Source organism: Rhinolophus sinicus, chromosome 13 (genome assembly GCF_057876585.1).
Source record: "Rhinolophus sinicus isolate RSI-liver-muscle chromosome 13, RSI-T2T, whole genome shotgun sequence".
Classification (NCBI taxonomy): domain Eukaryota; kingdom Metazoa; phylum Chordata; class Mammalia; order Chiroptera; family Rhinolophidae; genus Rhinolophus; species Rhinolophus sinicus.
The window spans coordinates 38,398,370-38,470,458 of NC_142513.1; the positions used below are offsets into that span (position 1 = coordinate 38,398,370).

Sequence of the window (72,089 nt, forward strand, 5' to 3'; positions counted from 1 at the left end):
TAAATTTTCTCTGGGAGAGGTACCTGAAAAAGGCCTTGTCTTACAGGTTCATAGATTTAACTCAAGACCTTGTGTACAGATGGTACTCAGTAACGGTCTGAGGAATCATTGAATTTATTTGGGTATTCATTACTTAAGACTCATCTAGAGAAAGAGCTATAATTAAAGGGCCATGTGTAAGACAGCCATCACAGATCTTGCTTGGCATTGTAGACTTGGAGCTAGAGGCAAGGAAGGCAAATGTTACCTTTATTTTTGAACGATGAGCATTAATGGTTATTGAAAAATTATTTTTCCATCTTGATGCCTAAGCCATGGGACTGATCCTGCCCCAGTGTCTTGGTAGAATGAAGATATTTTTGTGCCTAGTAATAGTACTTAGCTCATAGTAGATGCCCTATAAACACTTGTCAAATGAGTGAGTGAATAAATGAATGTTGGGGTGTATTAGTTAAGAATCTTTGTTGCAAATAGCACATCCCAACTTAAACTGAATTAAACAACAATGGGAAATATTACTTGACAAAATTTAAAAGTCTGGTGATAGATACCTTCAGGCATGGCTAAATCCAGACCTGCAAATTATTATTGGGGAATCTGTCTCTTTTCTTCTCCAGATTTGCTTTCCTATATGTTGCTTCCTTCTTAGGCAGGCTGTGAGGTAGAGATAATAGCAAAGATTGTCCCAGTATTTCTGCACTCACATCCTGCCAGCTCAGCAATCCTTGCAGAGAAAGATAACCTTTTTACCCATAATTCTAACAGAACTCTCAGACTTGGCCTGGGCTAGGTAATGTGCCCATTTCTGAACCAATCACTGTGACCAAAGTGATAGGCTAATTTCGTTGGCCAGGCCTGAACATGGTTACTCCCTGGAGCCAGGGTGTTGGACAGATAGAGACTGAGGTTTAGGGAAGAGTGATCCCCAAAGGGAAGTAGAGGTGATGGTCCCAGATGGAGAGAGTATGGGTGCTGAGCAGGGTAGACAATAGATGTCTCTTTCTGGGGTGGATGCTGAAGGGTCTTTCCATGGCATGTGAAGGATGCATTAAACTCATGTTTTAGAAGATAATAATGCTTGGAAGCAACAGAATTCAACTTGATTTTATACCCATAAAGAATTGCTTGATAATAGGCTTGAGAAATAATGTTTAAATACAACCCCTGTGGATCAGCTCATCTATAAGTGGTGCTTACTTTTTTCCACACAGTGTACGACACATTCAATATTCAGTTAACTCATTTGACCTGTACAACCATGCTATGGGTGGCTGGAATTCATTATACCCACTTCACAGATGAGGAAATTGAATCTTTGGTTCAGGAATCCTCTCAAGGTCTCATAGTTAGTAATTGAAGGGACAGGTGTTCCTATCCACTTACTGTTGATTCCCTTGCTTGAGCATTTTCTCTGCCCATCTGCATTGTTGGAGGCTTCCTTCTCTCAGATCTAGTTTTCTTCATGTTGCTTCCTTCTCAGGGAGGCTATCCATGGGTGGTGGCAAAGATGGCTGCCAGCAGGTTTAGATCCCACCAGCTGAGCAATCCTCACAGAGAAAGTCATTCTTAGGTGCCCCAAGATGCAGCTTGAGAAGGTGAGAAGTGGCTGCATGCCAGCCCCAGGACACTGTGGTGAACATGGTGTGCCATAAAAAGTAATCCTTGAGCTGACTATGTAAAAAGGAGCTCTGTCTTGAGACCATGAGCTTCCATCCAAAAAAGGAGGCAACCTACAGTGTCTTATTGGGCCCTTAACAGCTTCAAGAGGAAATGATTCCTCAGAGTGAGACCTCAGTGTCATAAGAACATTACCACCCTTCTTTTTATCCTTTCTCTATGAATGACTGGAGAGGGGCCATATCTGGTCATTTGAATGGAGAAGATGCAGCTTTGAGGAATGGGGCAGAGATACTGACAGCCAGGAGGGGTATTTGACAGACGACATTCCCTTGGATCCTGATAGGTGAGAAGTGTGTAGTGTCCTCACTCCATCCAGGTCGAACTCCATCATCCTGCCAGTCTCTCACTGAGGTTAAGGGCCTCCATAGAGATCATTCTCACCCTCGTTCTCTTGCCTTCATTTGGTGCTACAAGGCTGCAGTGTTTTGAGGACATAGGGTTGGATCCTGAATTTTCCCATAAATCTTAGTTTAGAAAAACTATTTATATTCTCTATATCTTTGAGGTTTTCAGCATGTAATAAAATAGTTTTTAATAAAGTACTTTGAGCACATGAATTTAAGTTTTAAAGTAAACATAGAAAGAGAAAATGGAGGCATTTAACAGAAGAAGCAGATGTGATAACTACAAAGAGAGGGCGGTTTTAATCCATGCTAGTTTCTCTATATGGTCATCATGTTTAGCTCAAAGCTTTCTAGTAGGCTGAGTAAAAACAGAAATATTTTTACAACATTTTTCTTATCATGAAGGTAGAAATATACCAATTTTGAAAGATATACTTTTTAATGCATTAAATTCCAAAAGATTTATCATATGGCACATTTTATAGAGCAAAACGTGGGCAGCAGTAGTCTCAACAATGTTAATATATATGCAGATTTCCCTTCTTCACCCCTTGTTACCACCCTCAGTAAAGAGTGAAGGCAAAACATGAAGTTTAACTATAAACATTTCAGTTCCCTGGGGTAAACAATCCTATGTATGCTGAAATATAAAGCAAACATGAAAATATGATAATCCTCCATTTTCTCAAGAAGGAGACCCTCAAAAATGTTTTTTGGTCATTTGAATATATAAACTTTTAAGGCTATAGATAGTCTACTTACACCATTTGATTTCATAATTTAATTGCACACATTTAAAATCACACATACAAAACAATATATTTAGAAATATTTCACTTTTTCTATTTATATTTCAAGAAAACAATAGTATTCTCACGATAGTCACTTATCACCACATCTGTGTCTTCATCATTAGAGTCACTTTTGAGTCATCGTGTAAGGTTTTCAGAGAATAATGACTTCACTTACAACTAATGGATGCTGTTCAGAGATGTCACCTTTTGAATTTATGTACAATATCTCCACTGGAAATTGTATCCTAAGCCCCAAATACCCATTTGTGTGGCATTATAGCAGTCCCCTCATCCACACTCGGTTTATCTGAGAAGAGCATATTTGTGATACCTGCTCATAAAGACCTATTGTATAGATTTAAAACCTGATCTTTAAACAAAGTTGAATGTTCGCAACTAGGAGTTTATTCCTTTGGGAGCCATGATTAAATTCCATTGACTCTTTTATTCCTTATTTAAATGGGTGACTTTTCTAAGCATCCAAACCCAGACTTGACTGAGGTCGTTTCCTACCAATGTGTCCTCCCCAAACAGTATTTTGTGGCTCAAAATAAAGTAATTGTGAGAATAGCTTATACACAAGAATCTTTTACAGGATGACATTAAGCCATTTATAGTAGTTTTGTTGCATAGTGGCTAGTGCTTAATCTGCCCACAACAAAGTCCACGGAGAAGCCCACCCAGGAAATTCCAGGTGACTTAGAAGGGGGACACTCTTCTGGGAAACATAGAGCCAACCATGCTTTGCTAGGTCCATGATTTTGAGCAGGCCACTTGAATTCTTATAGAAACAAAAGATTTAGGCTAGATCAGAGAGGGGTTTTGAGGAGCACAAGGTGGATTATTATGGGAATGGCTCCATGTTTCTGATGGGGGGCCTCACTGGTGCCCTCACCTCTTTCCCAAATCAACAGAGTAATTCTTCTTTGATCTACTTAATATAAATGGATTCCAGGTAAAGTTTCCTTTTAAATAAAGATTCCTTTTTTCCTTTTTAATTAAAAATGCTATGTAGGCTGGTATTGAGGTCTGACTGCTCTGAAGTTCTCTGACTTCAAAGCCTTCACAGGTCATAGTTAAATCTTCCTATTGATGGTTAATGAGGATATATTATGCCTGGTGATTGGGGGTGGGGCTGGGAAATAGACACTACCTGCGAGTTGGTGAACATATGTCATTTGGTGAGACAGATGTTAGAGAGCCCACCATAAAGTCCCACTTAGCTCGAGTCCCATCATCCTACAAAACCTGCTCTTCATAATCTTATGAGAAAGAAACAAATGAGAAGGAAGCAGTGGTTCTCAAATTTTGCAGCATATTCGAATCGCCTGGGAAGTTTTTAAATTCCCAACGTCCAGGCTACACCCCATATTAATTAAATCAAACTTTGGAGGAAGGACCCAAGCAACGATAATTTGTAAATCTCCCAATATGAGTTTAATGGGCTATCAAGTTTAGGAATAATGACATTGGTACAGCCATTATGGAAAACAGTATGGAGGTTCCTCAAAAGATTAAACATAGAATTACCATATGATCTAACAACCCCATTTGTGGGTTTATATCCAAAAGAATTGAAAGCAGGATCTTGAAGTGATATTATTCATAGCAGCATTATTCATAAAATCCAAAAGGTGGAAACAACTCGTGTCCATTGATGGATGAATGGATAAACAAAATGTAGTACATGCAGACAAAGTGAGCTTCCTTAAAAAAGAAGAAAATCTAACATATTACACATCATGCTTGATCTTTGAGAACATTATTCTAAGTGAAATAAGCCAGTCACAAAAGGACAAATACTGTTGATTCCACTTATATGAGGTACCTAGAGCATTTAAATTCATGAAGACAGAAAGTAGAATGGTGATTGCTAGGGGCTGGGGGGGAGGTGGGGATGGAGAGTTGTTGTTTAATGGACTTAGAGTTTCAGTTTTGTAAGATGAAAAGAGTTCTGGAGATTGGTTGCACGGTAATGTAAATATGCTTAACATTACTGAACTGCACACTTAAAAAAGGTTAAGGTGGTAAATTTATGTTATGTGTACAGTAGTCTGCCCTTATTTGCAATTTGCAGTTTTACTTTCCACGGTTTCAGTTACCCATAGTCAACCACAGTCCAAAAATATTAAATGGAAATTCCAGAAATAAACAATTCACAAGTTTTAAATTGTGCGTCATTCTGAGTAGCGTGATAAAATCTTGCTCTATCCAGCTTTAGCCTCTGGGATGTGAATCATTCCTTAGTCCTCTGTCTCCATGCTGTATATGCTCCCAACCCGTTAGTCAGTTAGTAGCCGTCTTAGTTTCCAGATTGACTATTGAGGTATCATACATAGTGCTTGTGTTCAAGTAACCCTTACTTTACTTTATAATGTCCCCAAAGTGTTAGTGATGCTGGAAATTCAGATATGTTAAACAGGAGCTGTAAAGTGCTTCCTCTAAGTGAAAGAGTGTGCGTGTATAGAAAAAAAACAACAACATAGTATATATAGGGTTCAGTATTATCCTTGGTTTCAGGAATCTACTGGAGGTCTTGGAATATATCCCCCATTGATAAGGGGTGAATACTGCACTTTATCACAAGTGAATATAAAGTAACATAAAAAGAATAAGTGGTATAATGTAACACCTTGCTACTCAAAGTGTGATCTGTGGGCTGGCAGTATTGGCATCTTCTCAGGAGCTTGTTACAAATACAGCATCTCAGGCCCTACCCCAGACCTGCTGTATAAAAACCTGCATTTTTTAACAAGACCCCTGCCCCCCAGTGATCTGTGTGCACATTAAACTTCAAGAGGCACTAGTTATGCTAGACTGACTATAAGCCCGGGGTTAGAAGACACAGCAGACATGGTCATTAGGTTGTTTGCTTACCCAGCATCCACTTCCTTTCTTCCTCCTCCTTATAGAGCCCTACATTCTCTGAGCAACCACATGCCAGGAGGCTGACTTCATCCACATCCCACACAGTCCCACTCTCCTGGCCAGTGACTTGTTATGGGTGAGTGTGTTGCCTAGGTCTGGCCAAAGAAACTAAGGGAAGTTCTGCTGAAGAGGTTCTGGGGATACCTGAGAAGAAATGACCTCTCTTGCCTTTGGAAGTTTCCATGCAGGCATCTTGGGACTATGTGGGCAGCTAGCCTGGTCCTAGATAACACAGAGTCACTGACTGACAAAATCCTGGGTCCACTTCACTAGTGAATTTCTGCTTACGTGAGATTAGAAATGTAATTATTTGACTGTTTGAGTCAGGGTTTCTACTACTTGTAGCCCAGAGTTTCTCAGTCTTGACACTATGAACATCGGGGCAGGATAATTCTTTGGGGGGTGGGGTAGGCTTTTCTGCGCATTGTGGCATGTTTAGCAACAACCCTGGCCTCGACCCATCAGATGCCATTGCATTTTCCTCTCCCTCAGTTGTGACATCCAAAAGTGTCTCCAGACACATTGTCAAATGTGGGAGGGGTCAATTTTCCCCCAGTTGGGAACCACTGTTGCAGACAAAGGCATCCTAATGAATGTGAGGACCTTTTATTCAGTTGGTCCTTAGGAAGGTAAAAATTGCTGCCCATGCTCCAGAGTGTTTCCAAGATCAAAGTGAGATCCGGTGTGTGAGAAAAGCAAACACACACAAGGTGTTGCTAATCATTACCTGTCTGTAATGATGCTGGTGCACTGATAACGATGTTGTAGTTTCCATTTATTCTTGTACTAGGCAGAGATGTTTAACCTAACAGATGGCCAACGTGGATAGTGAATGGAATTTTCCCTCAGCAGAGTTGGGGAGCCTTGCCAGCATGCTCAGCCTTTTCCTCTTGCTTACAAATCCCCATCTCTTACCAACCCGCTGTGAGCTAGGCCACCAATCCTGATTCATCATCCATGAGGTGATGGGTGCTGCAGAGTTCACCTGTTAACATACTTTCACAGACTAGGAGACATCTTCATATTTAGCCACTGAAGAGAGAGATGAATGCCCTTCGTATAATAATATATTCGCAGCTCACACATCCATGTATTTGAGACCTACAGAGTCAAGGGACCCTGGACAACCTCTCTTGCCTTATGTTTTCCTTCTTAGAATCAGCCAACACTTTGAGACCATTTTTTTTAGGATCCCCTGACTCCTAAAATCACTTCCTTTTAGTTTGCTTTCATCTGAAGTCTCACAAAACATCTGGGGGCAGGAAGGCTGACAGAGGCAGCCGGACTTTACAAAAAGGTCTGGACGAGAATTGGGAATGTGAGGACAGGCAAAGGGACCAGTGCTGTTGAAAGGGAGGCACTTGAAAGCAATGGATGCATCGGTCACTTATGTCATTGAGTGCTTATCACTGAGGCACAGTACTGGTGCTGAGCTGTGGCTGGGGAGGGGAGCAAAGGCCATTAGAGGCAGATGCAGCCCTTAAATCCTCACAATCTATTGGGGGAATATGCGGTATGCTAGGTTGCTCTCCTAACCTCGTTCTGTATCTTAGTATAGGGTGACTACTTCCAGTGACATGGCAAGTACCTGGATTTTGTGCCCCATCCCCACCCCTACAGTCTATATGCTTTACAGGTCATGTACTCACTTTTGAACCAGAGGTAGGGCATTCATATCAGGCCATAGATAACGTTATAGGGCCTGGCCTGTGATGATTTGAACTAGAGAAGGCATTTGTTGGTGGCTTCTAGGAAAATAAATGTTTTCCTTTGGGGGTTGGGGCATGGCTTGTAAAAGCCATGCCACACTCTGCTGCAGCCCTGTTATTTCCACAAGGATTTTGGATTGAGCAGGTATACAAGTATAAAGGAAGACTGAGTGGAGAGAGTTGCAGGGAAATGAAGCTGGAGCTTTGATCAAACCACACGTGATCCACCTCTGGATTTTGGGGTGACATATGCTTATAAAACTTCCTGTATAAGTCAGTTTGAACTAGATTTTCTATTGCTTGCATCATAAATGAAGGGGATGTGACCATGAGGAAACCATAAATGTGGATTGGCTGAGAAGTGATGTTTCACGCGAGAACAAGGATATCTTTACTTAAACTAGAAAGATGGTGATCCTGGTTTAGCAAAATGGCTGGGTGCAGTGGGTCTGTTGCACCCTGCAAAAGCAGGCCTTCCGGTATGGAGATATGGCATTTGGAGATCTGATGGGAAATATTCAGGGTGTCAGCTACCTCTGGCAGTCTTCATTAACGTCCTAGAAAACTCATATTTAGGGGAAATGTGGGCCATTTGAGGGTGGAGAGGGATGAGAATACATCCCTAAGAGAGGGCCTTTCTGCCTATGGCCTGCAATCTAAAGTGACTGGACATTGATGAGCAAGTCCTGTTGGGTAGGAAAAGCTGATTTAAGTGGGGGAGACTCCATGTCAGGGAGTAAGACAGGGGGTATATGGGAAATCTCTGTACTTTCTGCTCAATTTGGCTGTGACTCTAAACCTACAAGTCTAAAATATAAAGTCTATTTTGAAAAAAAGAAAGGACAGCTGATTTATCTTGCTAAAGTTAGAACACAGGCAACAAATCAGGTTACTTAGCAAGAGAAAAGACTGGGGCTCCGAAAAAACATTGCCCTAGTTCCCAGGTCTCTCCTGAGCATCTTGTCTTAAGGATATCAAGCTTGAAAAAGGGGACAATTGACTTATTGTGAAGATGCAGCTAAGGGGCAAGGAGAAAATTTGGGGTTCATCCCCAATTCAGAGATGAAGGAAGTTGCCACTAATCTGAGGATCAGGGCAGTGGGCAAGGACGAAGACCAGTTGCCAGCTCAGGGATTCTGACCTGAGATAATCTCCAGCTCAAACTACCAGCACATGGACTTGAATAGAAGAAACCCATTAAATTCTTAGTGGAACTGAATTGCTAAAGAAAGTGGCCAACTATGGCCTGAGATTGCCCATCCTTCAGGGCAATCCCTAAACTTGAAATGGGGTGCTAAAACAGTGACTCTCCTTGGAAGGCATCAACCACATGCCCACTCAGATGTTAACAAGGCAGTGGCCAGAGCAGATATATCCAAACCCAGAACTGAGGACTGCCATCTTGCCTGACCAAGGGACTTGCTTTACCACCAGGGCAAAAAATCCTTAATTGCTACAATATTGTATGTACTGTTGACCAAAGACAACAGAAGGTGTTTCCTATTCTCCCGTTCTCCAAATGGAAAATTCCCCTTCTGGAAGTGCTTCTTGCAGATAATCTGTTTTTTCCCCCTGGCATTGATGGCTATGTTGATGGTGATGAACCTCAGAATTTAATTCATAGGTTACTATTCCATGAGTAGCTACTTCCAGACATGATGGAGAGAATGATGGATCTTCCAGAAAATGTGAACTTGAACCTGAATCCTGTAACTGGATGAATCATAGGGCTTCATCACCCTTTGGGAGCGGGGGTGAGTCTATTTTAGCCAAGTGTGCATATTTCTGATGATTATGTCAGGGAAGGAGAGTGCATGGATGTTGATTCACCAAAAGGGTGGACCATGGTGGAATGTTATGGTTACTGCTCTAATGCCCATCTCATCTTCTCTGGATAATAATCCTGATTTTGTTCAAGTAAAACTATGCTTGAACTCACAGTTTGCATGGCTAACTCCACTCCCAAGTCTAGGATTAGGGCATAAGGCTGACACTGGTGACCCCGTGCAGACCACTGAGACTGCATGAGGCGCTGCTTGGAATTCCTCAGAGGCACATTCGCTCTTTCATTTTTTTTGGGGGGATGCAATTGTTGGGGAATATAAGTGCTGAAATAGCCATTTCACTACCATGAAGGGAACCAACCAAGACTAAAGCCAATCCAAGGAAGGAAAGTTGAAAGAATCAGAGAAATGGAGCTGTGACTTGATTGCACATACCCACCCTTACTTACCCTTGGGCTTTTGAGTTATATTGTGTCTTCTTTAATATTTGATACAGTTTATGAGTTTTCTGTTACTTGCAACCAAACAGCCAACTATTATAGAGTATAGAAAGCACTAAAATAAAAGTATGAAAAAAGTGTTGGGTGGTTAAGAACGAAGGTGGGGTAATTATCTAAGAGAAGTATTACTTCTTTAAGCATTTAGGGTGGGAAGAGTTGGAAAGAACAATTGCATTTCTTAGCATAAAGCACATCCTTTTTGTGTGGTTTTATTGAACTCATCTGTAGCCATGATTACACGTCTCTTAGTCCATCCAGGTGGGAATGCATGTGTAAAGGCCTTCAGTGCTGGCATTACACTTGGCATCTAAAAGGCCCCAATAAATGTTGGAAGGTGAAAGGAAACCTGCCATCTGTCGCTCATAGTCTGTCAGGAGGCCGAGAGAGTTCCCCTATGTCCATTCACACCGTGAGCCGCCAACCGCCTCCTAACTGTTTTCCTCCCCACTGCTATTGCAGAAGATGGATCACATGTCACCCAGGCTAAGAGCCTTCCTCTCTGAACCCATCGGAGAAAAGGATGTTGTCTGGGTAGACGGGGTCAGCCATGAACTTGCAATGAATTTGGTCACCAAAGGTTTCAACAAGGTAATTCCTTTGTTTTTATTTCTCCAACTTGTCTTCCCACCTCTCTTCTCCTAGTCCTGCCAGATGGCCGCCATTGCCACATGTCCCTGCAAGTGGCCATCAGAGAGCAAAGCTGCCATACTTGGCAGGAAGCCACATCCTTCAGTGCTACTGACTCTACATGCTTGGGCAGCCTCAAGGGCCAGTGACAATGGGCAAATTGAATTGCTTCAGCTCAGAGCAGCTGGGTCAGGCATGATTCACTTGGTGTTCAAACACCCAGGGGTTAACAGAAGTGAGCCAGCTTCACAAGTCTGGGGCTGAGCTGTCAAGATGGATGATTTGGGTGCACTGCCCACGCCCATGAAGAGACCTTCAGGGTCTCACTTGCTCCATCACCAGGGCACCAGACTGGAGATAGCAAGTGGAATAACAGCAGCCTGGGGTCTACACTAGAGTAGGAGGATTTGAGATGTTCTAAGATGTCGCTGGCAGCCCAAGAATGGCCTCAAAGGTATCTAATGGAATCTAAACATTTTTTTTCTATGTAATTGTTTTTTTATGTGCTATTATAAGGCTGCTTAGAACTTTAGGAGAGAATGGGAGATGGTCCCAAAGAGCACCCAAAGAAAGTGAGCACATGCAGAGGTGGGTGGGAATTCACACAGAGCTTCGCACACTCCATTGAGAGAAGCACCAGCAACAGAACTATTGCGGCTCACTCTTCAGTTTTCAACATCAGGCTACACCACCAGGCAGGAAGATGTTGCAGAAACACCCAAAGAGGCTGGGAACTGGTGTGTGCACCAGCACAGTGCACGGCTGTTTCCAGGGGGCATCTAAACTACTGGACCTGTGGTTTTCTGGTTGACACACTGCTTTGCACCAGATGTTAAATATTCTGAATATCACCCCAAGCTACCAACCAATTTAATATCCAATAGGTGGTATTGTCAGGAAGTTGGAGCTCCATGATTGAGGTACATTTGTTTCTTTCCTCTTGGATGAAGGAGATTGAACCACTCCCGAACACATAATAAAGTAGGCAAGTCTGACTAGGGGAAACATTTTAAATTCAAAATTCTTGTCTAAAAGAAATGATTATCCCTTTTGCTTTTCAATTGTGGTGTAACATACTTACATTGATATGACAGGTACAGTTCAGTGAATTTTGACAGATATTTATACACCAATGGATCCACTACCTGGATCCAGTGATCACACCTCCAGATTCCAGATGGTTCTTTCGTTTCTTTTCCAGATCAAAGCCTTCCTTCATTTCCAGAAATACCCAGTATTCTGGCTTCTACTGCCACTGTTTTAATGTATCCATAATTGTGAGATTTTGTTATTATTTAGCCATACTAATTTAAAAAATATTTTATTTACTTACAGTAAATTTTACCTTTTTTAGTACACAGTTCTACAAGTTTTGACAGATGCATGCACTATGTAGCCATTACCACAATCAAGACATAAAACAGTTCTGTCACCCCATAATGTCTCCCCATGACCCTCATATTCTCCACTCTCAGTCCCTGGCAACCACTGATTTGTTTTCTGTCTCTATAGTTTTGCGTTTTCCAGCTTAACTGTGTTTTTAATGATGATAGCAGGTGGGGTGACAGGCATGTTTAAGACAAAAGAATGAATGACAGAAATTTTCAGGCATTTGAGAACTTGCTACACAGTCAGGGCTGTACTCATGACAGCTTTCTTGGCCTTGTCTCATGGGTGCTGGCTCTTTCTGCACCCTTTCTGAAGACCCGCTGGGACACAGACCATGTAGTTGCCCTCAGCCCTACTTGTCTGGGCTCATCACTTGGCTACCAGCACTCTCCCAAAATACCCGGACACTGAACCCCCAGACTCCCTGCTATGAATTCACCCAAATCTCTTCAGGAGCCCAAAAGTCAACATTGGACTGCATTCTCTCTGTGATTTCATGCCTCCCCTCCCATGGGACAGTCAACTTTGGTCTGAGGATCTAGCTCTCTACTATCCAACATGGTAGCCACTGGCTACTGGTACTAGTAAGCATCTGTCTGAATTGAGATGTGCTAAAATTATAAAATACACACTGCAATTTTAAAGATTTAATACAAAAAAATTCAAAGTATCTCACCAATAATTTTTTAATTGATTGCATGTTGAAATGATAATATTTTAGAAATATAAAACTATCATTAGAATATAAAACTATCATTAGAACTAATTTCACCTGTTTCTCCCTTTTGCTGTGGCTACTAAAAAAAAATAAAAATTACATACGCATCTGGCTCACATTAGATTTCTACTGGACAGTGTTGGTCTAGATTTAATGATGGAGGGGCTGCAATGGAAAAAGGAATTACCAAGAAGGGAAAATACATCATTCACAAGATGCTCAAGGCTTTCCACAGCCTAGCTCTAGCTCCGTCTTATATGCTTCTGTCCTCACCCCCCACACCCATACCCATACTCGAGCCAGACTGTCCCTGAGCCACAAACACATATGGGACCTCCCTTGTGCCGACCTGAGGCCCCTCTCGAAATGGACTCTTTCCCTTCAAGGTCCACCTCTCAGCCTACCTCCTCTGGGAACTAAGCCTTCCTTCTGCCCACCCATCCCAGCTTAACAAGCTCCTGTTTCTGAAGACTGAGTATTCAGTGCGACCCCTTGCTGTGACATCCATACTGTTGACTATTTTTTCCACACGTGGCCTGAGAACCACACTCATGATAGAGGCACAGTTTGCCTTTGGTGTGCTTCCACCCTTCTCTGAGGCAGAGAATGGTTCTGTGTTCTTTGTACTCCTCCTCTCCCTATGAAAACCCTGCCCAGGGATAAGTGATTTTCCAGGCACTCAGTAAATTCAGAGTTATCAAGCAGTGCCCCCTGGGGAAGATGCATTAGTCTGGGGATAATCCTGGAGTTATTCCAACAGGTGGAAGTAAGTTTAATATCCTAGAGAATCTGATATTTCTGAGCTTTGGACCAAGGAGGGCGAGAGCAGCTTTCTGTTCTCCAGGATTAGGGGCTGGCTTTCTGGAGCCAGCAGAGAAACTGAGCAGGCTTCCAGCATGGCCATGATAGGAGAGGATGAAGCAGGATAATTTTCCCTCCCTGCCACTGGGAGATAGCAGAGTGAGACCAGGAAGAAAGTGGAGAAAGGAGCATCAGGTTGCAACTTGGCTCTGGAGGCTGCAAGATGAGGCCCTGCTTCCTGTAGCATTCCTGGAAAGTTTGTCTCTGGCCCTGAGTGCCATGCATTCCCTGGCTTCCTGAATTCAAAGCCTGGTGGTGACATGGAGGCTCTGATCACCAGACCATCGGATACCAGCAGCAATGCCTGTAAAATGGCAGAAGACTCCATAGATGCCAGGCCAGACTGTGGATGGATGAGATGTGCAAGAATGGGGCTGAGGAAAATAGGAGTCTTAACCTTCCAATTCTTAGTGACTATCTGGAGAATGGAATGGGGTACATGTGAGGATCAGCTCAATTAAAATGTTCCAGGAGTCTGGATCCCATCAAAGGTACTCAGAAGTGCCAGGTATTAGTATCATCCTCCTCATCATCATCCTCCTCATCATCAATGTTCTCTCTCCTTGGACAAAACGCTAGTGTTTCTTAATCCTGTTATATTCACCTCTGCACCTTCCACACCTACTACAGGAGTTGGCTCAATTCAATAAATGTTAATTGTTGTTTTTTTAAGATAGCCACTATCTTTTTTTTCTCTATTTTTTTAAACATTTTTTTTTTTTTTTACTTTCCAATTACAGTTGATATACAATATTATATTAGGTTCAGGTGTATAACTTAGTGATTAGACATTTGTATAATTTACAAGGTGATCATCCCGGTAAATCTAGTACCCATCTGACATCAAACATAGTTATTACCATATTATTGACTATATTCCTTATGCTATACTTTACATCTCCATGACTATTTTGTAACTACCAATTTGTGCTTCTTAATCCTTTCCCCTTTTTCACCCATAACCCCAAAACTCCTGTCTGGCAACCACCAAAATGTTCTCTATATCTCTGATTTTGTTTCTGTTTTGTTTGCTTATTTTGTTCTTTAGATTCCACACATATGTGAAATCATATGGCATTTGACTTTCACTGTCTGACTTACTCCACTCAGCATAACACCCTCTAGGTTCATCCATGTTGTTGTAGGTGGAAAGATTTCATTCTTTTTTATGGCTGAGTGATATTCCGTTGTTTGAGTATCTGTGTACCACCTGTATTTTTTTATCCATTCATCCACTGATGGGCACCCAAGTTGCCTCCATTTCTTGGCTATTGTAAATAATGCTGCAATGAACATATGGCTGTACACATCCACTTGAAACAGTGTTTTGAGTTTCTTTGGATAAATACCCAGAAGTGGGATTACTAGGTCCTTCTTTGTCTCTTGTTATAGACTTTGTTTTAAAGCCTATTTTAAATGGTATAAGTATTGCTATTCCAGGTTTCTGTTTGTTTGCTTTTTGTTTCCATTTTCAGGAAATACCTTTTTCTATCCCTTTGCTTTCAGTCTGTGTGTTTTTTATTTGAAGTGAATTTCTTGTAGGCAGCATATATAAGGGTCTTGTTTTCTTATCTATTCAGCCATCCTATGTCTTCTGATTTGGAGAATTTAATCCATTTACATTTAAAGTGATTGTCGATAGATATGTAGTTATACCATTTTACTATTCATATTTTAATTTTTTTTCCTTCTTCTTAAAGAAGTCCCTTTAAGATTCCTTGTAATACTGGTTTGGTGGTGATGAATTCCATTAGCTTTTTCTTGTGTGGGATGCTCTTTATCTGTCCTTCAGTTCTAAATGACAGCTTTGCTGGGTAGAGTAATCTTAGTCGTAGGTCCTGCTTTTCATCACTTTGAATATTTCCTGCCAATCACCCTGGCTTGCAAAGTTTCTATTGAGAAATCAGCCGACAGTCTTATGGGAGCTCCCTTGTAGGTAACTAATTGCTTTTCTCTTGCTGATTTTAAGAATCTCTTTGTCTTTAACCTTTGGCATTTTAATTATGATATGTCTTGGTGTTGGCCTCTTTGATTTCATCTTGTTTGGGACTCTCTGCACTGCCTGGGCTTGCATGTCTATTTCCTTCACTAGGTTAGGGAAATTTTCCATCATTATTATTTCAAATAGGTTTTCAATTCCTTGCTCTCTCTTCTCCTCCTGGTACTCCTCTGATGTAAATGTTGGTATGCTTGATGTTGTCCCAGAGGCCTCTTAAACTATTCTCATTATTTTTTTGATTATTTTTCTTTCTGCTATTCTGATTGGGTGTTTTCTGCTACCTTATCTTCCAAATTACTGACTTGATCCTGTGCTTCATCTAATCTACTGTTGATTCCCTCTAATGTATTCTTTATTAAGTGATTGTATTCTTCATTTCTGACTGGTTCTTTTTTATGTTTTCTATCTCCATTTTGATGTTTTCTATCTCTGTTGAAGTTCTCATTGATATCATTGAACATCTTTATAACTGATGTTTTAAACTCTGTATACCTAGTAGATTGCTTGTCTCCATTTTGTTTCATTCTTTTTCTGGAGTTTTGTTCTGTTCTTTTATTTGGGACATGTTTCGTTGTCTCCACATTTTGGCTATTTTCCTGTGTTTGTTTGTATGTATTAGGTAGGGCTGCTATGTCTCCCTGTCTTAGTAGAGTGGCCTATGTAGTAGCTGTCCTGTGGGACCCAGTGGCACAGTCTCTCTGGTCACCTGAGCTGGGTGCTGCAGGTGTGTCCCTTTTGTGTGTTGTGTGTGCCCTCCTGTTGTAGTTGAGCCTTGGTTGCTGTTTTTACATTACTGGGAGGGATTGACCCTTGAGCTGATTGGTTGTGAGAACTGGCCATGACTACAGTGGAGGAGCTGTGGTGCAGAGGCTGACCTTACAGAGCAGGATTCACTTTAGCAGGGCTCTGGTACCTGCCTAGTGTGCCCTTTGGGTATATTGTCCATAGAGGCAGCCAGGTGGTGCTCCAGCTTGGTCCAAAGTTGGACACTGGGTGTGCTCACCCTAGGGCCTCCTGGAAGGGACCCCACTACAGGCCAAGTTCAGCTGCAGCCTGTGCTCTGCCTGGGGCCACCTGGAATGAGTCACACAGCAATCCACAGATGGCCACCACCCATGCTGGACTTGGAGGTGCCTGGGAGAGGCTAAGTTATGAACCAAGGCCAGCTGCTGCTACTGCCAGGCTTGGGGCTACTTAGCAAGAGGTATGCAGCACACCATAGCCAGATGCTACTTGTTTGGGGTTTGTGAAATTTTGAGAGATTTTAGAAAAGTCCACAGCATGAGCCAATACAGGTCATTTGTATGGAAAAACCACTGGAAGTGGCTTAAATGGGCCCACAAGTTAGGAGGGTGGGGGGCAGAGTCTTAGGGAATCACCAGGGCAGAGTGAACAGTATTAGCCAGGTTGATGGAGACTCAGCCATGCTGGCTGCCTGTGTCTGCATGCTGGGAGGGGGGATGGCTCAACAAAGGAACAATGGCCTCTGTCAGCACTTCTCTCTGGGAGGAAGCTGCCCCTTCAGGCTTGCCCTGAAGCTAGACAATTCAGTACTTCCCCATATGTCCTGGGTGCCTTTTGAACTGCTGTTCCAGCACTGGAGCTCAGAGTAAGTGAGTTCATCAGCAAGTATGTTTATGTGTGGTCCCTTTAAGAGGAGCACCTCGAAGTGCAGCTGCTCTTTATCTCACTCACCTACAATCTCCACTGGTTTTCACAGCCAGAAGTTGTGGGGACTTTTCTTCTTGACACTGGAACCCTGAGCTGGGGAGCCTGGTGTGGTTCTGGGGTCCCTCGCTCCTCAGGGGTATCTCTTCAACTGAGATACACCTCCTGATTTTTAACTGCCACGTATGGCTGTGGGACCAGCCTGTTCAATGTCTCCACCCCTCCTGTCCATCTCCACATGGCTTCTTCTGATATCTTTAAGTATAGAACTTCTGTTCAGCTAGACTTCAGGAGATTCTCAGTGATGGTTGTTCTGTAGTTTAGTTGTAATTTTGATGTGGCTGTGAGATGATGCAAGCACAGCGTTTGCCTATTCCCCAACCTTGACTGGAAATAAATGTTAATTTTTTTAAAACACTCAATTAAAAGGCATCTCAGTAAAACCCTGAAAATTTGAGGATACTTATAAAGTAAAATGAGATCATTCTAAGTAACTATACTGCTTTTTTAAGATGATTAAGACAGCAGTTTAAAATGACCATGAAATCCTGGCCTTTTCTCTTTTCAACAACTGGATAATGACTCAAAATAAAAAATCCCAAACTCCAATGCTTGGTACATTTTATGACTAGGATTCAGCTTTCATTTAATTTCTTTTTTAAAAAATATGTTCCTTTGGTCAAGATAAAGATTGCTTTGTTTTATGAAACTGAAAGTAAACAGACACCTGTGGGTTTTCCTGGTGGTGGCCCAGAACTCAAGGTGTGGACACTGGTTGTCATTTATTCCAGGCTGGAGAGCCCCCAAACTACCCCCAAGAGATGGGCATTTAATGTGACCTTAAATCTCTAGGCTTTACTGTTTGGTGGCTTCCCCAATTTGTGTTCACATGATCTTGGATGTCCCTCTCTCCATGTGGTCCTTGCTCCTCTTCAATAAGCCTGTGATTAAAATGGTAAAAAAAAAAAAAGAAATGAAACATTGTGGGGATGAGTAGTTAGAATACTAAAAATGCTGTAGACTAGGAGTCATGGAATCTTTATTTTACATGAGTTTTTCATTCACAGAGACTCTTCAAAAAGTAAAGATGGGCAAGGCTTTGCATTTTATAACTTCTGCTCTTCCCACCAGGCTATGTATTGCAGGACAAAAAAAGAAAGAAAGAAAGAAAGAGTTTGCACTATTCTAATGCTCTCACATTGAATGCAGTTAATTCAATTTGCAGGATAGGTCAAGGCATACTATGTACCTTCAGAAGATGCAGAAACTGAGGCCTGGGTTCCGCAGGTTCTCAGTTCAGGTTAAGTGAGTTGCCTGAGATCATAGTTGGTTTGCAAAAGCAAATCAATGAATGCTAAGATGCCCTTCATCTGCCAGTTATATGTAGTGGGTCTAAATCAAGGAAGATTTTGTCCCCAAGGGGACATTTGGCAATATCTGGAGATTTTTCATAAGGATCACCATTTGGGGGCAGGGAAGTGTACTACTGGCATCTAGTGGGTAGAAGCCAAGGATGCTGCTAAACTTCCTACTATGCACAAGATGACCACTCCGCCAACACATAATTAGCCAACAGTGCCAAGGGTTAAAAAATATTTGCTAGAACAATTGAGAAAGTGGTAGGGTGGGGAGCGTGTGTGTGTGTGTGTGTGTGTGTGTGTGTGTGTGTGTTAAAGAAAGAAATAATAGATCCAAGGCCTAAAGGAAGCATGAGTTATGCTAGGCTCTTGTTACTCAAAATGTTATCCCTGGATGAGCATCAGCCAGGAGTGTGTTAGAAATGCAGGCTCTCAGGCCTCACCCCAGATTTACTAAGTCAGAACCTGCCTTTTTACAAGATGCCAGGTAACTCATGTGCTCATTAAAGTTGAGAAAGACAGCCTCTGGTTTATCTTAGACTGGACAGCCCCTTATCCCACCCTGAGGGATGGATATTTAAATTGGCCTTACATCTATCTCACCAAGGGGCTATCCCCAAATCCTCATTGCCCTTTCAGGGTTTCTGGAATTGCCAGTCTACCACAACTACCTGACCTGTGCCCCCTCCTTTGATTTTCAAGTGAGTCCTCATGTTGGGGGAGGAAATGCATATCTGAGCCAATTTATTATAACTTTTCCCATTTTCCTCTCTGCCTCATCCCCTCCCCACAGGCCTACATCCTGTTGGGACAATTCCTCCTGATGCACAAGAATGAAGCTGAGTTTCAGAAGTGGCTCATTTGTTGTTGTGGCGCCACGGAGTGTGAGGCCCAGGAGAGTTCTAACTGCCTGAAGGAGTGGTGCTCCTGCTTCCTATAAACACATCTTCTTGCTCTGCCTCCTGGGTAAATGACACGTTCTGTACCAAGACCCAGGCTTGAAGTCGTTATTTTTTATTTTAACTTGAATGATACATGCTTATTATAAAAAGTAGTTCAAAAATATAAAAAAGGATAAACACAAGAAAAAATGATCCCAAAGTTCACCACCCAGAAACAGTGATCATTCCCCTTACATGAATATCATGCCAAACATCTCATTATAAATTTTATAAAAGAATGGACAATTTTATTTAAAAATGGGAATTAAATTTTAAGTCAGTGTATTATTTATCTATTGCTACATAGCAAAGGAACCCCAAATGTAGCAGCTTCAACAATAATTTTATCTTACTTAGTTTCTGAGGTTCAAGAATTAGCTGACAAAAGTTGATTTCTCTCTCATGCCTACATATGCAGTATATGTCATCAGTGAGTACTGTTCATTGTACTCACTCTGAGGCTTAAGTTGATGGAAATTCCCTCTTAATGTGCTTTTCCATGAGTACCACACAGTAGGAAGGAATTGTGGTGAATTACACACTGTCTTTCAAAGCCTCTGCTCAGAGTGATACCCTGCACTTATGTTTTCAAATTTCATTGGCCAGAGCAAGTCACATAGTCATACCTAACTCCAAAGGGGCTAGGATTTTTCTGAAGTCAGAAAAAGTGGAAATATTTGGTGACAGCACTAATCAATTAAGTTTACCAACTAAGTTCATTATTTTTTTCCTTAAATGCCTCACAACTGTTATATTTCCTAAATTCATAATATGACTGGGATATTTCTATTGGGGTCTGCATAACTCTTTCTAGCTTTGCCTCTTTAGCTCTCCCCAAAAAGAGGCCAAAGAGAAGAATTCCAGGTAGCCAACTTGTTGGTCCAAATATTTGAATAGCTCCATTTCCTAAGAGCTCAGGTTCTGACCATCCAGAGCCTTTCCCCTGCTCCCTCCTGCACAGATTAATTCAGTGCATTCATTCTCCACTGAAATAGTTATGATGTTTAGAAGTCACTCATTTTCTAAGACAGGAGCTGGCTGGCTCTACAAAAAGGAGAGCGGGAAATAGCTTTGTCCCTTACTCTATTTCTACACACCTGTTTCCAAAAATCTTCACCCATAGACACTAGGAATGTTTCACTTCAGCTGTTTATTCCTTAGTATCAAATTTTGTCCTCCTCATAGGTAAAATTATTGACTTTAATTTTTCATTTCTCCTTGTATTCCCCACCTTTGTCATGGGATTTTGCAGTCCCTGCCACTAGAGGCAGAGTAACTCTCAGCCCCTTGATGTAGACTTGGCCAGTGGTACAAACCTGAAATGACAACGTGCCAGCCTGAGCCTCACAGCACATTTCCCCTTGCTCTCGTGTGCCTCTGCCAACACCAAGAGAAGAACTACCCCTTGAATAACTGCTGTCCCTGAAGCCTGGGCCCCAGAATGGGCCCAGGTGGAGTTGACCTTACCCCGACCTGCAGTGAGGACCCCAGGTTAGCCAGACCTGCAGATTGATACAAAGCTGCTCTACTGAGCCCAGCCAGGATCAGCCAACCCTCAGCCTACTCAGATATGTGAGTGAGAATAAAGGATTGCTGTTCAAAGCCACTAATGTTTGGGACAGTTCTCTATGCAGCAATATCTAACTGATACATTTCTTCTAGTCTAAAATGTCCTTACCCTGCCACCAGGTATCACATCAAAGTCCAACAAAACCTGGCCTGATGGAGTAGCAGGCCAGGGTGGGAGAGAGACATTGTCTCTGGAGCCAGCCAGCATGGGTGTGAATTCCAGCTCGGCCAATGTCGAGTATCCTAGGTGAGCTACTTAACCTCTCTGAGCCTCAGTTTCCTCATCTGTAAAGTGAGGGCAGGGAGGTAATTACTTTGCCCTGCAGGGTGAATCAACTGAAATTATATATATTATGTATGTGGTACACAGCAAGAACACTATCCTTGTTCTCAAGCTCTCCTCAAACCTGGCCTCCTGCATGTTTGGACATCATGTGGCACTCAGGAGAGAATTCACAGCTATAAGTTGGAAGGGAGCCCAGCTATCAGCTTATCCAATCTAGTCCAATTCTGTTCCCACATATAAGTATTGGACACTGTACAACTGGTAGGGACTGCAGATTCTTTAATGGGTGGGTAGCAAAGGACAACTGATGAAAATAAGATTATTTCAGATTTTGACTGGGATCTTGTAGGGTCACATTAGCCCACAGAGCCTCAAAAGCATTCTCAAGGACACTCGGGAAGAGCAGGCTTGCATGTGTATCCTTAGTCCCATCAAAGGCCCACTTTCTACTCGGCAGGACAGTTGTTTCAATGATTTTGGAAAGGGTTGATGCCTGATAATATTAACAAATTGTCATGGATTTGACCAGCATCTTAAACAGCAGCTGAACCATCTGCAAGGAAAAGGGCCCACACATTGACTGACTGTTGGCTCGATATCTGTAGTCTGGAAATATCTATGAATCAATAAATGTCTTCGATTAGTATTTATGGAGTGTCTAAAGTTCTAAGCATGTTTAGGTGCTCTGGAAAAAGCAAAAGAAATAAGGATGAGTTTCTCTAGTGTTGAGGAGCTTACAACTTAATAAGAGGCATTTGGGAAAAGGAAGGGCAAAATAGCCAAAGTGTTAGGAGGTATATCTTAGTTTGAGCCACCCGGAAGCAGAACCTGAGACGTGGTCTGATGCAAAGTGTGTATACAGGAGTGCTCCCAGGAAATGCCCATAAGGGAGGGAGGAGTGTGACAGGGAGGGAAAGAAGCCAATTAAAGCTGTGCCATCACTACTGGAGCTCAGCCCTACCTCCTACACTGTGGGAGTCAGTGTAGACAGGCATTTAGTTACTCCATCCTAGGATATCTAAACACCACTCTTACCAGTCATTTATTGAGTGCTGCTCCCACAGGAGGTTACTCCCTCAGCCATTGAGCCTGCCACGTGGGGAAATCAAGCCTCACTGAGAAAGCAGTCAGGCAAAGAAATGCAGGCACTGGCAGCTGGAAGTCAGGCTAGCCACATGCACTGAAGTGGTAAGGGCAAGGGCACATGGATGAGCAGGGAACCCACAGCTTCTGCCACAAAGTGGGTTTTGGAATAGGACAGGCTTGGCTTTGAAAACAGAATCCACCCCTTACCACCACTTCTAAGACCTTTAGAAAGTCATCCTCTTGGCCCAGCTGCCCATCTGTAAAATGATGATGATAATAGTATCTACTCAAGCGTTAGGAAGATTAAAATTCCTGGCACCTGCTAAGAGCTTCATGCATGGATAGCTCTAAAACCCTTGGTATTAAAATGTGCAGCACTGATTGTGTATTGCTATTTAAAGAAAGGAGAGGTGGGCATGGGTGAGAGTGGTCAGGGAACACTCCTAGGAAGAGGTGATATTTCAGCTTGGTGTTAAATGGGGAGGTCAAGGTTGAATAAGCCAAGGATGGAGAAGAGGAAGGGGAAGAAGAAGGGGGCCAGGGGAGAGGGAGAGAAGGACCTGTGAGGTGAAAGACAAACCCAGTTGGTCCAGAGAGAGTGAGTTGTGAGAACCTGTAGGAACAGGTAAAGGGTGGGACTGGAGTCTGTAGGGTAAAGTCTTCCTCCCATTTCCCCCAGACGGAAGCTGAGTATGAGCTGGTAGCTGGCCCCATTTGAGAAGCCAGCCACTGCAGGGTCTCTGTCCTGAGGAATGTTAGCAGTCTCTAGCAGTCAGTGGGGACCGGGACCCTGTGGGGGCAGAGCCCCAGAAAGTAGTTTCCAGGCTCTCGGCCTCACATAGACAGGCGCTGGCTCAGGTAGTAAATGGCCATCAACTGTGATTGCATGGCCATCAGCTGTGGCTAGTTGGCCGTCAGCTGTAACCAGTGAGCCATTGGCCACTAATATAACTGCTGTGGCTACGCTAGCAGAGAAGAGGAGGAAGAATGGGGGCTAGCAAGAAGATGGCGGCTGGCTGGCAAGCGTGGATGGCGGTTTGCGGACAGTGTGGATCCAGCCTCCAGTGAGAGTATAGTGCTGCCAGAGAGAATATAGTGGTATGACTCCCCTACCTATGGCTCCGTGGGTGTTCCTTTTTGGCCTCACCATGTCCTGCGTTCCTGTGTGGGGAGCGGGACCAGAGACCCCACAGGGTCCCCTGCATAACAGACCCCATCTGTGCTGATAACCTAGAATAGGGCAGCCTTGCCCCCCACACCTGAGAAAGACCCTGTAGTAATTGATTCTAAAAACACCCACAATCCTTCACTCCTCCTTGCATCCAAAGCCTTCACATGACTTTGCAGCTCTCCTACCAAGAGGTGGAGTCTACCTCCCTTCCTATTGAATCCGGACTAACCTGGTGACTTGCTTTGGCCAAAAGTATATGGCAGATGTGACACCATGAGCCTAGGCTTCTGATTGCTCTCCTTTAGCCTGTGACCACCACAGAACAAGCTGGGCTAGCTCACGGGAGGATGAGAGACACGTGGCCCCATTATCCCTATTGCCTTAGCCAACAGCCAGCCAACCTCCAGACATGTGAGTGAGGCCTTCCTGGACCAGCCAACCTGTCAGTTGACGTCAGATCTGTGAGTGAGTCCAGCTAAGATCTCCATAACTGGCCCAAACCAGAAAAACCACCCAACTGACCCAGAAACTCACATAAATAAATCTTATTATTTTAAGCTACTATATTTGGGGAGTAATTTGTTGTGTGGCTATAGCTAACTCTTAGAAGTCCCATGTGAGGCCTCAGAGTGTGGAGTATCTATCTCCAAGTGTGAAATGGGAACCTCCTACTTATTTTTTGGAAAGCATCTGAGTGGTATTTTCCTATATGGTGACAATGAGAGGGATCACTATGGCTCATACACAAAAGCCAAGCAACTGCGGTGGGTGTCAAGTGGGGAGAACAATGGAAGCAAAGCTTGACTCAGAGTGGAAGAATGTAGGACAAAACTAGGACAAACGCAGAGGGAAAGACAAGAGCTATCAATTGTGTGACCAGTTGTAGGTACCCTGGATGATATTCCTGGAAGCCTCTGAAAGAAAGCTGACTTATGCAGATAAACCTTTTAGCAAGTGTTTCTGGAAATATATAATCTTTAAATGTTTGCTGAAATATAAGCAGTTGATTCAGCACATACTACTGCAAGCACTTCAGCATTCCCCAAATCCTCCCAGGGGTGAAGGGGGGTATTTTCTCTGTCTTACAGGTGGGAAAACCGAGGACCAAAGAAGTTAAGTAACATGGCCACAATGATTGGGCAAGCCGTTTCAATCCAGGTCTGCCTAACATTAAAGCTGTACCTAATGCCTACAGAGCCATCCTCATTGGACATGGTGGAGGCTATATTTGGTGATTTAGAGGTGCTCTCAGGGTCTCAAAGGCTGCACCCGCAAGGGACAGACAGGCATCAGAAGGGATGAGCGAGAGCCATTCGAATGGTCATAGAGAGATGACCGTGATGTGTTAAGAAGGAAAGCAGGTTATTTAAAAAGAACTATTCAAATATTTACTGAGTGCCTACTATGTGCCAGGTGCAGTGCTAGATGTAGCAGAGAAGAGAGCAGACAAAACTATCTTCCCTCAAAACCTGGCATTTTAATGGGAAAAGGCACAAAAACAAAAGTTAATGAAATAGTATATATTAATTTGGATGATAAAAAATTGCCTTTTAGAAGGGTCAAAGTGGTTGAATGTAGACAATTTTATATGGTTCAACCTTATATGTTAGTTTAAGGATGAGTGTTGTGAAAAAAATTAAACGAGGGAAGGAGGTCAAGAGAGGTGGGGAGATGGGAAATTTTAAATAAGGTAGCCAGAGAGGCCTCCCTACAGGGGCAAAGTAAAATCCTGAAAGAGACGAGGCTGAGAGATGGGAGAAGGCTGGGAAAGACCATTGCAAGCCGAGACAACAGCCAGTGCTAAGGTCCTGAGGTAGGGTGTGCCTGATGAGTTCAGCAGTGGAGTGAGCAAGAAAGAGAGCTGCAGGAAATGAGGCCCAAGACAAAAGGGTGGGGGTCAAGTTGGGTAGGGCCTTGTGGGTCATCAACAGTACTTTGGCTTTTACTCAGATGGAGATGGAAATCAATTGGAAAACCATGTGATTAGATATGCATTTAAGAAGGATCACTCTACTGTGTTTAGAAGAGTGTCGAGAGGAAGGGTGAGAACAGGGAGACTAGTTAGTAGTCTATGCAGTAATCCAGGTGAGAGACAAGAGTCGGACCAGGATCTATTTTGAAGGTAGAGCCACTAGGAGTGAGCGTGGATGGAATATCCTGAGCCCACAGCATTCTCGTATTTAGAAGACACAGGGATAAGGGGGAGCTATGGTAACTGGGATGAAGAAGCTGGAGGAGAGGGGGGCAACTGTGTCAAATGCTGCTGATAGGGCAGCTGAGGTGAGGACTGGGAATTGGGGGAAAGAGGGAAACTCTGGTGATGCAGGAGAGAGGGAAGAATTGCTGGCCTGTTTCCTTGAGTAGGTGATGGGTGAGATCCAGACCACCGGAGGTAGGACTGGCCTTAGCTAGGAGCACACACACCTCACCCATAGGGCAGGAAGAGCAGGGTACCCTGACTAGGGAAGTGGGCTGTCATGGTCGTGGGAGATTCTGGAATTTCTCTTTGGAAGGCCTCTGTTTTCTCAGTGCAATAAGAAACAAGCTGTGAGTGAGAATGGAAAGTAGAGTTAGTTGTCTGGGACAGTGGAAGAGTAGCTGGACTTTATAGAGAGAAAGATTCATTTGTATAAACAATATAGATGATACATTAAATAGGCAGATAGATGATAGATAGATAGATAGATAGATAGATAGATAGATAGATAGATAGATAGATAGATAGATAGAGATGATAGATAGATATCATACAGATATCTATCCTAGAATAGATCCTAGCTATCATAGAAAAAATTATATGCATAGAAAAAAGTCTGGCAAGAGAGACATTGAACTGTCAATAGTGGTTATACTTGGAGGGTGGGATCCCTTTCACTTTCCACTTTATATGGTAGTCCATCATTTGAAGTTTTTAGTAGTATTACTTTTGTAACTCAAGAAAAAAAAATGATGTTTACATTTGGGAACACAAAGAATTAGAGCTCTAGAAACAGGTGGACTGAAGCCCTGAGGACAGCCATTCTGGGAGGCCAACACCCCGTCCTTGCCTGGATTCTCCCACATGGCAGGTCTCACATCATGCAGAGGGAAAGATCCTTTGAGAATTCTCTGGCTTGGAGACTTTAGGCCTGCTTTTTCATTACTTCCACTCTCCTGTTCTCCCCTTACTTTCTGAAGGCCCAATTCACCTTGGAGAAATGGAAGAGTGTAGTTGTCTTTATAGACCCATTCTTGCCCATTTCTACCAGATTCTTCATAGCTGTTCATTAAGTTCCTCCCCCCATCATCAAATATCTGGTTTATTTTCAGGAGAAACCTTATTGAGCAAACTATGTTATATTATTGCTTGACTTGATCCAGTTATTGGATCTTCTTGGACCAAACTGAAGGGCCACTGTGGCCGGAACACTGGGCAGAGATTTAGAAGACCTAGATAATGCCTCTAAGGGGTCTGGGACCATGGACAGATCACTTGACTTGTCTGTGAAATGAGGAAAATACCTGATTCTCATTCTCCCACCTTTGTTTTGAAGATAACTGAAAAACAGACAGAAAGGCACTTTAAATAAAAACAAAATTTTTAAAAAGGAGGTGGGGTGCGGTACCCTATAGCAATGTATTGTGTAGTTATTGCATTATTTTATCTTAGACAGCAGCTATAGATGGCTAATGGCCCAGCAGTTTCTCAGATCACGTTGTCAGTACTGGCTAGGATGCGACAACAACAAAAAACCCAAGAACTCAGTGGCTTAAAAGAACAAAGTTTCATATCTCTCTCACATCACCGGCCCATCTCAAGTTTGCTAGGGATGGGCTGTGTTGGCCTCACTCTAGGCCCCAGTCTGACAGCTTCCATCTTGAATGTTTGAAGGGTACTTCAGCATAAAGAGAGCCCTAGGAGTGTCTCACACTGGCAATTACATGCTATGGCTCACAAGTAACATGTCACTTTCACTAACAAATTATTGGCCAGAACTAGTCATACAGTCCCACCCAACTCCAAGGGGACCAAGCAGTGCTGTCTACTGGAAAGGGGGAGAAAAGAAAATTGGGGCAAATATCACAAATCACATGGGAGTCCCTCTCAGGACAGGGTTGAGGCTCACAGACAATCCCTGAGAAGACTCCATCCCATACCCTACTTGCCCCTTTATCTTTTTGCAAATTTGCCACCATCACTGAAACATAGGAGAATACATAGGAGAAAATTAATAACTCCCCCGAAAAAACCTACCATCTAATATTTTATTGTATTCCTTTCCAGCTTTATTGAAATATATTTCACACATCATAAAAGACACCCTTTTAAAGTGTACAATTCAGTGGTTTTTAGTCTATACACAGAGCAGTGCAACTATCACCGCTATTTAATTTTCGAATATTTTCATCACCCTAAAAAGAAACCCCGTTAGCAGTCACTCCCCACACCCCCAGCCCAGCCCATGGCAACCACTAATTTACTTTCTGTCTCTATGGATTTACCTATTCTGGACATTTCATATAAATGGAATCATAAAATATGTAGTCTTTTGTGACTGCTTCCTTTCACTGAGCATAATGTGCTCAAGGCTCATTCATATTATAGCAAGCACATGTATACATTTAAAACAAAACAAATCGAGATTCTATCAAACATTAGTTACCCTGTTTCCTTTATTTATATGTTTTAAACATTTCCCCCTCATTATTAAATCATTGAAAAATAGTTTTCATGGCAATAATGTGTCGAATTGTGCTCCTAGTTTTGGACTTTTAGGTGATTGCCAATTTATTTTTAACCATTGTAAACAAAGTTTCTATGAGCAGCTCTATACATGTTTTAGGGAATGAATGAATGAATGAGGCCTTAGATATAAATCTTCACAACATTTCCCATTCTTCCTTTAAGGAAGCTGCCTAGAAATGGATTTAACTGGGGGGTCGGGGGGGAACAGGGACATTTTTAAGTCTTTTGATTCTTACTGCAACTGCTTTTTTAGAAAGGTTGACCCAAACTGCTAAATGTGGCTTTGAATTAGTCCAATTATATCTCACTCAATAAAACCAAGTTCTTTATAATGGCCCCAAGGGCCATAAAGCCCCGCGTCTCTCTCCCTCACTGGCTCTCTCCCTCTAGCCATGCTGGCCTCCTTGCTGGTCTTTAAACTCACCACACCCGCTTGTTGGCAGGGACATCAGTGTCCTTTGCACTTTCTCAGCGAGGCCCTCCCATTAAAAATGTCACCCCAATAAACATTAATTTTTTAAAAAAGTCACCCCCCGTATTCCCTAGCTCCTCTCCAAGCTTCATTTTTATTTTTCTCCATAGCACTTATCACCTTCTAATATGCTGAATAATTTGCTTATTTTGTTTACTATTTCAACCTACTAAAATTAACCATTAAAGCCTGTTCCAGTGCCTGGTCTATATAGGCACTCAATAAGTGTTGACTTGAGTTGACAGCTAGCTCTGAGAGCTCTCCTTATAAACTTGGGGGCCCACTCTGACCTTCCCTCTGGACAACAGCAGCAGGCTCTGGTCTTCCAAAAAGTCCTTGTCATCTGTTCTTTCTTGACTCAGCTTTGGAACACACTGGACAGGCAGCACTGTTTGTTCTGCCTTGTAGTGAAACCTGGAAGAGGTTGCCCCTGACAGATCATACCGCTTGTGACTGGGCAGTACAGTACAAAGGTTTGTTTCTGGAAGGAGTGCAAACCTTCCCAGGGCCCACACAGAGCGGTGACCCACCCGCTTCCTGTCCTTGAGCTGCCCATGGGGCCCTTTGACCTCACCAGTTCCTTCAGGGAGCAGGACCACATGCCCAAACATGGGCAGAGCCCACCCGTCTCCTGCAGGGCAGGCAGTTTCCTGCACAGGCTGTGTGCAGCACAGGACGGGGCAGGAGAGGAAGAACCCACGGGAAGCCGGGAAGCTAGGAAATCCCTTCTCTGGCCTCTGCTGGCAACGCAGCAGGGAGTCCCTCAGGAGCCTCCCATTGTGGGACATTTCCGGCCAAGCTCTTGGGGTTTCCAGTGCAGACAGAGAATCAACATTCCCAAACCCATACAGCAATGATTGCAAAGGGTCCATAAGCCAATGGATAAATAATGTCTGATAATTAATGGTTTTAGGGTTGGGTCCTCAGCAAAGGAAGCAAATTCAGAACGAGTCCCAACCCCAGAGCCTTTACTAAGTCACTTCCACCAGCAAGGAGACCCACCTTGAGGGCCAAGGACTTTCCTTCCTGATTCACCCCATAAGTTCATTGCCCACTCGGGCCCCCGGGGACCCAACCACTGTGGAGGCCTACCAATCCTGGCTCAGAACATTTCTGGAATTCCTCCTTCAGAATAGCCACGTAATGCCCAACATATTCTTTTAAATATTATCAATATTGAAATCTCTGTCTTCTTAAAGTCCATGTGAATTTTGGAAAGAATGAAGCCACTATTAATATATTTAGAGCAAAGCGTTGTGAATATGATGGAACATGGTCTTTAAAATTTTTTGTTGTTGTTGAAGTGTAATGTACACACAGAAAGGTGCACAAATCATAAGTGGCTTGGGAGATTTCAGAAATGGAATACTGTCAGGTAACCATCACCCAGAGCAAGAACAGAACATTACCGGCACCCAGGAGACCCCCATGCGCCTTCAGACAAGCTCACCTCCCCAGGGGTATCTGTTATTCTGATGTCTAGCAGCAGAGATTGTTTAGCCTGTCCTTGAACTTGATTTGATGGAGCCTGCAATATGTACACCTCTGTGCCTGGCTCTTTCCACATTATGTTTTTGAGATTTGTGTGTGATATTGTAGTCAGCAATTCATGCTTTCTTGTGACTGCATACTATTCCATTGCATGAATTGACTAATTGGTTTATTGACTAATGAGTCAATAAATAATAGTGCTGCTGGGAACATTCTTGTATGTAGCTTTTGTTGAATGTATTATCATTTCTCTTGGGAATTGCTGGCTAATAAGGGTGTAGGTACATGTAACTTTCCAAGATGCTGCCAAACAAATTCCAAGTGGCTACAGTAATTCAGGTGTTTCTCAAGGGGCTAGGTTCTGGGACGGGGTATGGAATACCTCGCATGCTGGCATTTTAGAATCGCTACAAATAATTCCTCAAACTCCCCTTCTTTCCATCAACCCCAAGATAACTGAGTGCCCATCAAGGGAAGCCTGGCCCTTGGCTAAGAAAGTCAGACTGATGCAGAGGGTGCTGCCTCCCTCAGGAGGGTTATGAGCCACTGTCCTAACATCCCAGGCAGATCAGGGGAGGTGACAAGTGACAACCCCTTTTAGGGGCATTGCCAATGGCCTAGCACAGAAGTGATCACATCTTCTGGACCCCAAAGGTGCAATTTCTCCTCCCTTCTCCTCCCCCCTCACATCTCATTCATCATTAGTCCTGTCAACTTCAATTCCAAAATTCATCCACAACCTTTCCACTTCCTCAGTTTTACACAACACCATAGCTCTTGTCTGGAGGATGACAACAGCTTCCCTACCAATCCACGGTACCAGCCCCCATGCCCCATTCTTTGCCTGGAAGGATTCTTTAAAAATGAAATTAGATTATCACAGCATAGAATTAAAACTTCTGTGCCCTTTGATTACACTTAGAAAATACCCAGACTCTCTGGGACTGCCCAATCCCATGTGACCTGCTTCTGTTTTCCTTTTGGACTTCATTTGTATTTCTCTTCCTGTGTCCTTTCTGTTCCTTGAATTACACCAGTTAGTTCCTGCCTCAGGCTCTTTGTACAATCTGTTCCCTCCACCTGCAATGCCTTTCCCACCAATGTTTGTATTGAGTTCTTCAAAAGGGCCTTTCCTGACCATTCAACCTAAAGTCATCTCCTCCCCATCACATCACCCTGTTTATTTCCTTCGTAGTGCCTATAACCTTCTAGAGAGATCTCCATTTACTTCCGAAATGCCTGTCTCCCCAGCACCAGCATGTAAGGTGGTATATCCCCAGCACCTTTAAAGGTGACCAATGTACTGCAGGAACTCCACCTGTATTCACTGAGTGAATTCTAATACGCTTCCAGCAGCAGCAGTGCCCAGTCCTCTGGGTCTCCTCCCTTTCACACAACCTGGATCACATAACCTGTGGTGGTATCCCCGCTATTACTTGCAGGCTGCCTTGCTCAGGGGGATGCCCAGGAAGACAAGTGGGGGCAGAGAGCTTTCCCACCTTGGCTGCAGCCGCACCAGTGAGGTGAGCTCTCCCTGCTCGCCTATTTGTGTGGCAAGTCTACAGAAGTTGTGGGGAGCTGCTTCACTCCTGCAGAACGTGCCCGCATCTGTCATAGAACTGAAACTGCTTTGTTTTACAACAGGAAAGCTGAGGCACACAAACGTTTAATGAGACGTCTTTGAGTAACTTTGTGCCAGGCACAGTGCTAGGTACTATAGTTAGGAAGATAAAGTTCACAATCCCTATCCTCAAGGAGCTCACAATTTAGTCAGGGAAGAAAAATAACCAGACAAGCACAATGCTACTGGGTTGAGAGGTTGCAAATGTGTCTGCAGGGTCCAGGCAGATGCTGTGAGATGCCCCGCCCAGTCTCTTCACCTCCGGGCTCACCTGTGGCCACAGCAGACAGCCCTCAGGCACGCTGTTACTCTCAACTTCTCTAAGGGCTTGCTGTGCTTGCACACTTGGCAAGCTGTACGGCCCCAGGAGTAGCCCACAACAAAAGAGGGATGACAGCTTTGGGGAAGGTGGATAAATATCCTAGGTGGATAAATACCCCAGCTTCCCAACCACTAGTGGGACCATTCTGTGGCACGTTCTACAGTGTCTCCCAGAGGTGCCCACGGGACTAAGCCCCATTTATCCACACCAGTGGTAACCTATCCATTGATATGCCCAGTATTAACTTCCTTTCCTCCTCCCCTCACTTCTCTAACCCCTCCCTCTGCTGCTTGGATTGACCTTCCAAATAAACTACTTACACCCAAGTTCTCATCTCAGCATCTGGTGTGGAAGGAACTGAGACAGCTGGGTTTCATACACTAGGGAGAAGCAGGGAGTCTGGTGAACTGGAGTGCCCGTGCGCCTGTAAGGATCAGCTGACACTCATCACAGGCTGGTGGTGGCCATGTTGTCATCTTCAGTTTTTCAAGAATTGCCAGAAATCCAGATTTTCGTGTGATATATCCCAACTTTTTATGTTGTAACAAGTGCAAAAGTTTGAAAAATATTATGTAGAGTAAAGCATGTCAGTAAATAAATCTGCCTTAGAGCCAGGAATTTTCTACCTGGTGGGCTAAACAAAACTGTCCAGGAATCCCCAGGCAGGAGGGTAGACAGGGGAGGAAGCTTTCTGAAAGGTGTGATCCTGAGCGGGGTCTTGAGCAAGAGACAGGTAGGGGAAGAAGGGAGGGAAAGAGGAGGAAGAGAATGTCAGGCAGAGGAAGTAACAGGCTGAGCCATGCGTGGTGAATAAAAAGGGAGCCTGGAGCTTTGGGAGGTAGTGTGTCTGGATGCAGGGTACATGTAGGGATGGGGAGAGAGATCTGGATTGTCCATAAAAATGAGAGTGACCAATGGTGGTCCCCTCTACGCCAGGCATGGTATTAAGCACTTACATGCGTTTTTCATTGCATCTTCAAAACAGAAGGTGAAATTATTGTTTGCTTTATACTGTGGGTGCCAAAAACATGTATACACATGACTTGTAGTCATCTTTTGTTATCTGTATATATTGAGTATTACAATTTCAATACAGTTTTTTCCTTTCTTAAAATGTGTATACATTTTTTTTGGCACTCTCTGTATATGGGGGGAAAATGAGGTGTAGAGAGGTTATTTGCCCAAAACCAGACAGCTAGTAAGTAGGAGAGCCTTGCTACAGCTAGGCGGGGTGGGGCCAGATCAGTCCACACCTGGTGTGTTATTCTCGGATCTTTACATTACCCCTCCCCCACCATGATGGGAGACACTGGAGGGTTTAAGAGGTGGGGGAGGTCACGTCACTATGACCACAGCATGGGGAGGCAGGGGGAGGGAAGACAGAATCGACAGTGATTGCAGGAATCCAGGTGAGAATGGTGGGGTCCCAGCGGAGACTGTTAGGGTAGGAAATCAAGGAGAGAGATTTAGGAGATATTCTGTAAGCCCCTGCTTCCCTCCCCAGGACTTGAGGACTGATTGGAAGTTGGGGGCAAGAGAAAGGTTTACAGGGGACACTGGTTAAGTTCTATTTTAGATAAGTTGAACTGGAGGTGTCCGTGCAGCACCTGAGGGTCAACATCTTGCAAGCAGATGGCCCTGTGGATCTGGAAGTCAAGAAGAGAATTGAGGCTGGTGATGTCACTTTGGGAGTCACCAGAACACAGGATGAAGACATGGGTGGGGGAGAGGTGGTCGATCAAGTATGGTGAAAAGAGAAAAAGAGCAGGGAAGGCACCAAGGGGAACAAAGGCTTCAGGGTGTAGATGGACCCATGGTGGACACCAAGAAGGAGAGTCAGAGGAGTGGGAGGGAACCGGAAGAGAGAGGTTCCATGGACCATCAAGAGAGGAAAGTGTTTCCAAAAGGCAGTGTTAATTCTTCAGAGGCTGAGCAAGAAAATGACCCAAAAGTGCCTGTGAGCTTTGGCAACAAGGATGCAGCTGGTAACCTTAGTGAGGGCCCTTCTGTGGGGACAGAGGCAGACTGGGGTACACTAGCAGTGAAAAGGAGCGGGGTGGACAGTGAGCACAGAAACGACTAAGATGAGCAGGTACCAGAAGTTGGTATTTCCATGTGGCACCCCACCTCACTTGGGCCCTTTGGCAGGCTTTGAAGCTGGAGGCCTTTCAGCTTTCAGTTCAATGTCATGTTTAATGGATGTTTTCAAATGTGTGTGTTTGTGTATCAACAATCTCCTTCATTTGACTAGCTTTTGTGAGAAGGCCTTCTTTCCATTCTTTTACCATCTTCTTGAAGAGTGCTTACAATTGCTTACAAAGCATTCATTCATATACATCATCTCTCTTCATCCAATTTTAGGCTTGTTTGAGTTCTTATGATGGTTTTAAACCCACCTGACGGGGTGGAGGGTAAGCAGGAGCCATATATATCTGCTTTTCACCTCATGTGAAATAATCTAGAATGGCATGTGTCCATTGATAATCAATACCCAATTGTTAGGGTCAGTGGAGCCATCTAGTCCTCTGTTGTAGGCTGTGTTACGCCAAGATCAATGGAACACCTTCACGTTCGGCCTCGGAGAGTCACCACATGCTGCATTGCTCATTTCTGATCCAATGTCCACTGTCAGTGGCGTGAGAAGAGGTCAAGTTGTTAGAAAATCCATGTGGTGACTCATGGCCTCACTCTCTGATGTAGTCACATAAGGCAGAAGGAAAAGAAGCGGAGCAGACAATATGAAGGACCCTCTCATTGAGCGGGCATGGAGGAAAATGTATTTATCTAACTGCCATCCTTTGGAGAGATTCCTCAGTATTGGCTTTGACTTTAGTGGCTGATACATGAAACAAATCACCTAGGAATACATTCATAGAGATTCATTCATTCATTCATTCATTCATCCAACAAAGATTTATTGAGAGCTATTGGCAGATTTTTTTAATGACCACAAATTATTTTACATTCCTCCCACCAAGAATTGGAGTATAGATTCCCTTGTAACTGCTTCAACCAAGAGAGCATAGTGGAAGCTCTGCTGTGTGACTTCTGAGGCTACACAGCTCTAGCCTAGTTCACTGAAAGACTAAGCTGCCGTATAAAGAATCTGACAATCCTGAGGTTGCCAAGCTGGGCTTTCAGCTGAATCCAGTCTCCAGACCATTACAGCCCAGGCACGAGACATGGGCTTGAGGAAGACCTGTTGGAAGTGGACTACAGCCCTAGTCCAGTGCTTTGAGTCACCTCCAACCACTCTGGTCTTTCTTACTGAGGTCCTAGACATTGTGAGACAGAAACAAGCTATTCCTGCTGGGTCCTGTCCGAACCTGTGGGCATAATAAAATGGTTGTTTTATGTCTCTAGGTTTGGGAAGACCACACATAGTAGATAGCTGGGACAAGAGCCTGCTGTGTATTAGGGACTAATCCAGGCACTGCAGATAAGCAATAAGCAAGATAGGCAAAATATAGTCCTGTGTAGGGCTAATTAATGCTCCAATTGGGGAAGAGAGATAATGTAAATAAATAAACACCCAGGCAGTGACTCAATGATTTAGAAATACAAAACCAGGGAATGTGATACTGACTGTCAGACTACCTTGGGGAGTCGTAGGGTCAGGGAAGATCTCTCTGAGCAGGTGATATTTGGGCTGAAACCTGAATGATAACAGGAAGATCAGGGGAACAAGTATAAAGGTGCTAAGGATACTGGAGGAGCAGACAGCAGCCAGTGAGATGGAAAGTGATGAGTATGGGCATGAGTGGAGGAGACAAGGTCAAAGAGGCAGACTGGGTCACCCTTTGTGGGGCCTTGTGGGACATGGCGAGGAGGCTGGATTGTATCCTAAGAGCAATGGCAAGTGACATGTTCTGTATATTATAAAAATGGCTCTGGCTGCTGTGCACGAAATGAATTGCAGAGGAGCAAGAGACGAAGTAGGGACACCAGAGAGGAGCCTTGTACAGTAATCCAGGTCAGAGATGGTGGTGGCTGGCACAAGGAGTTCATAGTGGAGATGCCTAAAGCAGATGCAGTGAGGCTTTGTTTTTGAGGTAGGGCTGACAGCTCTCATGAATGGATTGAGTGTAGAAAACAAGAGACAGGGAAAAGTCAAAGAGGATCCCTAGGTTTTCCTATGTCAAATAAATTTGGATTGTATTCTAGGCATGGCAAGTGTTATTTTGTCGACTCTGGATTCTGTTATATCTTCCTCTGAAGAGTATCAATGCTTGTTTGTTACTTGTTTTATAAGGCAATAAACTTGGCTAGACTCAAACCACCAACTGTCTTTTGGGCAGCAGGTCAAATCACAGTTCAGTTCTCTTAGACTTGGCTGGGCTGTTGGAAGTCTTAATCACATAGGCACGGTTCAGGGGTCAGTCAGAGAGTTGCACAGTTAATACACTGAACTTGGGACTTTCCTTCTCTGGTCCTCACTATTCTATGGTTCTCCTCACACTTTCCAACAGCTGTGGTTGCCCAGACTCTGTCTTCTGGTTCTTCAAGCCAGAAAGACTGCAGATTTTCTCTTGGAGTTTTAGATACCCTGCATAATGCAGTCCGGGAACTGCCCTCATGCTAAAAGCCATAAAAATAAAAAATGGGGAATTCTTCCTATGCCATTCCTTTATGGCTAAGTGCAGAGCCTTCTCATGTTTTTGCCTGCTTTTGTTCTCTCTTCAGTGTATTCAGGCAGCTTTTTTAAATTAAACTTTTAATTTTGAGCTAATTATAAAGTTACGTTCATTTGTAAGAAATAATACAGAGAGAACACTTAGACCCCTTTCTCAGTTTCCTTCAATGATAACAGCTTGCAGAACTATAGTACAATATCACAGTCAGGATGCTGACACTCATATGGTCAAGATACAGAACATTTCCATCATCATAAGGATCCCTCATTATTGCCATTGAATAGCCACACCCGCTTGTCCCTTGCCTTCACCCCTTCCTTAACTCCTGGTCACCATTGATCTGTTATTCATTTCTAAGATTTGGTCATTTCAAAAATGTTATATAAATAGAATCATATAGTATGTAACCCTTTGGGGATTTTTGTTTATTGGTTTTGGCTTTTGTTTTGTTTTGCTTAATGTAATTTCCTGGAGAGTCATTCAAGTTGCATGTCTTAGTTCATTCCTTTATTCCATGGCATGGATGTGCCATAGTTTTGTTTTTTAACCATTCACCTGTTGAAGGACATCTAGGTGGATTCCAGCTTTCCATTAGTACAAATAAAGCTGCTACGAATATTTGTATACAGGTTTTTGTGTATGGATGTAAGTCTTCATTTTTCTGGGATAAATGCCTAGGATTGCAATTGCTGGGTTGTATAGTAGTTATGTGTTTAGCTTTTTAAAAAAATCTGCCAAACTCTTTTCCAGAGTCGTTGTACCATTATACATCCCACTAGCCATGAGGGAATGAATCCTCATGGCTGAATCCTCACCAGCATTTGGTATTGTCACTGTTTTTTTATTTTAGCCATTCTGATAGGTATATAATGATACCTAATTTTCATTTTCATTTGCTTTTCCCTAACAGTAAAAGATATTGAGCATCTTTTCATATGCTTATTTGGCATCTGTATATCCCCTTTGGTTAAATTTCTGTTCATTTCTGAACTTTGCCTTTTGGAAAGCAAAACAACACATGTAGTTCTAAAATTTGTTCCCTGCAAGGCTCCACATTTTCAGACACCCATCTTCTAGCAGTTGAGGCTCCCACAGTCAGAGTATTGTTGCCCTAGGGTTCGAGAGATGATCATGGGTCTAAATCACCTATCAGATCAGTGAGGAGGTTGGTGAGAGAGTTGGGAGCAGGCCAACTTTGTGGTGTCCTTAAACAGAGAGCTGTGGATGGGATTCCTTTCTCTCCCCTGCTCATTCCCCCTTTTCAAATCTAGATTTTATTGGAACCTGGGTTGTGACTAGAATGAGGTAAGGCAGGGTCAGACAAGTACAGGATAAAATCCTGTCTTCATTTAAAATTTTGATTTTTAGTTCATTATGTATTTTTTGCATTACTTTTGATTTTTAAAACATCAAATTAAAATGTTATTTATCCTAGTTACTGAGTCTCTTGGTGCCCCCTTAAATGTTGCACCCAAGGCAAGCACCTCGTTGCTTCACCCTAGTCCCCGCCCTGGCCTGGCCTTCCTGTCACGGTCCTTCCATCTGAAGAGACTGACATCTAAGAATGTGCCCAGCCCTGAGTGAGACTGGCACAGAGAGAAGAGGAGGAGGGTCCCACTGCTCTGTGCCCTTAGGCCCCATGGGGCAGGCAGGTCTCCACTGTGTGAGGAAGGTGGACATGGGCAGGTAGTGGATGCAGGTGGTGGAAGGTCCCATTAGTCCCCAGGAGGCCTCCCTTCTCCTGCCAAGGCTCCTACTAAAGTTGGCCCTGTGACCTTGTTTTTCTCATTTCCCTGGAGTCATGTTGAGTTGATTCCTATGAACCTTTCAAATTGAAGCCACATCTTACAACAATTTGATAGATAAAAACAATTGTCACTTATTTGAAGTTATAAATTTTCCTCTCAGATCTACTTGGTTTCACAACCCCCAGGTTTCATTCATTTTTGTTTTGCAGCTGATGGTGTCTCTGTCTTCAATTTCTTTTTCACCCCTTCTCCCAACCCAACTCACCCCCTCATGGGATTCTCCTCCCCCATTACTGTGCTCATCCCTCCATCCCTCCAGGTGTTGCTCCAGAGCTGGGTCAAAAGGAAAAAGGAATGTGGTCCCACAGGATCCAAGCTCTGGAAGTTCCCTTGGAGGTCATGACGTGGGGGGATGTGGCAGATTCTTTTAAAATGGAAATGAAAATGTTTCCTAAGCTAAGTCAGGCACCTTGCACCCATTTCACTACATGTAGTGGCAGGTCATATTTTTCCTTTGCTGTGTAGTATTCCCTTGTATAAATTTACCATATTATGTTTATCCATTCTCCTATAATTAGGTTGTTCCCAATTGGGGGCTATTATGAATGAAGCAGCTATGAATATTCTTGGGTAAGTCTTTGGTGGTCATGGGTGCCCATCTCTGTTGGGTGTAGACCTGGGAGTGGAACTGCTGGGTCATAGAGTAGGTCTATGTTGACCTTAGTAGATCCTGCCAGAGTTTTTCAAAGTGGTTTGTGAATTTGGTGGAGGGTTTCAAATGGGAGCCTAGTATGACCTGATGCATATATATATGTATATGAAAGATCAGGTCTACTTCCTTGTGGAGAAGAGCTGTAAGGGGTCAGAGTGGAGGTGAGACCAGTTAGGAGGTAATGAGGTGGTTCAAGTAAGCAATGACAGAGGCACAGGTGTGGTTGGTAGCAATAGGAATAAATAAAATGTCATTCCTCTTCAATGAGAAGGAATGGTGAGATGACTTACCCAAAGCACAGAGCACAGAATTGGAACCCAGCGTTTAACTTAGCCCAGTGCTCTTCCCCACAAACCTCTCTTGGATTCAAGGCCCTGTCTCCTCTGCATAACTCTTTGAACTGTGGGTTCTATAGCCCAGAGGGCTAACAAGGTTGGTATGGGAAACCTCAGAGGAAAAAAATAGACCTTCTGGGGACAAGCAAACAACTGTTTTTATCTCTCAGCCTGGAAGTTACTGGAAATCCAGTTGTTTTAGCGTATTTAAGACCCCTGCTTAGCTTCCCAAATAGCCCATCTCTGTGACTGCTGCCTGAGCTTTCTCTGGGGCTGGGACCCCAATAGCAAGCACCCAGAGCTTTCTCCAGCTTTGTTCACAATCTACCCCAGGGACACGTGCTATAGACTGGGAAGGAACAACACCCCCATGCTCGCCCACCTGGTACTTTTGGGCAGCGAATGTGTGCTGTTAGCTGCATCCATGCTCTCCAGCGTGGAGTGTGGGGCATGGCAGGCCTCCTCCACCCCTAAAAAACATAGCTTGGAAACCTAACAACATATGGGAGTAGTATAGACACCAGTCAAAATCGGCTTGTCCTCTGGATAGCAAGCTAATTGGAAATGAACCATCTTATTACTCACTTATTATGGGTGATGGCTGTCTACATGGCTTTGGGTCTTCTGGAGGGTGTCAAAGCAGCGTATCACCTGGACTATTTGAGATAGGGACAGAAATCCAATTCCAATTGGTTTGAACAGCAACACAACAAATTCATTGGTTTAGAAGTCTAGGGATACTGGCTTCAGGAATAGCAGGCTCCAGGTGCTCAGAAATATCATAGGGCACCTACTCTCCTCAGTTTTTACTTTTCTCTCTGTTGGCTGCACTTTCAAGCTAGTTCTCTCCATGTGACAGAAAAATATGGCCACCAATGGAAGGAGCATATGTCCTACCTGTTTATTAATTTCAATGAAAAGAGAGAGCCTCTTTCCCAATGCAGTTCCCAGGATGGCCTCTCCTTAGTCTAACCTAGGTCAGGTGTTCAACGTGACATAATCACTGTGGTCAAGGGCATATATGAGTTGATTGTCCACACTGGAGTCAGAAGGTGCACTGAGAGGGGAGGAAGGGGTCCCCCAAAGGAAACTGGATATAATTCCCAGACAAAGGAAAAGTAGATGATGGACAGCCCAAAACAGATTTTAAAATTGTATCTGGTGGCCTCAAACTCTTATACTTTTTCTCCCAAGAAAGTTGCTGATAAACTCATTCCAGGTAGCCGGAGAAGACTGGATGGATGAATAGATTTCTGGATGGACGAATGAATGAATAAACATTTATTGGTCACAAGATTTTAAGCTACTTGAGAGCAAGAACCCAGCACAAAGCAGTAGATCAAGGTGGCAAGCACCTGGTACACGCATGGCAGACATCACCAAGAGATGTCTGTTCTCTTTCCTGCTGAGCCCAGACTGGCCTCAGAATCCATCTCACACAACATTCCAGATGAAACTAATCATCATCCTTTTCTAATCCTTCACTTTTTCCCCAAGAGCCTGCCCCATTCTCTAGCATTGCTCAACAAAACTGTGTTGATATAGATTAGGCCTCTACCATGGGCTTCCCCAGTGCCGGGCACATTGAAACACATCAGCGTTTTAAATGAAGGCAGTCTGCTGTTGCATCCCCTTCCTTGTCAATCTTCACTCTGCCCAAGCTCTGACGAGTGTTGACAGCAATCTGTTTCCAGAGAGTGTCCATAAACACTTAAGATGGAAGCTCCCTATTTGTGGCCATTCCAAGACAGGAGTCTCATAGCAATGGTGTGCTGGTACCTAACTACCAGTTCTTTAAAAAAATAATAATAAAGGTCCCAGTTCGTAGCATTTGCCGATTTCCATGGTGTAAATACTCCCACTGTAGCCAATTTCAAGCTTCCTACCTGATGTCTAGAAAAATAGAATCGGGAAGAGATGTGCAGAATCAGCTCTTAAGAGCTGATGTACCTTGTGCTTCCCATGTGATTCTAGAACCACATCAGATTTTCCTTGAGGTTAACTTTTGTCAGCAGTCACTCAAGAACACTTGCTTACAATCCAATACAGAAACTTAAATTCTCTTCCAGAATTTAGTCGCTTCCAAAACCAAAGTTAATGCTACTTTAGGCTCTAGAGTGAAACGTGCAGGGAGTGGCGCTAGCTGATTCTGTTTACAAAACCTCCTCTGACATCTTGTATACCTTCAGCACATCATTGGGTTCTGCTCTTACTCAATGATGTTCACATTTAATCCACTCACTGACAAAAATAATAACTTTTAAAGTTTTCCCAAAAATTTCACTATAAAAATGTTAAACATATATAAAAATGGCATATGACCATTGTGACTCAACTTCAATTATTACCAGATTCATGACCAGTCTTGTTGTATCTACACCTGACCCATTCTTCCCTTCCTGTATCACTTTGAAACAAATCCCAAATATTATATCATTTCACGTAGAAAGAGTTCAGTAAAAAGCAATACTATTTTAATCTGAAAAAAACATTTAAACTGAGGTGTAAATAATTGAGGAGGTCTAAATTGTCAGCCCTCTCTAGTGGAATTTTTAACTAGGCCATAAGCTGAAGAATGGTGTAGCAATGGCAGCTTCAGACAGACATTGTTTCACCTGTGGGAAGTGGGGAGGTGAGGCTTTTCTGTTGATGGGACTAAATCATAACCTGCAAACAACTATTGTCCCTGCTGTTCCCAAGGTCATTTTTATTATTACCCTCAATCAGAGGCTCTCACAAAGGATGCTTGATTTCAATTCAAAGAATGTTCCAATTTTGTTCCAGTCCCATAAGTTTCAACTATATAGATCTTGTTCCAGTTCAGATACACTCATTAGGATTTTTCAAGTGGGGATGCAGAAGGACAGATGGCAAAACTACTGGCTGCCCAGAGCTCCCTGGTTCTTCAGGCCCCATGGATTGGGAGGTCTCCCCATCTGGACAACTAAGAGGCAACTCCTTGGAGCAGGGGCAGTGGGGTCTTGCCCTCTGCCTAGTAGGGGCAGCATCTGGACGTCCACAAGTTGCATCAGCAGTTCAACTTGTGTTGTTTGCCTCTCATAGCATTTAGAAAATGTGGGGGTCATTGACCAATACTTCTCAATTGGGAGGTTTTGCATAAAAAATCCCTTGGGGCCAACCCAATAGCTTCCCTCCCCAGCCTCACGCACATATGCTTGGCAGGTTTGGAGACTCAACCCCTACTCCCTCCCAAGGAGCCTTCAACCAGTGATGGATGGATGTTGGTGAAATAAATACTCCAGCTTCCTTGCCCTCATATGAGGAGCTCTGCAGTATGTTCTCTGCAGGCTCTCAGGGCCCCAGTAACTGCCCATTTACACTCTGCCCCGGCTTCCTTCCCATCTCTCTCTCCCTTCCCCACTCCTGTCCTCGTGCTTCCTTCCTGGAATTGCCTTCCAAATCATCTACTGGCACTCTATCCTTATCTGTTCCTGGGAGAATTCAACCTAAGACACATCTACCAACTCTCAGCTCAGTCCTCCCAATTGTCAGCCTCTACCCCAGCTGAGGAAGTTCCTCCAGAGCCGCGCTGAAAACCAGTCATTGTGGAAGGGAGGCTGGCTGCAGAGATCAAAGAGGCCTCTTCATTCAGGGAAAATATTGGGTCAAATAGCATGTCATTTCAGAAAAGCTCCCAAGTACAGCATTTCCTGAGCTCTGCAATTACAACCTCTGTCTATGTAGCTTTAAATACCCCTGCAAGCAGCTACTTACACTCTGGCCTGAAACACTACTGATATATCACTTCCAAATATATCACAACAAACTCACAACCCTCAGGCTGCCCAGATGCATATTTGTGAGAATCGCCCAGCCTGTGGTTGAGTGTCTCCGGTAAAACCCAGCCACAGTGTGCAGTTCAAAATGGAGCCTCTTTTTGACTTTTCCCTTCTCCTGACCCTCCTGGGGAAGCCACGTGGAATTTCTACCAGGAAGAAAAAAACAGCAGGGCATTGAGATTCATTGTTAGATTGGCTCCAAGGGTAAGAGCTTTGACTGGCGCTTAAAATATGCACCAATAAATTCTGAAGCTACATGGGTGTGTTACCCTTCGTAACTAACTTCTTTTCTCTCTCTCTCTCTCTCTCTCTCTCTCTCTCTCTCTCTCTCTCTCTCTCTCTTCCTCTCTCTCTCTCTCTCTCATCACAAAGTATACATATGATGCCATTGCTTGTAATAGGGCAAAAACTGGACCAGGCCTTTGTGTCTGTGGGTATGGAGGGTTAATTCCATTACGCTTTCTTCACCTAATGGAGTACTCTCTGGCCTTTTCAGAGGGAGAGCTTTATGCTCTGAGCTGGAAGAACCTCCAAGACCGATTGTTAAGTGAAAGAAGAGCGTGCTGAATGAAGAGTGTGCATCATGTGCTTGTACATGCATGAAATGTCTCAGGAAGGACAAACAAAACACTGTCATCAGGGGTTACCTGTGGGGGGAAGTAGAACATAGGGAGTCAAGGTGAGAAAGAAACTTCACTTTGTATAACACACACACACACACACACACACATTTTTAATGTAACATCTGTAAAAACAAAAAGGATCCCTGTGTTTTAGTCTGAATCCACTAACCAAGGTGTGTGGTCTCACTTTGTCAGCTACCCATGTCAGCTACCCACCCAGTGCTTATCTCAGAACAATAGGTCTCCCTTGAATAAAGCCAGTGTGGCCCTATGTGTCGCCCTCACCTCTCTGAATCAAACAGCCAGCTTGGCCTCCTCTAGGCAGAAACAACAAAATGAGAAGAAAGAGTTCTCACAAGAACACAGCAGATTTTCCTTCATTCATTCAAGACCTAGTTGTGGAGCACCTACTGTGTGCTAGACAGTTTTCTAGGCTCCGGGGATACAGCAGAACAAGACAGATAACAATCCCTGTTCTCATGAGGCTTGCATTCTAGCTGGGAGAAGGGGGAATAGACAATCAGCAAGTTAGATAAACAACAGAAGTGTTACTTCCCTCAGGAGGGAAACATCAGGAAAGTGGACAGGAAGTGGGGGGTGGCAATTTATAGGGTGGTCAGGGAAGTTCTCACTGAGAAGGTGAGGAAGTGGGCTCTGAGACATCTGGGGGGAAATCCAGAGGGACTGCCATGTGCAAAGGTCCCACGGGACTCTAGAGAGGACAAACCCCTCCCTCATTTGTGTAGTGGTCTGTGTGCCCTAGAGCTCCTGGAAACTCCCCAGAGGCCTGGTTCCATCCTCTTCTGATTTATTTGGAACTGGACAAATCATCTCAATGCTCAGAGTCGGGTGGAGCCAAAAGCAAGAGTAGGTAGACACTGCTGTGTTCAACCTGGCAGTCCCAAGAGAGATGCCCTGCTGGGTCTGACATCAGGCCCAGATTTGGAAGGAACAGGCCCCAGGGACCAAAACAAAAATAAATATTCTAAGAATACTTTATCCAAATATCTGTCTACACAGACTTTCCTAGTGTGGGGTCTTCAGATCACTCATCCTGCAAAGTGATCCACTGGGAGAAAAGGGTTGGGGGGCGGGGAGGCATCTCTTGGAGATTCACCGAAGAAACCTGCCTCACTTTGTTCAACTGGGGGAGCATCTGGGCTCATTGGACAGACAGTGTCCTGATATCAGGGTAACTGCCCATCTGTGGGAGTACATTCAAGATAAGGAAGTCCTACCTCCCACTGCCCTTCAAACCTTCACTTCTACCTAAGGATGGGGGGAAGGTGGAAGAGGACTTCCTGAAAATGCAGCCTGGAAACCTGTGCTCCTGGGATTGTGCCCAACAGAAATGGGTGCTTATGTTGAATATGAGCACCTTAAAGCATGTGCAAGAATATTCACAGCAGCACTGTTCACAATAGCCCCGAACTGCAGCACAATAGTCCCAGACACCCACCAGCAGGAGGGCATATAAATAACGTGCATGCCTTCACACAACAGAACACAAAACAACACAAACAGAACACAAAACAACACAGTAAGAAAATAATAAACTACCATGACATACAGCAGCATGGATTAACTTCAGAGACATAATGTTGAGCAAAGAAAGTACATAGTATACGATTCAATTTCCATGAAGGTCAAAGACAGGCAAAAACTAACCATCGGTGATAGAGGTCAGAATGGTAGCTAATTGGGGTGTGCAGGGGTGGTGATTAACTGTAAGGGAGCATGAAGGAGGCTGCTGGAAACTGGAAATGCCCCATATCTCTCTGAGCCATACAGCTGTGCATACAAGTAAACATTCAATGATCTGCCTCTTTTCATTCCTGCACTGCACAATTTATAAGTTGTATGCCAATAAAGAGGTAAACTACAAAATGAAAAGTAAAAACATAAAAATAAAGGTTGGGAAAGGTAGCCCAGAGATGCCTGCATTTCTTGTCCTATGAGGGATTCCCTAAAAGCCTCCAAGAGGCAGGATCCTTTTCTCTCTACCACAAGTACCATCCCAGTCCAAGCCATTGTCCCCTTCAGCCCCTACTGGGTCCCCCCACTGTCCCTCTTACACCTCTCACACACACAACTCACTGTTTATACAGCCATCAGAGAGAGCAGACGTGACCTACCTAGGGACATGAATGGATTCTGTGGGGGAGAATAATGAGGCAGAAAAAGAGTTAACAAAAAGTGGGGCTGAGGGGGATTAGCAGAAGGTGATTTGATCAGTACTTGGCACCACCAGGTCCACTCCCAGGGACTTCCCAGGCCTGTGTCCACTCCCCAGGGACTGCTCAAGCTCAGCCCCTAGAGGTAATATTTTCTGTCGAAACACCCCTAAGAAAAGAAGATAAGACCCTGAGCAGAATTATCGTTTTTGGCGCCTGCACAGACTGCTAGAGTCTACCCTTAGCCTGAACATCATTATAATCCACGTCATTACAATACAATTAGAATAAAATGAACATTATGGCTCGCCCTCTCCTCCCGCCCCCACAGGTTTCTCTGTATGCACTCTGGGTAAGAGCATGCACAGAAAGAAGCCAGTAATATAACCTGCATGTCAATCAAATGACCTCATTCTATACGTCACATCCTCTGCTGGAAGAAAATTACCTACGCTTTCCTATATAAGAAAATCTAACCTGAAGATCAGCGCAGTTGTCTGCTCCACCTAGACTCTACCCCCGGCAGCTTCTCTGCCAGTGCCTTTCTTCTTGAATAAACTTTCTAACTTCTATTCCTTTGTGCTTTGTGAATCCTTTCACAACCCACGAGCGGCCACGACAGAGAAGGTGATAGGGTATAGGGGTGGTGATGTGCCTTTCCAAACCACAAAGCTGGGCAGATCCTCCCATGGGTGAATCTCTTCAATGCCTTGCCTCTGTCCTCCTTAATATGCTTTACAGGACTGTTCCAGAATTGACTGCAGCCTCATCTCTCACCACAGCCCCTCCTCCTTCCCCATCTCCCTCTCCCCTACAAAACCCACTTCAGGTCCCTAAGTAGGTCACATGTGTTTGCTCTCTACCTACCAAGAACAGTAGTTTTCCCAGTGCACTGGCCAACCTCTGCAAGGGCCCCATTGTTCCTCCCAGCTCACCCTCCAGCTCTCAACCATCACAGAAGAGCCTTCCCTGACACCTGCTAGGGTCATAGTATTCATTCCTCATAGCATTCATTGCAACTCTCTGTTTAAGTATCTTTATCTCCTGCCAGATGAAGCCCCAGGAGGTCAGGGACCTACCTGAAGGGCTGCTGTGAAGATTACATGACGTTACACATGAGAAATGCCTAGTGAGTACCAGGCTGTCGGTAAATGTTAGTTTCCCTTCCCTAGATCTGGGGGAAGAAGGGCTGAGGGTGCAGGGATTGGCTCTGGGGGTCCTGTAAGGACCTGGGGTTTGGAGTCAAGGCCAGGTAGGTTCTCACAATGAGCCAGAACTCTCTCTCCCTCTGGGTTCTCATCCACTTGGACTCCTCTCTCTGTCCCAAGGAGGGGACAAAAGACCTAGGATGAGTCTGAGGGGAGCTTTGGGAGGAGCCCCTATTCTTTCTTCACTGCTGTGCTTGAAGCTCTCATGAGACCCCTTAAATGGTGGCCACTGGTCTTCAGCCTGTCCCCCTCCCCCATACCGTACCAAGTGCTGGCTCTGCCCTCTACTTGGGGCTTGTCACATGGGGAGAAATAGCTGTGGTTATGAGGTTCTTCTGATGGAGTTGGCAAAAGATTACTTGCCGGGTGAACTTCAGAGACCACCTCTTCCTTATGAGATACTGGTTAATGACCTCTAGGTCATAGAAACTCCCACCCCCTCACCTGGCCTCCCTCTCTTCCTGGCCTCCTGTGGCCAAACAGAAAGGGAGAAGGTAAGGGAAAGGACAGCTGGGGAAGGGCTTGAGGGAAAGGAGACTCTGCAACTCACTGCCCCACCCTTTTGTGGCTTCCCTTATGACTGTGGTCTCTACTCTGCCCCTCTGTCTATCTCTCCTCTTCCTGTCTTGGTTCTTAGATTTTCTTCTGGAAACACAAAACTAAGTCAACCATGTTAGAATCCCCTGACTCCAAGAAAAATGTGTTGAGGGGTGTGGAAAAGACTCTCAAGGTGGTTGAGACTTCAAGTTTGTTGAACCCCTCAAAAAGACTAAAGTGCCCCAAACAGAGGAGTCCCCAAGGTGGCCAAGCCCTGAGTGTTGATCAAGACAACAGGTAAGACTGAGGTAGAGCTGGGTCATGGGGGCCAAGTCCTGATGCAGCATCAAGTCCGTTTCCACACTCATGGTCTCAGCCCTGCAGACCAGCGGGCAAATGTGCATCTGGAAGGCCAGCACCATCTCCCTTGTTTGTCCCCAACACCCCTTGTCTCCCAACACCCACCCCACTCACCCTCCCTGAACCCCTGTGACTCATTCCTCCCTCCCTTCACTTGTTCAACATTTATTCCCAGCCACTAACACTTGGCGTGGCATAAGTAGGTGCCCAACAATTCGTGATGAATGTATGGATGTTTAGATCTGTCTGTAAGGGGCTATAGTAAGTGTGTGTGCCCTGCCCATATCTTTGGGCATCACCAATTCTACCTGTCAGTGTCTGCCTCTCTTTACACAAACACCTTTTCTGAAGCCTCAGAAAGCTGCTCTGCCCATAAGCAGGCCAGGCTAGAAGGGCCAGTAGAATTAACCTCACCCCTGGCCACACTCAGCCCATGAAAACTGGCATACAAACACACCCTCCTCCCTCCAGGTGGTCATCCTGAGGAGTGGGCACTATACTGCCTCCCACAGTGGTAACCTGCTCTATAACATACCTGCACTGGTTCCTTCCCTTCCCTGTTCCACTCCCCCAGCCCTTACCAATGTCTCTTGGGGTCACCTCCCAAATAAATGACTTACCCTTGAATCCTTGTCACAGGCCCCAAAAGCAAGACTTCTCTTATACGTATGGCATCAGACATGGCACAAAACTGAATTTGGGACTCCAGGCCCTGGGCTCTTTCTTGGACATCCACAGAGCACACACATGAAGTAGGTGTCAGAGAGGACAGAGTCCAGTGAGAATTCAGAAACAGGAGGGCTGTGACTGCCAAACTGAAAGAAGCAGCCAGGATTCTAGGGGTAAAGGAAAATATGAGGCCACAGTGATGCAGAAAAGAGTGGTAAAAGTAGAAATTATAGTTGAACATAAGAAGCCTTCGACAGAACCATGCTGGATGCCTGGAGGGGGGCTGGGTTCTCTCCTGTGTTCTGACTTTTTAGGAAGGCTGCAGTGAAGCTCACTGCTCAAACTTATGAAATGCCACAGAAGCCCTTTTGCCGTGTCCTGTCCCAGCCTCGGAAGGCCCAGGAGCTCTACGATCAAGTGAAGAGTAACGCACTGGAGTCTGGATGGCGTCCAGGGCTCTGTTTTACTTGGAAGAACAGTCTAAGGGATAAAGTGGACCCTGAATGCATGTTTCCAGGTCCCTCCTGGAGGGTCGATGCCTCTGACACCTTAGGGGCTACAGGCTTGATTTGAGGGCGGGGCTAAGGTCTCTTGGTGGTCTTGAACTTGCACATCTGGGATTCCAAATTAAAGATGATTCCTTGGCTTCAGAGAAGGATGGGGTGGGCATCTATGGTTGATGAAGATGAGATGTGAGCACCAGGAAGGAAAATTGGGAGTCTGGAAAATATTGACCCTGCTGTGAGTACAGCATACCATGTTTACCCCCATGGGAGACCTGGATTCAACCTGAACTAGACCCAAGAAGACCTGGGTGGGGTCTCTGCTCACTCCAGTTCAGTGTCCCTGGTTGAGTCATAAGTCTGTTTATCCTTCAGTTGGGCTTCCCGGTACATTTTTTAAACACTAACTCCAGGTCCCATCTAATTGTCAGGATATTTACACTGCCTGGGACACAAAAAGGAATGCCGGGGTATGGGGTGAAAGTGGCAGAAAAACTGTGGTTGGGAGAAATATAAGGGTGTCTGGAGTTTAGAAACCTCTATTATGAGTTTGCTCCTAGGGCTGCTATTAATTGGATGTGGGCTTACACTTATTTCATGGCTGTATTAACTCCATCTATACTTGCATTGTCTAATATGGTAGCCACTAGACACTCGTGATAATAGAGCACTGGAAATGCAGCTTGTACAATTGATGTATGCTGTTAGCATGGAACACACACTGATTTCAAAACTTAGAATGAAAAAAGACAAAAAGATATCGTTAATAATGTTCTGTGTTGATTACATGTTGAAACTATATATATATATATATATATATATATATATATATATATATATATATATATATATATGGTTAAATAAAATATATTAAAATTAGTCTCACCTTGTTAAGCATCGAATTGTGTTTCCCAAAAAGAAGTGATGGAGTCCTCAGCCCCAGTACCTCAGAATGTGACCTTATTTGCAAATAGGGTTGTTGCAGATGTAATTAGTTAAAATGAGGTTATACTGGAACAGGATAGGTCCTTAATCCAATATGATCAATGTCCTCCTAAGAAGAGAAAACAGTCACCCCAATAAATTTAAAAAATAAATTAAAAAAAAAGAAATGACATGACAGAGATTAATATACTTATCACAGATAGATAGAAATCATTTTCTAAAAATGGATTATACTGTAAATGTTATTTATCAAAACCACAATAAATTTAATTTTAAGGAAAAAACAAAGAAGAGAAAACAACACACATAGTAAAAAGACAGCCATGTGACAATGGAGGCACAGACTGGAATGATGTGTCTATAAGCCAAGGAATGCCAGGAATTGCTGGCACACACCAGAAGCTAGAAGAGGTAAGAAAGCATCCTCCCCTAAGAAAGCATGGCTCTGCTGATACCTTGATTTTGGACTTCTAGCCTCCAGAACTGTGAGATAATAACTTTCTGTTGTTTTTCAAGGTATCTAGTTTGTAGCACTTTGTTACAGCAGCCCTGGGAAACTAATACATCTCTGTTTCTTTTTATTTATTTTAATGTGTCTACTGCAGTCGTGTGCACTAGGCATACTATTATTTCCATTTTCTAAATGAGAAAACTGAGGCTCAGAGAGGCCAAATGGTGTGTATAAAGTTGACAAGCTGCTAAGCAATAGATAGACAACAGTCTTCAGACACCTATCTTCAGACCTCAATGCTCTCTCCATTGCTGATCAAAGGTACTCATTTGTTCATCCAACACTTTTCATTGAGCATCTACAATTTGCCAGACACTGTTCTAGGTGCTTGAGATAGATTAAGGAACAAAGCAAAGATCCTTGCCTTGTGGAGCTTACCTTATTACAGGAAAAGCAGACATTAAATAATAAACATATGAATAAGTAAATTATATAGTATGTTATAAAGAGTTCAATGTTATAAGAAAGTAAGTAGAACAGAGTAAGGGGTTGGGAATGCAGGAATAGGGGGTCAGATTTCAGTATTAAAAAGAGGGACAGTGTTGGCCTCATGAGAAGGCGAAGTTTCAGCAAACATTTAAAGGAGCTGAGGTTGTGAACTCTGTTGACACCTGGAGGAAGGGTGTCCCAGGCATAGGGAACAGCCAGTGCAAAACAGTAGAAATGAAGACCTAAGACATCATTAAGGAGAAATGAAGCAGCCTTCCAGGTAGGTTTCTGGTGCTGTTGGAATTGCTGCTTCTGTTGCTTGTTTTGGATGTTTGTTTCATGCCTCTTCATGAGCCTTGACCACAAGGCCTTTCCTGGAGAAGGAGCTCACCTGGGGTGGTTTTGCACAGGTCGACATTTCAACCACAGTGGAAAACTTTCCTATAGCAGAGTCCCTGGGGCTACACCAAGCTGGGCTTCCTGGGTGAAAACCAAGCCTGGACCCACCGAGGACAGTCCAGGGCAGCACAGATCCCACCAATTTGAGAAGCCCACGTTGAACAGATGGAAGACTACTCCCCATTGAAAGATGTTAAACAGGTTGTTATTCTTAAGTCTGGAGCCTGCACGGGGGTGGGAGCTAGGACGAGAAGTGGGCAATTTAACTTCCCTGAATGATCTGGAAGTATAACAATTGTGTCGCTGTCAGCAGTAGGATTAAAGTAGGTGAAGATAACTTGTTTCAGGTGCTCCTAGCCCCAAAGTATGTCCAGCTTGGCATCAGGAGTGTTTCTGGAAGACATCCCAAGAAGAAAAGTCTGATATCAAGTTAAATGTCCCTTCTCTCAGAACAGGGTGTGAATCTGATAGTCTCTGTGCTTTTGAGAGAATGATACTCCTGGGTGTTAAATTGTACAGTGTCACTATTAATTATTTATTCCAGTAAGAACACCATCACTCTTATGAGACACTGACATAGTGTTTATTCACACTTCCCTGGCCTAGGTGAAGAACAGAAACCCAGCAGTGAGAGTGCTGGGAGCTGGCAAATATTACCCTGGCAGCTCCACAGGCATCATCAGAGTGGTAGGGTGTCGGCCACATAAAAGAACTGTGATTCCTGGGGCTCCGGCTGTCCTAGTCAGAAGGGAGCAGGGCCAAGGGGCAGTTCCATTTCTAGGCAATCAGAGAAGACAAAAATAGATTCTCCTCCTGCCCCATGCCCCACACCCTCTATGCTGTTGGCTACATCTGTCTTCCAGTTGGCCAACATTGCTCAACAGGATGGTGGCTCTGGAGAGGACCCTTCCTTTGGCTGGGGATGGATGGAAGGGAATGGAGGCATGGGAGCCTTGGGATGTAGAGCCAGTATCCTCAGCCTCTCCCCATTCCCAGCCAGGGTTCCCCGTATGTGTCTATTTTAATTCAATCCTCATTTTGCAGATGTAGAAATAGAGATCTGGAGGGGGCCGGAACCTGCCAGGGTTGTGCCTAGGTCAAGACAGACTGACCTCTAAGCTTCTGTCCTCTTACTGTCACACTGAGGTCCATCTCCTTGGAATGATGGAAAACAACTTCCAGGAAAATAAAACCCACAGAGACTTTAAAACTTTAGAAAGGGCAGAGGACAGGCAGGTTCATTCATAAGCTGCGAGACCAGGGGTTTCAAACTGTGTTCCAAGGGACTCCTGGATTCCTTATAGGGTCCATGGTCCCCACCTTACCCCCACCCACCACCCACGACCACACCAGAAGATCTCAGTTCTCATCTGTTCTGTATTTTGAGTTCCCACATTGGATTTCATTTAAAGAATTCCTTATCTGAAAAACAAGCTGGGGATAGATAAACAAAAAGCAGTACAGCCAGTCAATGGTCAACTACTCAGCATTACAAAGGAATAAAGTGGTGACACATGCAGCAACATGGATGGATCACAAAAGCATTATGCTGAATGAGAGGAGCCAGACTCGAAAGGTTATATGCCATACGATTGCATTTGACATTCTAGAAAAGATAAAACTATGCGGACGGAAAACAAACAGATCACTGTTGCCAGGAGCTGGGGAAGGAAGGGTTGACTGTGAAAGGTCGCAAGGAATGCTCCATATCCTGACTGTGGTAGGGGTTAGACAACTACATGCATTTGTCAGAATTCATAGACCTATACTCTAAAAAGGGTGAATTTTCCTGTACATAAATTACACCTCAATAAACCTGAGAAAAGAAAAAAGCTTGGACATCACTGCTAGAGAAGTCTTTCATTCTAAGGTCTTCATGAACAATTAAAAAAATGAAGCATAATGTAACAGCCTCTGAGACTGGAGGGTAAGACAGAGGAATGGCCATCCACTGAAGACCTCGGCAGGTGAGGCAATCAATCGCTTTAGCTCATTTTTTAAATTTAAATGTTGATGTATATAATCCTCACAATAATTCTATGGAGAAGCTGAAACTCAAGAGGCTAATTGTGGCAGACTGTATATTCCAGAACGGAAATAGCACAGAATCCACTGTAGAGAAACGCTTGTGTTGCCACAATCACTGGGGAAAGGACAGGCTATTTAGTAAATGGTGCTAGGGAAATGGGCTCACCAGTTGAAGTACAATGAAATTGTATCCCCGCCTAGCACTTCACAAAAAGGTGGACTCCAGCCAGATTGAAGACCTAAACTGAAACTCTGTCAAGTTCAGAGGAGGCACTGTAGTTGTACACCTTTACGGCCCAAGGGTAGAAAATGATTTGCTAAACACCCCTTCAAATGCACAAACGATAAGGCAAAATATTGGTGAATTTGGCTTCATCAAAACTAAGGACCTTGTTCAACAAAGTTCCCAGACAAATAACAAAATGAGAGAAAATATTTGCAATGTTTAAAACTGACAAGAAATGTATATCTAAAATATTTGCAGAGCTCCTGCAAACAACAATAAAAAACAACAGCAAACCTCATAGAAAAAGGGGCAAAGAACATGAACAGGCAATTTTCATAAGGGAAAACCCAAAAGCTAACAACTATTTAAAGAAATTCTTAAAGTTGTTAGTAAGCAGAGAAACTGAGAGTTAAAACAACGAGATAATGAATTTACACCTATTAGAATAAGAGGACTCTTACGACCTGCTGGTATGCATGAGTGTGAACTGACATGCTAACACTCTCCTTACTCAAAAAAGGAGTCACTCATCCTGTGACCCAGAAATTCTGCCCCTGCATAAATCCCCAGAGGAATGCTGTCACAAACCCATAACTGGCTGAGGACGTTGCTGTGTGCCATTGGTGGTGGTAATGGCAGGAGCCATAAGCAGTACAAATGTCCCTCATGAGGGAGTGGAGAGAGAAATTGTGCAGACCACGAAGCTGAAGGTCCAGGCAGCAGTTTGAAGTAATGAGCCAGATGTCCACATACAGATGTGAAGTGGTCTTAAAAACATAGTGCTGAGTGAAAAAAAAAAATGCAGAATGAGATCCATGACATGGTAGCATTTATGTAAATTTAAATAACAAAATAACAAAACATATTTTCTAGAACACATACAAGCAAAAAGCATAGACAGAATGATGCTCTTCTAATTACTGTAGCTGTGTGATAGATTATCCCAAAACTTAGTGACTTAGAACAATCGTTCTATAATGTCACACAAATTCCCTAGGTCAGAACCTCAAGCAGGGCTGACCAGGAGATGCTTCAGCTCCATGTGGTATGGACTGAAGTCACCAGGTGGTATCTGCAGGAGGGTGGGCTGGTCTGTAGGCTCAAAGCGGCTTGCTGACATATCTGAGATTTTGGCGGGGGCTCAGCTGGAGCTCTCAACCAGAGCACCTCCAGGAAGCCTCTCTAGTATGGTGGTCTTAGGGTAGTTGGATTTCTTACATGGCGGCTCAGAGTACTAGCACACCAGGAGAAGGCTACCTGGAAGTCCCATAGCATCACTTCGGCCACACTAGACTGGTGGAAGAAGTCACAAGCCCATCCGGGTTCAAGGAGAGGGACATAGACTCTACTTCTTCATGGGGAAGTAGCAAAGAATTTGTGGTCATGTTTGTAAACCTCCCCACTGACTGTGGTGGGGAAGGAATATAGGAGTAGGGGATGAGGCTAAAATAAAGTAAATGAATAAAAAATTCTGTGTTGAATGATGGCTCCATTAAACATGTCTGACCCCAGGAACTTATGGATGTGACAGTATTTGGGAAAAGGATTATTACAGAGGTAATTAACTTAAGACTCTTAAGATGAAATCATCCTGTATTACCTAGGTGGGACCAAAATCCAATGGCAGGTGACTCTGTAAGAGTGAGGCAGAGGCAGTGTAGACAGAGTGGAAAGTAGACCAGGGAAGAAGGCCATGAGAGGATGAGGCAGGCATGCAGTTATGCACACCTTCCAAGGAACACTTAAGCTGCCAAAAGCTGGAAAAACCAAGGAAGCGTTCTCCCCTAGAGTGTCCAGAGGGACTGCAGCACTTGCAATGTCTTGACTTTGGACTTCTAGTCTGAAGATCTGTGAGATAAGAAATGTGTGGTAATTTATCACAGCAGCTCCACAAAACTAATACATACTGTTACATAATAATGTGATAGGATTATTAAAGGGATTCTATTTTTGACTGAGGCTCAAAGGCCAAGACTGACCAAATAGGTGAGAAGATCCCAGTACACCAAAGGGTCAAACACTCCAAGCCAGATTCACAAAAGAGATGTTCAGAAACCAGGTGTGGGACATTCGTCTCTCAATCACCTCAAGGTTACAAAGACCTGAATTTGAAGTGGCCAGAGGGGTGGGGAGTTCTCTGACGAAAGTGGTCAATGGGAATGGGTAGTGATGCTTTCGCCTCACCTTACACCTGAAACAAAGGGCTTCAAGGAGACCCTGCAGTTTGCAGCCTAGGAATCTGAAGGCAGGAGGCTGTGGCCATTGGCCTGAGGAGTCAGGTAAGGGTGAGGTATAAATAGAAATATACAATATATGTGTGACCTTTTGTATCTAGCTTTTTTCACTTAGCATGTTTTTGAGGTTCATCCATGATGTACCATGTATCAGTACTTCATTTTTTTTTTTTTATGACTGAATGGTATTCCATTGTATAGATAGACCACAATTTGTTTATTCATTTATCCATTGGTGGACATTTGGGCTGTTTCCACTTTTTGGCTATTGTGAATAGTGCTGCTATGAACATACGTGTACTTGTATCTGCTTGAGAACCAGTTTTCAGTTCTTTGGGGTATATACTTAAGAGTGGAGTCACTGGATCATATGGCAATTCTATGTGTTTCACTTCTTGAGGAACCACTGAGCTGTTTTCTGTTGAGGCTGAATTGTTTACATTCCTATCAGCAATGTACAAAGAGTGCAATTTCTGCACACTGTTGCCAACATTTCTTATTTTGCTTTGTTCTGTTTTTTTATTATATCCCTCCTAGTGGGTATGAAGTGGTATCTCATTGTGGTTTTTATTTACATTTCCCTAATAGCTAATGATGTTGAGCATCTTTTCATGTGCTTGTTGGCGATCTGTATATCTTCTTTGGAGAAATATATATTCAAGTCATTTGCCCAAGTCCTTTCTTTAATTAGTCTATCTTTTTGCTGTTGAGCAGTAAGAATTCTTTATATATTCTGGATACTAGATCCTTCTATATAATTTACAAATACCTTTCCCATTCTGTCAGCTATCTTTTCACAATCTTGATAATATCCTTTGATGCACAATAGTTTTTAATTTTTTAAAATTTTATTTTATTATTCGTTTCAGGTGTACAAAACAACATAATGATTAGACATTTACACCCCTCTCAAACTGATAACCCCACCAAGTCTACTACCCCTCTGGCATTGTGCATAGCTATTACAATACCATTGACTATATTCCCTATGCTATACTTTACATCATATATATACATATATATATATATACATATACATATATACATATATATATACATATATATAATTATATATATAATTATAGTTAACATTCAATATTACTTTATATTAGTTTCAGGTGTACGGCGCAATGGTTAGCCATTTATGTAATCTATGAAGTGATCCCCCTAATAAGTCTAGTACCCATCTGACACCCTACACAATCTTTGCAATATTATTAATTATATTCCCCATACTTTATTTCACATCCCTGTGACTATTTTTTGACTACAAATTTGTATTTCCTAATCCCTTCACCTTCTCATCCATCCCCCAACCCCCTCCCATCTAGCAAACATCAGTTTTATTCTCTGTATAAAAGGTTTTAATTTTGATGAAATTCAGTTTATCTAGTTTTTCTTTTGTTTCTCATACTTTTGGTGTCATATCTAAGAATTTATTGCCAAATTTAAGGTCATAAAAATCTACCCCTATGTTTTTCTAAGTCATATTGTTGATTCATTTTGAGAAATTTTTGTTTGTGGTGTAAGGTAGGGGTCCAACTTTATTCTTTTCTATGTGGTGATCCAGTTGCTTGGGCACTCTCTTTGACTCCTCACACTAATTCAATGTAAGAAGCAGTATTAGCAACTCCATTTTATAGATGGGGAAGCTGAGGTTTTGAGAGGTAAAATAGTTGCCCAAAGCCACACAGATAACAAACGACTGCACTGGGATTTGACCTCAGGCATATCTGAGTCAGAACCAGGGCTCCTGACCAGCATAGCCAATTGTTCTGGTGCCCAGGCCACCTCCTCTTGACTCCCCTGATTTTAGAGTGGCTATGGGATAGAGTCCACATGTGCTGTGAGCATCCCTTCTTAGCTGTGCCAAAGTATCTCTCTGCTTTCCTGTTTCAGGGCTTTCTGAAACCTTGAGAGGCAGCTAAGTTTGCACACGAGCACAACACTGGGAGGTAACACCCTTCCAGAGGGTTAATTTGAAACACATTCTATGTAGTTCCTCAGTGGATTGACCCTGGGTGCCCCCTGCACAAAGCTCCTCAATGAAGCACCCTTCCTCCCCGCACACTGCATCTCTACTTGCTGTGATCACCACCTACATCAACTTTGTGCTCAGCTCTGCTTTTGAGGAACCCAATTAAGACATCATCAGGACTCATAGCAGGGCCTTCCTACTCCCGGCAACTCCCCACCCTTCCAGCACTCTGGGTGCATCCAAAAGAGAGAAAGCAAATCACCTCTGTTCATACTGATGTTGCTGAAAACCAGACAAGGATTCTGCCTCAGGGCAATTCTTTTTCCAAAAACACAAAGTGGCTGAACTTCCCCATGAAGTCACTGCACTCCAGCTCTTTCTCTACCCTACACCTTCCTTGAGCAGGCCTCTCCACAGAGAGGACATCACTGAAGCAGTAATTGGGGAATTGGCAAGTGCCAAGGGCTCTGCACTATTTTTGCTCCAGAGTGTCTGTGGGGACAGAGCCAGGAGTGCAGTTTCCAGGCTCTCAGCCTCACATAGACAGGTGCTGGCTCAGGTAGTAAATGGCCATCAGCTGTGATTGGATGGCCATCAGCTGTGGCTTGTTGGCCATCAGCTGTAACCAGTGAGCCATTGGCCACTAATATAACTGCTGTGACAACGCTAGCAGAAAAATGGGGGCTAGCAAGAAGATGGTGGCTGAGCTAGCAAGCAGCGAAGTGTGAATTGCAGATTGCAGAGAAACGGATTGCTAGCAAATGAGATTGTTTGGCAGAGAAATGTGGATGGCGGGTTGCAGATAGTGTGGCTCCTGCCTCCTGTGTCTCGAACCCAGCTGCCAGTGAGACCATAGTGGTATGACTCCCCTACCTATGGCTCCGTGGGTGTTCCTTTTTGGCCTCACCATGTCCTGTGTTCTTATGTGGGGAGCGGGAGCAGAGACCCCGCAGGCCGCCCCACGTGACAGTATCATTTACTGGAGCATCACATTGGTCCAGATACGATGAACTTTCCTAATAGTGTGGCTTAGACCAAGAGACTATCGTGGCCTCCATCTTCAGAAACCAGGGGTGTCCAGACAGTCTTGAGATGTGAGCAGCGACAGCCTAAATTCCCCTGCAGCTCCAGAGCCCACTGACACTCCCCTCCTTCTCTGCCCAGGGGTTCCCCTGCCCTCACTGGGCACACCAGCAGAATCCTGACCTGCTTCCCAGTCCCTACCCTGCCTCCCACTCTTTGAAGCTACCATTTTCCAGGCCCTTAAGCTGCAAGGGGCCAGGGGCAGTGTGATTTTGGGTTGTGAGCCAAAGAGCCACATCCAGCTTTGTGATTTGGAGTTATCCAGATAATTACTGGGCCTACTGCTAACCGTCAGGGTCAGGCTGACAGAGAAACCAGCACATGAGGGTGCTGACTTTTCAGAAGCAGCAACTTTCCCAACATTTAATGGCTTCTTTTAAAAATTTGTCCTGGGTCTTGTGTTTTCCACCCTCCCCAGTCCTTCTCTCCTCCACACATATGAGAGTACACATACACATATAACTGCAGCCCCTTGTTTGCTTACTGTAACCCCTGTGAGATACAAGCTTTGCATTCTCAGGGATCACCTAACACTGTGCGGGCATGTTGTTAATTCAGTGAATGTTCATTGAATGACTTGCACATGTACAACATGTGTGATCACACACAGCCTTGACTAAACACTGAAATCACCTGAGAAGCTTAAAAAGGTATGGAAGCCGGGTCCTCGCCTGGAGGTCCTGATTTAATTGGTTTCGTTTGGGACCCAGGCGTCAGGATTTTTAAGGAAGTCCCAGATGACACCATTATGTGTGCAGCAGTGGTTCTCAATGCATCAGGATCACCTGGAGGACATATTAGAACACAGATTTGTGCCCCACCCCCCCCAACAACAACAAAAAATACTCTACCTCTACAGGTCTGCGGTGGGGATCTATAATCCGCACTTCTCCCAAGGAGTGTGAGAGTCTCAGGAAACAGGGTAAATATCTTCTCAGGGCAGAGCTGGGAGCAGAAGAGCAGAGCACCAGGGATAAGGAGGGATTTGGGGAGAAGAGGAAGAAGGGTGTTCCTGAGGTAAAGGGCCAGCCGGTGCAAGGCAGAGTTCATAGGAAGGGAGCTGGGTGAGGCGGTGAGTGGCAGACGCCATGGGATTTGAGAAGCTAGAAAGTGAGAAGACACCCAACTTTGCTGAGATGAGACAGGAAATGGAGCTGAGGTCTTCTCTGCCCTCTTTCTTTGAGTTCTCCTGAGGACTGCCATGGGTCAACCACCACTATCTTTCCCTAAACAAGAGCACAGCTTCTCTCTGGCCTCCCTGCCTCCTCTCTGCCACCAACCCCCCATCCTTTATTCAGCAGTCAGAGTAACTGGTCAAAAATGTCAAGCAGGCTGTGTCACTCCTCTTGCTTGAAACCTCCCAAGAATTCCACAATGTTGTCATGCAGGGTGGCATGCGGGGTCTCAGCTCCCGCTCCCTGCAGAAGAACACAGGATATGGTGAAGCCAAACAGGAACACCCACGGAGCCATAGATAGGGGAGTCAGACCACTATAGTCTCGCTCGCAGCTGGGTTAGAGACACGGGAAGCAGGAGCCACACGATCGACAACCTGCTGTCCACTTCTCTGCCAACCAACCAACCCCTTGCTAACTGCAATCTGCCATGCTAACTGCAATCCACGCTTGCCAGCCACCATCTACTTGCTAGCCCCCATCTTCTGCTAGTGTAGCCACGGCAGTTATATTAGTGGCCAATGGCTCACTGGTTACAGCTGACGGCCAACTAGCCACAGCTGATGGTCATCCAATCACAGTTGATGGCCATTTACTACCTGAGCCAGCACCTTTCCACGTGAGGCCGAGAGCCTGGAAACTGCACTCCTGGCTCTGTCCCCACAATGTATCTGAAATAAAATTCAAATTCTATATCCAGTTGGTCATACCCTTCCATGGAAGCCATGAGACTTCAAATACAGGAAGCATAACTGACGGAGTGCCCCGGCTGCTGGGCTTACATGTTTCGAGGAGCCTGTGCCTCCCATGGGCTGCCCCATCCCATAAATGAGTACACAGAAATGCTAGAGCAGCTGTTCCTGGGGACATGGAGCTCTCTCGTGGGCCACTTTGGCTGCAGGGCTCCCCAAGGTCTTACTGTGTCTTCCTGAGGCTACACGGGGACAAGAACGCTCCCATCCAAACTTCCCTCCCTCGGGGTCACACTTAATAGACCCTCAGGAATTTTAGCCAGACTTCTCCATGATTAACTGAGGAACTGGATCCCCTAGTTTATACTATTACATTTTACGTAAGCAGCAAAAAGGAAGCAAGTACTCCTTTCTACCAGGGAGAGACCCAAGGTGTCAGTGCTGCATCCCCTCAGCCAAAACTTTGGGCAAGTGACTTATTAAGAAATGTTCCCAGGCATGAGAGAAGCAGCATCAGGAAGAGGAGGAAGCCAGGCAGGGGTGGCTTTCAGATGAAGTCTCAATGGGAACAGCTTCTGTGACTCCCAGGTGACCTCGCTTGTGTCCTGGCAGACCATACAGGCAAAGTCTTGAGCCACAGCTAACCTGAACACGGTGGGCAGGACAACACCCCCTAAAGTGTCTGAGTCCTAATCCATGGAACTTGTGAATATGCTAGCTTATATGGCAGAAAAGACTTTGCAGACAGGATTAAGTTAAGAATCTTGAGATGGGAAGATTATCCTGGATTACGAGGTGTGATCAAAATATACGGTGAATGTTTAAATTTAAAAAAAAAATTATTATAGTAAAAGACACATTGCCATTAATCCCCCTCAAAATACTCCCCCTTGCTTCAAATGCCCTTATCCCATTGTTCTTGTCACTTTCTGAAGCAGTTCTAGAAGTCTTCTTTCATGAGTGCCTTTAGTTGTGCTGTCGTGGCTACCTCGATGTCTTGAATCATCTTGACTTGGGAAAGAGCCAAAAGTCGCATGGTGCCAGCCAGTAAATAAGGTAAATAAGGGCACACCGTAATGCTTTTATTTGACAGAAATTGCCATACCAGAAGTGATGAGTGACATGGAGGCTCTCTGTTGTGATCACAAAATATACGTTGAATGCTGCTGCCGAGTGCTATCCAATGGCAGGGATCTTCAGTACAGGAAGTGACACACTGAACCTTAGTAACAGTGTGTGACAAGTTTCAACTCATTGAGGGCAGTCAGTCAGGTGTGAGCTATGGTTGAGAGAAGGTGCATTTTAAAGTGTGCCATAAATCATCCTCCATCATGACCATGCTCCGTGTCACACATCATTTCCTGTAAACAGCGATTTCTGTCAAATAAAAACACTGCCATGTGTCCTCATCCATGTTATTCACCAAATCTGGCACTATGCAACTTCTGGCTCTTCCCCAAAGTCAAAATGATTCAGACATCGAGGCAGCCACGACAGCACAACTAAAGACACTCACGGAAGAGGAATTCCAGAACTGCTTCAGAAAGTGGCAAGAACGATGGGATAAGTGTGTTGGAAGTGAGGGGGAGTATTTTGCAGGGGATTAATGGCAATGTGTCTTTTACTATAATAAATTTTTTTTTATTTAAACATTCACCATATTGTTTGATTACACCTCATATCTGGGTAGGCCCAATGTAATCACAAAGGTCCTTGTAAAAGGGAGAAATGTGATGATGGAAGCAGAGGTTGGAGTAGTGTGATTGCTGGCCACGGCCTTGAGCCAAGGAACACAGGAAACCTCTAGAAGCTGGAAAAGGCAAGAAGGATGATTCTCCCCTTGAGCTTTGGTGAGGAGTGAAGCCCGGCAGCACTTCAATTTTAGCCCAGAGAAACCCATTTCAGACCTCTGGCCTCCAGGACTGTAAGATAACAAGTTTGTATTGTTTAAGCCACCAAGTTTGTGATAATTTGTTAGAGCAGCAGTAGGAATCTAACACACTGAGCAGTGGCAGGACACCTTGATCCTCCCAGAGCAGGAGGGGGTGGGGAGACCCATGAGGCGCTCCAGGCCATCCCCCACTTGCCTCCCTACCCCCCCATGGAACGGTCTTGAGGCAGTATCTGGTCACCTCTAGAGTTCTGATGAGGGATGGGGCTTCCTGTCCACCCCTTCTTCCCCCAGTTTTAGCTGCAACCTAAAACTGATTCTTCAGAGACAGGGAACCCCCAGATCGCATTGGGTCATCTGGCCTCTTGTGTTGGTGCTGTCCTCTCTGGAGTGTGGGTGGGACAAGGACCTGGGGAGTTGGCACCGTTGGCTTACTCTCCTTTTCACTGTACATGAGTAATAAACTCTGAATCTAAAAGTGTCTTGTGTGTTCACTGACCAAATCAGTCAGGGCTTGTTGTTGGCCTGTCCTATATGTGTATGAGCTTGACAGAGTCCTAGCCTCAGCTTGTCCCTGCAGGGCACTTGGGCAGGAATCACATCTTGAGGAGGCAGAGGAACTGGGCTTTGTCCTCTGCCTCCAGTCACTAGCTGTGGGCTGCCCCACAGGGAGAATGGGACTCCCAGGCACTTCAGGTTTTCAGTGTGAGCAGAGGCCCCAGTACCCAAGAGCAGGCCCCAGAAAGTTATAGGTGTGAACCACTAGCAGCAAAGCACACAGAATTTGGAATACGGATCCCAAGGTACCTAGGAGGGAGAGAAGAGACTAGAGTTCGTTACACACACCAAGAATCATATAAGACTCATTGTAGTAATCATTGCTGGGGCTATGGATTGGGAGCCCACAAACTGAAAATAGATACAGTAGCCCATGCTACATAGCTGTAGAAGCATCACTCAGGGTCCCACTCCTGGGACAGTCATCAAGGGTGCTATTTAAAACTCCGGCCCGTGTCCAGGTGGGTAGCAGTGGTTGTCCACAGACCTGGAAAAGGTGGTGGTTTCTTTCAGGAAACAACACAAGTTCCCAAAACTGGACCTTTCGTGCCAAACTATTTCTGGAAGCCAGTGGGCAGCGGTTTGATCAGGGTTCTCAGAACACCGAGCTTTAGAAAGTGGCTCAACCTGGATGCCAGACCAAGCTGGCCAGTGTAGCCCTTCAGTTTCAGTACAAAAGTGAGGCCTCCGTCCCTCTTGTCTGGATGCACCTGTATCTTTTCTTTTGCTAACCCCAACTCCCACCTGTCTCTGTCCACTCCACCACCATACAGTGTACATTCCCTGTATCTTCCCACTGGCTTATGGCCTTCTTTCCTCTGATGTAGGGTTGCCAAAGGCCTACAGACACTTGGAATGTTGCTCAGTCACACAGGACCCTCAGGAGCAAAGGAGTTTCACTCATGACCTGAAAGGAAAGATTGGAGGGAAAGAGGGAGGTTTAAATCAGAGGGTGCCCAGCCTTTTCTGTACAGGACCTGATAGGAAATATTTGAGGCTTTGCAGGCCACACAGCCTCTATCACAACCTCCCATCTTTGCCACTGAAGCACAAAAACAGCCACAGACAACATGCAAACAAGTGGGCCTGTCTGTACTCTGGTGAAATTTTTATCACACCACAGGTAGTAGACAGGATTTGGCCTGCAGGTATAGTCTACCGACACCTGGTTTACAAGTTCACAGACTCCAACAAGTTTAAATTAAAAGGAACATTAGAGATCGTGCAGTCCAGAGATGGCAAATGAGTTTCAACCCACGTGCCAACTCTTAGTAATGTCTCTCTGGTTCACTGTGTTCAGAAGGATTCTGAAGCCAACACCTAACTCAGGGGGAAAGTACCATAATTGAATAGTACCCTATGCCATGAGCAGGGAGGGGGCAGTGGCCGTGCCAGTGCCTCATATTGGCCACTTGATTAGCCAAACTCCCTCATTTTATATACGAATAGCTAGACCCCAGAGAGGTTAAGTGATTTGCCCAGGGCCACACTGCTGTGGCGAAGCTGTAAATTTACTTTATCTCATCATCTCATTACAACATCTAAGCCAAAGAATTCCCCGGGACCCCTTTATGCCAAGTTTCCTGACCTGGCCCCTTGAGAGCAAAATGACAAAGCTCAGGACCCCAGCTAGTCCTTGATTTGTAAGAATTGATGTTTTTGGCTTTCACACCCTTGAAAATATATCATATTTGTGATGTCTAAAAAATTAGGAAGGGAGTGCTGCCTGCCAGATCCTTGTTCATGGTGGGGCATGAAGTGTCCCTGGTGATAAGCTGTAGTTTCCCTTTTTGGCAGACTATGCTTTACGAGCACCATGGACTACAATCTCGTGGGCCCTATGGAGCTAAAGCCAATCTCAACCCCACATCACTATTCTGAAGCATAAAATTGTATGTGTCTATTGCCTAAGATTCAAAACAGTTGTGACTATCAGATAATAACTGCCAGGGTCTTTATTAACACCAATTAATAAGCAATGGTAGTAACAAACTCTCAAAACAGATGCAGGTCGAACTTTTGGAAGAAGCTTTAAAACCCTGAACTCTATAAACTAGGTCAGTTAACTTAAAAAAAAATCATTGTTTGCTGTTGGAGCTGCCTGGTATCAGAGTTTGAAACTGTTTGGGCCTCAGCGTGCCCAGCGTGGAGTAATACTCACCTCATGGGACCATGGCAATGGTCAAGAACAACAGATTGCAGCAGAAGCCCCTATCCTCCGGCTCCACCCTGGAGGTTACTCACAGCTTCAGTGGACAGTTCCAGGCCATGCCAAAGGCTTCCTCCCTCATGAACCTGTGGCTCTCTGCCTGAGGGTGTCCTCTATCCCCCTCTGCCTATCCCCAACACAGTGTACACAGGCCAGAGAGCTGGGAAGAGACCACTTCCCGGAGCAGCCCCCAAGCAATGAGGAAGGATGGAGAGTGGTAGAAAGGACCCAGGTGTCTTTGCCTCTCTGTGTATAATTTTGAGGAATTTTTTGGTGCAATAAAATTTTATATAGCCTCTCAGAAGATCCCCAGGGACACTTGACCCCTATTTCCTTCTCTTGTTAACACACCCTTTATTGGTTTTCTTCTCTTCCTTGTCTCACTTATTATTCACTTCCTCCCAGTGAGTCCTAAGGTCATCTCTCAAATAAATTACCTATACCCAAGTCCTTGTCTCAGGGGCAGCCCAAACAGAGACACATCTATTCTTCGGCTGACATTAGAATATGTGTGCCCCCCACCCCCCAACACCAGAGAAGAAGATGAGAGCATTAAAACCTGCCAGAAGCCACAGGGGGCATCTGATAGTGCACTATAGGAGCTATCACCATCAATGAGGAGCAGAATGCTGGAGTGACCAATAGCAGCCATAGCATTTGTCTGTTTAGTATGCTTTCCTGATACGGTCTTGCAACTCACCCCGCCCCTGTCCCCACCTATCTGGGCGAATGCCTGCAGGAGTAAACAGAGCTACTAAAACACACGGGCCCTGAATCTGGTGCAGGAAGACCTTTAGAACTTCAGAAGCTCTCCTCATTCCCACACAGAGGCGGCACCCTATGACCAAGGCGAACTGTTCACAGAGGAGAAGTCCACCTTCCAGGGACTCCCTCCATTGTGTGAGAAGCCGGAATAGTGCAGAGAAAACATAACACTACAGTGTGAGAGAGAATAAAAGGCTGCAGTCAGAGAGAAAATAAAACATTCCACCAACACCTACTGGAAAACAAAAGAAAGACCTCATTTCTATCAAACTGTTGCAGAACCCACTCCTGTAGATGTCTAGGAAGAGAAATAATAAATCAGTAATTTCCATGAAAAACCAAGGTAACAAGACAGCTCAGAAAAAAAATGAAAAGTCTCCAGAAAATGAACTTAAAGACATGGAAATATGCGACTTAACTGACAGAGAGTTCAAGATTGCAGTTCTTAAGAAAACTCAACAAGATGCAAGAAAACACAGACAGGCAATGTAATGAACTCAGAAACAAAATCAAAGAACAAAATGAACACTTTACCAAAGAGATTGAATTTTTTAAAAAATGAATAGAATACCTGGAGATTAAGAACTCAATAAAAGAAATGAAGAATAAAATATCCAGCTTAGGGAGTAGAGTTGACCAGATGGAGGAAAGAATCAGTGACATCAAAGATAGAATTCTGGAAAGGACACGGATAGAAGAAGAAAGAGACTTGAGACTTAAAAGAAATGAAATGACTCTACAAGAACTTTCAGAAAGAGCAATATAAGAATAATGAGCATACCAGACGGAGAAGAAAAAGAGAAGGGAACAGAGAGTATATTCAAACAAATAGTCGATGAGAACTTCCCAAACTAGTGGAAAAAACTGTATCTTCAAATCCAAGAAGCAAATAGAACACCTAATTATCTCCACCCCAATAGGCCTTCTCCAAAGCACATTGTATTGAAGCTGTCAAAAATCAATGACAAAGAAAGAATCCTCAAGGCAGCCAGGGAAAGGAAGATGGCAACCTACAAAGGAAAGCCCTTTAGAATATCATCAGATTTTTCAGCAGAAACTCAACAAGCCAGGAGGGAGCGGAACCAAATATTCAAACTTTTGAAAGAGAGAAATTATGAGCCAAGAATAATATATCCAGCAAAGATATCATTCAGATATGAAGGAGATATAAAGACCATTCCAGACATACAGAAGCTGAGGGAATTTTCTAACACATGACCTGCACTACAAGAAATACGGAAGGAGACTATTTGACCAGCATCAATAGCAATAATTTGTGGCAACCAAAACATAAAAGGGGGGAGAGTAAAGGCCTGACCAGAATATGGGAATGGAGAAAGTAAGCGTGCTGTAGAAAATGGAATACTCTAAATATTAAACTTTCTTATACAAAAACTTAATGGTAACTACTCAAAAAAAATCCAGAACTGAAATATATAACGTAATAAAAGAAGAAACACAGGGGAAAGTCATAGAATACCACCACACAGAAATAACAGACAACAACAAAAAGGCAAAGAAACAATGGAGACACAGTCTTACCAGAAAACTAAAGATAGAATGATAGGAAATTCTCACATATCAATAATCACCCTAAATGTAAATGGACTGAACTCACCAATAAAAAGGCACAGAGTAGCAGATTGGGTCAAAAAACTAAACCCAACCGTATGCTGCCTCCAAGAGACAGAGCTACAAGGACAAACATAGACTCAAAATGAAAGGGTGGAAATTGACACTCCAAGCAAATGGTATCCAGAGAAAATCAGGTGTATCCATACTGGTATCAGATGAAACAGACTTCAGGATAAAAAAGGTAATGAGAGACAAAGATGGACGTTTCATAATGGTAAAGGGGACTATACAACAAGAAGACATAACAGTATCAATATTTATGCCCCCAATCGGGGGGCCCTGAAATATACCAAACAACTACTGAGAGAACTAAAGCGAGATTGGCCAAAACACAATCATAGTAGAGAACCTAATTACATCATTGACAGCTATGGATAGATCACCCAAACAGAAAATAAAGAAACTGCAGCCCTAAATGACACATTAGATGAAATGGACATAATTGACATATATAGAGTACTTCATCCTTCATCAGACTATACATTTTTTTCTACTGTACATGGAACATTCTCAAGGATAGACCATATATTGAGACATAAAATTAGCCTCAGCAAATTTAAGAAGATTGAAATCATACCAAGCATATTCTCTGATCACAAGGCTTTGAAATTGGATACCAACTGCAAAAAGAAAGCAGGAAAAACCACAAATACATGGAGATTAAACAACATACTTTTAAAGAATGACTGGGACAAAGAGGAATAAGAGGAGAGATCAAAAGATACATAGAAACAAATGAGAATGAAAATACATCCTACCAAAATTTTTGGGACCAGCGAAAGCAGTTTTAAGAGGGAAATTAATATCATTACAGGCCTGTCTCAAGAAACAAGAAAAATCTCAAGTAAATAACCTCATGTTACAATTTAAAGAACTAGAAAAAGAAGAAAACATGAAACCCCAGGTCAGCAGAAGAAAGGAAATAGAAAGACAATAGAAAAAAATTAATGTGACATAGAGTTGTTTCTTTGAAAAGATTAATAAAATTGACAAACCCTTGGCTAGACTCACTAAGATAAAAAGAGAAAAGATACTAATAGACAAAATCAGAAATGAAAGAGGAGACGGACACCACAGAAATACAAAGGATCATCCAAGAATACTACGAAGGACTATATGCCACCAAATTCAATAACCTAGGAGAAATGGACAAGTTCTTAGAAACATATAGCCTTCCTAGGCTGAATCATGAAGAACTGAAAAATCTAAATAGACTGATCACCAGTAAGGAAATTGAATCAGGCATCCTAAACCTTCCCAAAAGCAAAAGTCTGGGACCAGAGATCTTCACTAGTGAATTCTACCAAACCTTCAAAGAGGATCTAATACCTGTCCTGCTCAAACTCTTCCAAAAAATTGAAGAAGAGACAGTACTCCCTAACTCACTTTATAACGCCAACATTACCCTGATACCAAAACCAGGTAAGGACAACACAAAAAAAGAAAACTGCAGACCAAGATCTCTAATGAACACAGATGCAAAAATCCTAAGCAAAACCCTAGCAAATCGAATGCAACAATACATTAAAAAGATTATATATCACGACCAAGAGGTGTTCATCCCAGGAGCACAAGGATGGTTCAACATATGCAAATCTGTCAATGTGATACATCACATAAACAAAATAAAGGACAAAAATCATATGATTATATCAATTGATGCAGAAAAAGCGTTTGACGAGATACAACATCCATTTATGATTAAAACACTTAATAAAATAGGTATAGAAGGAAAATACCTTAACATAATAAAGGCCATATATGACAAGCCCTCAGCTAATCTCATAATTAATGGAGAAAAACTGAAGCCCTTTGCTCTATGTTCAGGAACACGACTGGGCTTTCTCCTATCACCTCTGCTTTTCAACATAGTGTTGGAAGTCCTTGCCAGAGCAATTAGGCAAGACAAAGAAATGAAAGGCATCCAAATTGGGAATGAAGAAGTTAAATTGTCATTTTTTGCAGATGACATGATGCTATATATAGAAAACCCTAAAGACTCCACCAAAAAGCTGTTAGAAACAATCAACGAATACAGTAAAGTTACTGGCTACAATATCAATGTACAAAAGTCCATTGCATTCCTATATACTAACAATGAAATCTCAGAAAAAGAAATTTAAAAAAAAAATTCCTTTTGCAATTGCAACAAAAAGAATAAAATTCCTAGGAATAAACTTAACCAAGGATGTGAAAGATTTATATGCTGAAAACTATAACACATTTGTAAAAGAAATTGAAGAAGACACAATGAAATGGAAAGACATTCTGTGCTCATGGATTGGAAGAATCAACATAGTTAAAATGGCTATATTACCCAAAGCAATATACAGATTTAATGCAATCCCCATCAAAATCCCAATGGCATTTTTTAAAGAAATAGAACAAAGAATCATCAGATTTGTATGGAACCACAAAAGACCCCGAATAGTGAAAACAATCCTCAGAAAAAAGAACAATACTGGAGGTATCACACTCTCTGACTTTAGCTTGTACTACAGGGCTACAATAATCAAAACAGCATGGTATTGGCAGAAAAACAGACACATCGACCAATGGAATAAAATTGAGAACCCAGAAATAAAACCACATAGATATGGACAGATAATTTTTGACAAAGAAGCTAAAAACATACAATGGAGCAAAGACAGCCTCTTCAATAAATGGTGCTGGGAGAATTGGAAAGCCACGCGCAAAAGAATGAAACTGGGCTGCTATCTGTCACCATGTACCAAAATTAATTCAAAATGGATCTACGACCTAAGCATTAGACCTGAAACAATAAATTGCATAGAAGAAAACATAGGTACTAAACTTATGGACCTTGGGTTCAAAGAGCATTTTATGAGTTTTACTCCAAAGGCAAAGGAAGTAAAAGCTAAAATAAATGAATGGGACTATATGAAACTTAAAAGCTTCTGCACAGCAAAAGAAACCATCAACAAAATAAAGAGGCAACTAACTGAATGGGAGAAGATTTTTGCAAACAGTGCTTCCAATAATGGGCTAATATCCAAAATATACAAGGAACTCATGAAACTCAACACCAAAAAAACAAACAACCCAATTGAAAAATGGGCAGAGGACCTAAAGAGACATTTCTCCAAAGAGGACAGACAAATGGCAAATAGACATATGAAAAAATACTCAACATCACTAATCATCAGAGAAATGCAAATAAAAACCACACTGAGATGTCACATCACCCCTGTTAGAATGGTTGTCATTGACAAGACAAATAGTAACAAGTGTTGGAGAGGCTGTGGAGAAAAAGGAACCCTCATACACTGTTGGTGGGAATGCAGACTGGTGCAGCCGTTATGGAAGGCAATGTGGAGGTTCCTCAAAAAATTAAGAATAGAATTACCATATGACACAGCAATCCCTCTCCTGGGTATCTACCCAAAAAATCTGAAAACATTTATTCATAAATGTTCATTGCAGCTTTATTTACGGTGGCCAAGACATGAAAACAACCAAAATGTCCCTCGATGGATGAATGGATAAAGAAGTTGTGGTATATATACACAATGGAATAGTATTCTGTGGTAAGAAAAGATAAAATAGGACCATTTGTGACAACATGGATGGGTCTTGAGATTATAATGCTAAGCGAAATAAGTCAGACAGAAAAAGTAAAGAACCATACGATTTCACTGACATGTGGTATATAAACCAAAAACAACCGAAGAACAAGACAAACAAATGAGAAACAAACACTCATAGACACAGACAATATTTTATTGGTTACCAGAGGGTAAGTGGGGAGGGATTGGTAAATGCAGTGAAGGAGATCAAATATATGGTAATGGAAGTAGAACTGACTCTGGGTGGTGAACACACAATGGGATTTATAGATGATGTAATACAGAACTGTATACCTGAAATCTACGTAACTTTACTAACCATTGTCACCCCAATAAACTTCGATTTAAAAACAAAAACTGGATTATGTTAAGAATCAGAAAGGAGGAAGAGAGATTG

General features: G+C 43.6%; 1 protein-coding gene across 1 annotated transcript; it reads left to right on the forward strand.

Moving 5' to 3' along the window:
* Nucleotides 1-10,201: 10,201 nt before the first annotated feature.
* On the forward strand, nt 10,202-19,299 carry BANF2 (BANF family member 2). The gene is made up of 2 exons (XM_019710709.2): nt 10,202-10,327; nt 19,153-19,299. Exons 1-2 carry the CDS (start codon nt 10,202-10,204, stop codon nt 19,297-19,299), a joined length of 273 nt encoding a protein of 90 aa, XP_019566268.1.
* Nucleotides 19,300-72,089: the final 52,790 nt, after the last annotated feature.

What these genes read in the sequence shown, in the direction of transcription:
- BANF2 (XM_019710709.2), top strand. Translation starts at nt 10,202, where the DNA reads ATGGATCACATGTCACCCAGGCTAAGAGCCTTCCTCTCTGAACCCATC. An exon ending in TCACCAAAGGTTTCAACAAG is followed by an intron (nt 10,328 to 19,152) that starts GTAATTCCTTTG and finishes CCCTCCCCACAG; the next exon opens with GCCTACATCCTGTTGGGACA.